At 37.4% G+C, this 58456-nt stretch overlaps 5 protein-coding genes across 13 annotated transcripts; 2 read left to right on the forward strand and 3 right to left on the reverse strand.

Moving 5' to 3' along the window:
* Window positions 1-373: 373 nt before the first annotated feature.
* On the forward strand, window positions 374-3925 carry LOC143892018 (bidirectional sugar transporter SWEET4-like). The gene is made up of 5 exons (XM_077396495.1): window positions 374-437; window positions 1391-1427; window positions 2044-2419; window positions 3442-3560; window positions 3799-3925. Exons 1-5 carry the CDS (start codon window positions 395-397, stop codon window positions 3923-3925), a joined length of 702 nt encoding a protein of 233 aa, XP_077252610.1. The 5' UTR covers window positions 374-394.
* Window positions 3926-4248: 323 nt separating this feature from the next.
* Window positions 4249-12842, reverse strand: LOC143847535 (Plant regulator RWP-RK family protein). Its single transcript, XM_077356407.1, has 5 exons — window positions 12294-12842; window positions 10665-11239; window positions 7082-7129; window positions 5915-6986; window positions 4249-5587 (listed from the first exon to the last, which is right to left on the reverse strand). Exons 1-5 carry the CDS (start codon window positions 12589-12591, stop codon window positions 4437-4439), a joined length of 3144 nt encoding a protein of 1047 aa, XP_077212522.1. The 5' UTR covers window positions 12592-12842; the 3' UTR covers window positions 4249-4436.
* A 1485-nt stretch (window positions 12843-14327) lies between these two features.
* Window positions 14328-19839, reverse strand: LOC143845640 (uncharacterized). Its single transcript, XM_077354025.1, has 5 exons — window positions 19544-19839; window positions 19396-19442; window positions 19193-19299; window positions 16413-16447; window positions 14328-14538 (listed from the first exon to the last, which is right to left on the reverse strand). The coding sequence occupies exons 2-5, from the start codon at window positions 19396-19398 to the stop codon at window positions 14471-14473; spliced, it is 213 nt and encodes a 70-aa protein (XP_077210140.1). The 5' UTR covers window positions 19399-19442; window positions 19544-19839; the 3' UTR covers window positions 14328-14470.
* A 778-nt stretch (window positions 19840-20617) lies between these two features.
* LOC143845641 (uncharacterized) lies at window positions 20618-23491 on the forward strand. Of its 3 annotated transcripts, XM_077354028.1 has the most exons (5): window positions 21515-21790; window positions 21881-22045; window positions 22168-22240; window positions 22400-22455; window positions 23213-23491. In XM_077354028.1, exons 2-5 carry the CDS (start codon window positions 21987-21989, stop codon window positions 23334-23336), a joined length of 312 nt encoding a protein of 103 aa, XP_077210143.1. In that variant the 5' UTR covers window positions 21515-21790; window positions 21881-21986; the 3' UTR covers window positions 23337-23491. The 3 variants fall into 3 exon arrangements, with proteins under 3 accessions (XP_077210141.1, XP_077210143.1, XP_077210142.1); XM_077354026.1 differs by lacking the exons at window positions 21515-21790; window positions 21881-22045 and adding an exon at window positions 20618-20791; XM_077354027.1 differs by having other exon boundaries at window positions 21516-22045.
* Window positions 23492-26704: 3213 nt separating this feature from the next.
* Window positions 26705-35130, reverse strand: LOC143847536 (protein ABIL2-like). Of its 7 annotated transcripts, none has more exons than XM_077356413.1 (10): window positions 34997-35130; window positions 34088-34228; window positions 33224-33306; window positions 32956-33106; window positions 32262-32361; window positions 31975-32070; window positions 31770-31812; window positions 31619-31671; window positions 31391-31494; window positions 26705-27088 (listed from the first exon to the last, which is right to left on the reverse strand). In XM_077356413.1, the coding sequence occupies exons 2-10, from the start codon at window positions 34190-34192 to the stop codon at window positions 26918-26920; spliced, it is 906 nt and encodes a 301-aa protein (XP_077212528.1). In that variant the 5' UTR covers window positions 34193-34228; window positions 34997-35130; the 3' UTR covers window positions 26705-26917. The 7 variants fall into 7 exon arrangements, with proteins under 7 accessions (XP_077212528.1, XP_077212530.1, XP_077212524.1 ...); XM_077356415.1 differs by having other exon boundaries at window positions 31975-32067; window positions 34881-35124; XM_077356409.1 differs by having other exon boundaries at window positions 34923-35120.
* Window positions 35131-58456: the final 23326 nt, after the last annotated feature.

A 58456-nucleotide genomic window follows, 5' to 3' on the forward strand; every position in this document is an offset into this window, starting at 1 on the left:
GAGAATCCTATTCCATGCTATTGGTGCCCAGTAAGTGAATGCTCTCAAAAATACAACTGATCGAGATCCTTTCTTGGTGATCCAAACTATTCATTTTTCCATATATATGGGTCAAACATCTACCATCGACCAATTCTAACCTTCTGATAAAACACGGATTTTTAACGTTTTTTATTTTTTTAATTGTCCACTTACAGGCTACAATCAGAGGGTTTAATTAAATTGCATATGCTAAACATTTCAAAGGTAAAAATCAACAACGTTTTCATTGTTCTGACAGAAAAGTATTGATCCAGACATCAACAAAACGCTACCTTTTTCTATATAAATAGCTCTACTAGTAATGTTCAGGACTTAGACATTGTAGGAAGTATTTCTTTCTTTGTGCAGTACCATGTTTTCTGCAGAGATTGCTAGGGCTGTCGTTGGAATTTTAGGTGGGTGAAATAAATGTCTAATTTGGAGGTTTGTTTTTTTTATTTTTTATGACTATCGTTTTTTCAAGTTACCTGCTGTAATGTAATAGCTCTGATACCATGTGAAACAACCAATTACTCCATATGCTTAAGCTGTTAGAATTGGCTGTTACTTGATAATTTATACTTCTGCAGCCTCTCTCTTTTTTTTTTATGAGGAGTGCCACCTTATATGAATTAAACGAATAACATAAATTCAGTTATGACATGAATCTTCTATATTGAAAAAAAGTTAGCGCGCGAAATGATTTTGTGTAATATATATGGTGAGTGTCTACAATTTCGCAAAATGAATAAGACAAATTCAGATTTAAGGTGGTTCTTCTCTCTTGAAAAAAGAGTGGCCACAAAATGGCTTTGTGCAAAATTGCCCTACACACAGAGAGTCACACACGTAAATATAAGTGTTGAAGTATAAATGATTAAATAACACCAACTCTAACAGCTTAAGCTTCTGGAGTAACTGGTTGTTCCACATGGTATCAAAGCTATTGCCTCACCCCAAGTCCTGGGTTCAAAACCCAACGACTCCTTGATAATAAAAATCCACGAGTATGGCTAACCCAAAAGATGGGCCACATGTGCCACATGTACAGCCAACCCGAGAGGGGGAGTGTTGAAGTCTAAATGATTGAATAACACCAACTCTAACAGCTTAAGCTTCAGGAGTAACTGGTTGTTTCTCAATAGGCAAGTGAATAAAAATAAAAATAAAAATTGGGGGCTCCACATTATTGAATGATCTAAACTATTCATTTGTTGGGTCTACCATGGATAGGCCATGGCCAAAATAAAACTTCTCTTGGATGATCCCAACACTCTTAACTGTGGAGTTTCAATGGAAATGTTTTTCCTTATTTTCTGTGCTTTTACTTCTTAGATTATGACATGATAGTGGTTTTTGCTTATTGCAGGAAACATACTATCACTTGGCTTGTTATTATCACCCGTGTAAGCATGCATTTCAGTTTTTAATATCTGTCTATAATTTATGTGAAGGGGTTTTAGCTTATAAATCCCTAACTGGCAAAGCATCTCTAAGTGTACATCGAAATTTAGTTATTTTTTAAAGGGAAAATGACCCAAAAAATGCGTTTTATTTCTGAAATTATGGGTGGCTGGTACTTTCAACTCTTTGCATAGATAACGCCGTACAACACAAAAAACTCTTTTGCCCTCATGTGTATATGTATAAGAATAGAGCCATTTTCTTCTTCTTCTCCTCCGAACGAGGGTTCCTTTAGTTGTTTGTTAATTTGTTTCACGAAGTGGGGTTTACAAGACCCGACTCAATTTTCACCAACTGACCTGACCCGACTTTTCCCTTCAACCCTTCTGTCTAAATCATAACGATCATCTACTAATTCTAACATATTTATAGATTAATGATTTATAGCTAAAATTTCTTTAGGGAGATGATTTTTTTGCCCCCCCCCCAGTATGATAATGCGCCCCCCTTTTAACGTGAATTGTTGGCAGACTTTAACGCTGCTTTTAATAAGCTAGTTAATTTTTAAATAAGTAGACATTTTCTTTATTCTTTTTATTTTCTTTTCTTGAATTTCAGGCCAATGTTATTCGAGATATGGAAAAGAGGATCAATTGAGAAGTTCACTGCTGACCCATATCTAGCATCCCTTCTGAATTGCATGCTTTGGGTTCTATATGCATTACCAGTGGTGCATCCTCACAGCATTTTGGTGCTAACAATAAATGTGTTGGGGTGTCTCATTGAGCTTTCCTACGTGCTTCTCTTTCTCTTCTACTCTACTGGAAAAAAGAGGGTGAAACTTTTTTGGATGCTAATTGCCGAGATTAGCTTTGTAGGAGTAGTTACAATCTTCATTTTTTTGCTTGCTCACACGCACACGCGGCGTTCCTTAGTTGGAACCTTGTGCATTTTCTTTTGCACTCTAATGTACGCCTTGCCCTTGTCTGTCATGGTCAGTGCTCAAATTCTCTTGCATCTTAAGATTTAATTTAATTTTATTTCTTTCTAATGAGCATGAAACAAATTTTACTGGCCAAATAACCAATTACTCCAAAAGCTTAATCTGTTAGCTTTGGTGTTATTCAATCATTTATACTTCAACACTCCCCACGTGTGGGCACCATTTTTTGGGTTGGCCTTGCATGTGGATTTTTAATATCAAGGGGTTGTTGGATTTTGAAAATAGTACCATATGAAACAACCAATTACTCCAAAAGCTTAATCCAATAGAGTTGGTGTTATTTAATCATTTATACTTCAACACCATTTTTCCACTTTAAAAAGGGCACACCCATTTTACATTCAAAGAAACGAAGCCGAGAAAAAATGGAAGTATTTTAAGTCTATGTTTCTTCCTGCCCATTTTCCACTTGAAATCTGGAGTAAAATTTATTTTACTCGATTTACTCCAAAAGAATGGTGGTGAGGTTGCTCGGTTGTGGTGGTCACGGGTTCGAGTCACTAAAACAGCCTCTCTGCAAAGCAGGAGTAAGGCTTTGTACATCTAGCCCTCCCCAGACCCAGCAATGGTGGGAGCCTCATGCACTGGGGCACTGGGCTGCCCTTACTCCAAAAGAAACAGTGCAGAAAAGACAAACAAAAGTTTTGAAATGTTGTTTTTTTGTTTTTTTGCCAAAAATAAATAGTTTTCCTGCAATCCAAACTGGGAAAATATTAAGGCCCTATTTGTTTCCCACTGAGAATTATTGGAGTCCAATAATCAATCTTAGGACTCAAAATCTATTCTCAAAATAAAAAAGAGAAACGGAGCCTTAATAATCAGTCCTGGCCTCAAAATCTAACAATTTCAGACACAAAATCAATTCTCAAAACCCGAAAATGAACTTGGCCTTGATAACGCAAATGTTTTTATGGTAGGAGTAGGATCTCACATCCATACCTTTTACCTTTGCCACTTTCGCATCTCATCTTATTCATATGTATTTAACAAGTGTTTGATTGTATGGCATGCAGAAAACGGTAATCCAAACAAGAAGTGTGGAGTACATGCCATTCTTACTCTCCTTGGCCACTTTTGTAGCTCGGCTTCCTGGTTTTGCTATGCGCTCATCGCCTTTGACGTCTACGTTGCAGTATATTACATAATTACCCTTCTTATCTCTTCTTTTTTCTCTATGTATTGCCAACACTCTTTTCTTTTTTCTCTATGCATTGCCAACGATCAGTGAAGTAGATTCCTAAACATTTTTTGTGCATCATTATTTATTTATTTTGGGTTTTTGCTTTTAACTAGATCCCCAACATTCTCGGGGTCTTACTAGGGCTTGCTCAGCTGCTATTGTACGCCAAAATTTACAAATCAACAAACAGACAAAGGCAAATGGAAGTGATGAAAGACAAAGAGGCAGCCTTGGCAGAGGTGGTTGTGACTGGAGACCCAAAGAAGAACTGTATTGCACCTGACAGCACTCGTGTCTTTGGAGATCCACCTGAGTGAAGTGCACACCCTTAACCCAGTCACTTCAAGGGTTACCATATGAGAATGTATGTAATATGTTATGATATGCATGCAACATAAGGTACTTAGAATCATGTAAACTTTTTTTCTTCTTCTCCCTTTTGGGTATTTAATGTATGTTATGTTAATTCCAATCATTCCACCTTTGTAATCATGTCTGAAATTGCCACCCTCTGTTTTTGTATATTGGCTGCCACTTTTTGCAGTTCATCTAGTAAGTTGGGAGTCTCTCACAGTAAAAAGAAAGGTAGCTACTATCAAACAAGTTATGTACAACAACTGAACCACACCTAAAAGAATAGTTTTTCTGTTTTTTTTTCCTTTTTTTTTTTGAGAAGGTCAGTAAAAGTTTTATTGATAAACAGAACTGATAATTACAAAGACTGGGGACCTAACTTGATTCTCTAATCTAATTAAAAAATGTTACAACAAGGAGGCAGATCCTTCAAACCAAAGTCTACAGTTTCGCTTACCCAGTACAAGAACAAAACTATACAATGTACTCACACCCGCCCGAGCTCTCACATGAGCTCCCAAAGTTGGCAATTATATCATGAACCAACAGCCTGATTACATGACCACCTGATGATTTTGATATCTCTAAACATTCCTGCAAGTCTTCATCACAGGCCATCAACACCCACTCGTGATCGTCATCCAGATATTTGATATCGAACGTACTCACCTCCAATTTCAGCCTCTTTAACACTTCTTCCTTCAACTCGATTACACCGGAAGAAACTGGCAGCTGGAACCTTATGATGTCTTCTTTGTAGGTCGCCTTAATGGTCACAGTCCTCACCTCTTGTGTGGCCATAACCTGCGGTCGTGTAGTAAGAGGCGGCATGATTTGTTGATTGGGAGGTTCAGAATGCAGAGGATTTGTCCAACTAGACTCAGGCACCGGATCGTCTTGGCAACCCTCCACAGCCAAACTATAAAGTTCTTTAAAATCTTGACAGCTTCCGGAGTCCTCAATTAACATTCCATGCAGTGTTGACTGTTGTTGTGTTGTTACCAGAGCTTCAGGTATTGAGTAAGCAGCTGTAAAACTTCCAGTTGGTTGACATGCCAATCCCACTGAAGTGTTGATATTTACTCCTTGTTCTAGAGAAGAAACAAATGGGAAATTCAGATTGGTTTCGTTGGTAGGGCTTCCTTGACGTGATTCTTGTGAAGTTTGGGTCTCAGTACTCTCTTCGCCAGAACCAGTTCTTGTTTTAGTCCCACTGCAGCCCTTGTCAACCTCCAGTTGAGAACCACCTTGTTCGTGAATGAGTTCCTGATGGCCTAACAATCTGACACCATCAACTATGGCATCCCCATCATCGCCATGGTCATCGCTTTCTGGTGTTTTACGGGTTGGTGATTCTCCCCCACTTTCCCCATCCAGAGCAGAGGTTTTTATGCTGGCTGACTGTTGTTTCAATCCTTTCTTATTGACAGGCCAAGAAATGGAACTGACGGCTACGGGAAGTGGACTTGTGAAAGAAGCAAGAGTGAATGTGCCTTCTGCACCTTCAACAGACTCGATCACTCGTTTCAGCTTGGAAAGGGAACGATTCACCTTGTTGATCTTGCGAGATGGCCACCGGGAAATTCCATGTTGCCTACAGATACGTTTCATGGTAGTTGGGCAAACTGTAAAACAGTAAATAAATGATTTCTCATATAAAAGAAATAGTAAATAGATGATTTCAAATGGATATCTGTTTCATAGTCCAAACTCTATCACGCATAGGAAGCCAAATGAGGCTGTTGACAAGAATCAAGAATGACAGTAGCAATAGTGTATCATGCCGGCGCATAAAATACAATTATATCCTCACATCAGAAAAAAAAAATGATGCAAGCATATTTTAGTTTTAGTGGGTATAAGTGTCACTGTCAACAAATGGACAAGATCCTCTGCGGTAAATTTTTTTTTATTTTTTTTTAGCAGTAGTAAATTGAAGTGTATAAGCTTACCACCAAGGCTTTTTGCAGCATCTTTAAGACTCCCGGAAAAATATTGTTGGAGAATCTCTAAACTGATTGACTTCTCTGTCTTGGTTCGCCTTCTTTCACATGTCTTCATGCTTTTATTATTGGATGAAGGGAGGGATTGGCTTCTTTCTGCATTAATAAGTTTGTTGTCATCCTTTTGAGCATCAACTTCTGTCATAAATTGCTGCTCCAACAAATTTGGAATTACATCATCCCCCGTGTTCTGAAAATCATCGAGCCCCGGTGAAGTGCTGGTATCAAGGCCCTTTTGAGCATCAACTTCTGTCATAAATTGCTGCTCCAACAAATTTGGAATTACATCATCCCCCGTGTTCTGAAAATCATCGAGCCCCGGTGAAGTGCTGGTATCAAGGCATGATTGAAAATGATTTACATATATTTGACTTTGAACAAGTGAAAATTTTGAATCAGGTTTTTTTATTATAGATGTTTCAATAATTTCAAGAGATCTTTCTTCTTTCAGTTCTTTTTCAGAAACAACTTTTAAACTCCGAAAACACTGCCTCATAGTTGTTAAAAGAGAATCCACCAAGTCCAGCTGTTCTCTATTGTCCTTGCAATTAGGTGGCAGGAGGAACTCTAAAATGTAAGCATCACTTCCTGTGTACGTACTTTGTAAGCGTATAGCAAGAGAGCTCATTAATCCAAACATATGTGCGTAGTGTACTAGGGGATACTCTGTTTTGCTGAACTGGGTAATATCTCTACAGAAACAGGGCCTATGTGACCCAAATGCCCTCCCAGCCACTCCCTGTCCCTTTTGCAAATGGTGCTCTGCACAGGCATCTCTAAACCCCCACATGTGAGCATCTACAACATAGAATGCTACATCAGTTGTTGACATGCAGACTTGTCCCATACAACTTCCGTCAAAGCTTGTGCAGCTCTTTTTCGAACCACCACCATAAGCTAGAACACTGCGATGCCTGCAAGGAACCCAGGTCTGAGCCAAGGGCAATTTGTGTGTCTCACAAACTACATTTAATATCTCCAAGATTTCAGCAAAGGCTGATTGACGACCTTCGTTACATATCTGGTTAGAAGTATTGACGTAAATGTACTCATGAGGAGATAACAATATGAATAACGACAAAATTGATATTTAGATGATGGACATTATTTACTCACCTGCATATTTGGATGATCCAATACTTCATAACTTTTCAGATTTACTGCCTGCAGGAGAATTGAAAATAATTGCAGAAGATGTCAATTATACTTTACATAATAAGACAACTTGTGACAAGCAAAATGCATATATTTAAAAATAGAACAGAACAGTTGTTACAGTTATTGCTTTTTAATCGATGGTGTTTGCTCATCCAAAGTGGCAGAAAAGACCCAAGCTTTGATTGCATTGAAGTAAATAAGCTATCTCTTGAGCAGAGAATACAAATAGCATGTCAGTCATGGAATATCTTTCTACTATTTCAGCAGCTTCAAGTGGGCCATTTTTTCATTCTTGTTTTTCTTCTTCTTCTTCTTCTTCTTTTGAAAAGGAGCTTCAAGTCAGCCATGGATCACTGTTATCCAAGAAAATTTTGGAAACTAAAAGCAGAAGAGAAATTACTCAAGGCGATATGCTGTCTGCTGTATGCTGTGGTAGACTGATAGTTACCACTTACCAGAATAAATGTGAGCTTGTGGTAGTTACGAGAATAAATGTGAGCTTGCCCCTAAGAGCAAATTATATTCTACCTAAGGGCACTCAAAAGCAGTAAAAGAATTCTCTCTTCGATTTGGAAGCAATGGTTCAATAATGCTAACCGCAAAAATATTGAGGTACCATCTAGATGGATCACCACCCAGTTTACAATCAAGAGAGACCTTCACTCTCTCAGATGGTACGAAAGCCATAAAGACATCTATTTTGCCGCATGGTTTATTCATTCTACTGTAAGTTGTACATCTTATCATTATTTGAAGGATCCCTTCAAAATGGGTTTTGAAGAATTTCTAAATGATTAGATACTAAAAAGCATAAAGTTTCACTAATCTAAACTCTAGTTTCCATAAGTAAAAAACGGTATACCATTCAAAAAAAGTCAATAACGGTATACGTATGAGATGCCGGTAAATTTTTACATTTGAAGTCATTGCTAACGAGGGAAATTAATGATCGTCATGCTCCTGAACCGCATTGAAGTGAAAGTTAATCGTTTTGGCTAACCAGTGAGCATGGTTTAAAATTTCGGTTTCGGTAACTGTTTCGGACCCCACCGGAAACCGAAATTTCGGTCCGAAATTTGGTAATTTGGTTCGAAATGCCGGACTGAAATTCCGAAATTTTGGCCGAAATTTTGTAACACTTTTTTTTTTTAATAAATAATAGCATTTTAGCGAAAAATGAAATTTCAGAAAATTTCGGTTTCGGTCCCCACCGGAATTTAAAACCATGCCAGTGAGACCCAGACTAATAAAGCTAGTAAATAATGCATCAGCTACCACCTTGGAGAATAAAAAAGTGTGGACCACAGCATGTAAAGAAGCTCTTTAGCAATACCACAAAGTCAGGTCATAAATTTCAAGTGTGATGAGCTACACAAGTCATGGAAAAAAAAAGCCAACCAACTTAATGCCTAATATGTGCTTGCATTGGCCCAAGTTTCTGATGCAGGAAGGCAAATCAATGCATGTCGAAAGTCACAACCAATGTTCAAGAATTGAACTCTGGCAAATGGCTTGGATGAGCCAACCAGGTTAATCGGTAGGTTTTGAAATCAGACGGACTACTTTATCTAGCTTTTGATTGTCTTAGTTTGGCAAAACCATAGACTAAGCAAAGTCAATGATCGGCCAGGAAGTTTTTTTCATAATTTCTATCGACCCTAACAACTTCGGCAAACTGTGAAATACAGTACAGTAGTCTAATAAATAGGTGCAAACACAATCAGTCATCCATCATATAGTCCAAAATTCCAGACTTCAGACCTTGAAACTTAGTGACATACTTTTCCAACGTAGACTAGCACTACCGGAAGACTAGTTCAGGATTGACGTTAATGATCACTTACAATCATGATGAGACACCACAGTGTAGTACCGCTACCACCATGGTTTAAAATTTCAGCCAAAACGACTGAAATATGTCGGTTTCGACCAGAACCAAAATGAAATCCACATTAAATCGGAAAAGTCCAAATTTCGCCAATATTTGGTTTTCATGAGGTACAACCTATTTACAATATTTCCATCGAAATTTATAAGATTTCCACTGAAATTTACAAGATTTCCACAGAAAATTAAGATCCATCGAATTTTACAAGATTTCGGGTGAAATTTCCACTGAAACAGAAATATTTTGATTTGCATGATGGCTGAAACCGAAACTGAAATTTAAAACCTTGGCTACCACCACACAGATAGCAAACATGGCCAATCATGTGCCTACAGGCAAAGCACCCTAACCACAGCGATAGGTGTAATGCTAGCACATCAAAGATTAATAGAGTAGCAACAAATACAAGCCAGAGCAAAACAGACCAAACCATTATTATCAGTAAGTATGTCTACAAAAAAAGGGGCTCCACATCCTACAATAAAACATTGAAAAAGATAAGGAAAATTGCAATGTGAGGCCCCAGATCTCTTACAAACTAGACTCCAACAATAAAATCAAATAAATTAGACTCCAATAATTTGAATCAATACAATGGTCAGGAGTTCAAATGGTTCTTGCCTTCAGACTTGCTGGCATCCAATTATTATGGACAAAGTGTGTAAGGATAAACGATACCCAAGTAGCACTTCCCTCCACCACTTAACACAATCAAACTAAACTTTGATGGATCGGAACTCGCCGATAGGAAAGCAGAGAAACACAAAGCAATGGCAACAACGGAGTCAATCCGCTGTTCATTGATATTGTGGAGGGGTGGGGGTGTTGCTGGGCTTTTAGGGATCATGCAGATGAGGTTTTGTTTCCGTTCTCTAGTCAGATTGCATGGTGCAACTCCAACAAGGGCAACGTCCGTGCTATTCTTATTGGTTTAAACATTAATGATTTAATGCTATTCAGGATCCATCATGACAGTCATTTGCTTGTGGAGGGAGAGTTGTCCAATGCTTTGAAATGGGCAAACGCCAAGTCTCTCTCGGGTTGTGGTGGTTTCCAAACTTTATACATGAGATCAAGAACATTGTATTTTGTAATCAGCAGCTAAGTCTTTAGGCACACACTTCATAGTGCAAATGATTGGCAGATAGTTTAGCCAAGAGGGGTGTATTTAGCTAGTCTTTGAATATGGGACAATCTCTGCCCACATGTAATTTTGCTTCTTCTATGAATCTTCTTTTACCTTTTCAAAAAAAGATATTTATCTTAGTTAATGACTTCCAGTTCCAAAGTGGCCTTGAATCCTTAATGTCTTATTTGCAAATAAGATTAACATAAAATGATCTTACTTGCAAATAGATATTTATCTTAGTTAATGACTTCCCAGCTCCAAAGTGGCCTTAATGTCTTTTTTTTCTTCGAATGGCTGCCTTAATGTCTTATTTGCAAATAGCGCCAATTTTGGTGGTATGCAAAGAGCCATTAAATAATTTATGGAAACATCAACCCAGAACTGTTATCATTATGAATGTTTGCTTAGGCTAAAACACAACCATTAAGACAACCTTAATTCCTGTCCTCCAACCCTCAAATGTATTTAGCGATTAAAAAATAAAATAAAAACATAACAAATAACGAAATCACAGGATCACAAACCTCAAGAGCTTTGCAGACTTTATCAACCTCACAAGCATAGTTGATCTTCTGTGCTGTCATTATAAGCTCAACCACACCAACACAAGATTGTCGGGAAGGTTCAAAAACAGGCAAGCCCAACGCTCCACGAACATTATAAAGCAGAGCATGATTAAGACGTGGGTACTCCTTGCTGCTATAATACTGCACATTCGGCGTCCATTCGGGCAACTTCTGCCTGAATACGCGGCCAGGAAGTCCCAAATCTCCATCACCTCCCCCATCCGCAGAAAATAGATACATTACAGACACTGTCCTAAACTGAAGCAAATCACTACTGTGTGGATCAAGAACAAAGGGTTGCCCCGAAGTCGTGAGAACATATCGACCCCCGTTCTTCACGGGCGCCCAAACCTGAACTAGAACCTGCTGTTCTGTGGATTCCTTGAAATATCGAAGTGCCTTTGTCATCCTCTCCTTAATTATGCAAGAAACATCTGAATTCTCCTCTGTCGCTGCTGGCGGCATGACAACAGGTATCATTCTTCTTTCTGCTTCTTTTTCTCTACTGTCGCCATTTATTGGATCCGAATTACCTGGTCGTGCAGTATGAGGTCAGTTAAGTGAAAAGTAAAAATCACACTCATGAAACTAAGAAAAAATCTCATAATTTTGATAAGCAAATAAATGTAAATCAGACCAAAACAATCCATGGCAATGGCAAAGAAATCGATTTTGTAGAAATATGATGCAAAAGCTAGTAGTAAACGGACCCATAACTCGGTCAAAGAAAATTACAAGCAAAAACATCAAAATTCAAGCAGAATCAAACATAAAATATAAGAAATGCAACCGAATTATCAGTAAATCTCTGTTTCTTTCGACTTAAAATGGGCGTAAAACAAACTTTACATCCATTTCTCCACTAAAAAATGGGCTTAAAATTTGATTTTCGAAAGAAACAGAGCTTAAAGAAAACATTTAAAAAAAATTGTAAGTTTGCAGCAGCAGCAGATAACAAGTTAACATCCAGTCAAAAACAAAAGAGTAGATTTTTTTTTTTCGAAAAAAAAACCCAACAAGTAGTAAATGGATCCATAACTCTGTGGAAGTAAATTACAAGCGAAACCATTAAATTTCAAGCAGAATCAAACATTAAATATATGAAATGCAACTGAATTAACACATTTAAAAAAAAAATTGTATGTTCAAAGAAGCAGATAACAACTTGACATCCAGTAAAAAGCAAGAGTCGAATTCTTCGAAAAAAAAAAAACAACAACAATTAGGAAGCAAAGAACAAGCAAATTCGAATTTGCAAAATTTCCAACCAATCAATAGAAAATAAGAAGTAAGCAGATAAAAGCTAATAGACAGTAAAAAAAAACCCTAGCTTTTAAAAAAAAAACCAATTTCTCTCTCTCCCCCTCCCCAAAAAAAAAAAAAAAAAACACAATTAGGAAGCAAATCAACATTAAAGTAACCAACTTTGTGAAATTTCCATCCAATGGATAGAAAATAAGAAGTAAACTCCATAAAAATGGATTAAATTAACGATTATGGAACGAATATTGGGAAAAAAAAATACTACCGAATTCCAAATCATGTAACGAACAAAACAAGATAAAAGAGAACTTGACGAGGACTCACAGGATAAGAAGTCGGAGCCGTCGAAAATTCCGGCAAGCGGCAGTGTGTTATTGTCACCGGATTTCTCATCGGCGGCGTCTGGAAAACCCCAAAGTGGTGAAAAGGGGGGGAGATTGTTAGGGTTTGATGAAGGAGAGGAGAGAACAGAAAGGAGGAAAGGGGAAGTAGGGTTTGAAACGAAGGGATTTGGATCGAACGGCCAGGAAGCGTCCAGATCGAGATCGAAATCCATGAGCGAAGAGGGACCATTCTCCTTCGTCTTGAAGGTCGAAAATTCCCCTCCTTCGGGTTCCCACATTTTTTTCTTCTTCGGATTAAAAAACGAAAATGTTGCAAGACTTTGGTTCCATGGATTGTAAATTTGTAATGGTAAAAAAAAAAAACACGAATAAATTAAGCGAAGAAGGAGTGCGAATTGTCGGGTTGAGAGAGAGTATTTTTTTTTTTAATTACCATTATCCCGCCTCCATTGAATAGGAGTTCATGTATCTCTACTGATTGTAGAAATGACATGACCCTTACAACAGAGCTACTGTTGGATTAGAAATGAAGGATGGGACGATGAGTATCATGTTGATTACGTACAACAACTTTTGTCTTCGTGCACGAGGTGGCCGGTCTGAGTTGACCAACTGCAAAATGCCTTGTAAGATAGACCCTAGCAATTAGCACACGAGGTGGCTGGTCTGATGTGGGGCTTGTTGCAAAATGCCTTTTGCTATGGCCCTAGCCTAGCAAATCCCTTCTCATAAGTGAGAGAGTATAAATTATCAGGGCTAGGTACATTGCATATAGGGGTGTCAATTTTGGCTCGGGCTCCGAGGCTCGCTCGAGCTCGGCTCGAATCCTTAACGAACGAGCCGAGCCCGAGTTAGGCCAGGCTCGGCTCGGCTCGTTAAAGCTCGTAAAGTCAACATAATCTGCAAAAGTAAAAATAACTTACTGAGGGTGGCAAATCAAACGGTTCAAAATTATTTTTTTCCCGTAATTATCATAACTTTTAACATCTTTTGGTATTTTTTTATTAATTGTCATAACATACTACCTTTTCTTTGTAATTTTTCATTTTAAACTATATAAATCAGCTATTTTACTTATTCTCTCTGTAATTGATTACTTTTTTTGACTTTTGCTACCTACCACCCTCCCTTTGCGGTATGCGAAACTCGATAAACCCAAGCTCGATAAGGCTCGTGAGCGGCTCGTGAGCGGCTCGCGAGCCTGGCCGAGCCGAGCCTGACCGAGCCGAGCCTAGTTCGAGCCCGAGCCTAGCCTTTAAGCTTAATGAGCCGAGCCGAGCCTGGCCAAGCTCGGCTCGGCTCGTTTACACCCCTAATTGCATAGTCTTTGTCTTCGACAATAAGACATAATAGATCATAAATTTAAGGCAGTGATAAATCGACCCCATTTGTCTTTCCCTCTCCTCTGGGTTAGAGAGAAAAAGACATGGGATTCGATTTATCACTCCCCTGCATTAATTATGAGAGCCCCAATACATTCCTTTGCCTCAGACGTTTTTAGAGGAATGTGAGGACAGTAAGCAACAAAGAAAAATAATAATCTAGTCAACACAGATCCATTTTAAGCGTGGCACATAATAGAGGGATTGAGACCATTGATAGTGTGGGGCACAACCAGAATAGTAATGAATAAATGATCCTACATCCATCTCTGTGTTGGCTTGAACTTGGCTTACAAATTGTCTAAATTTTTGACATGTGCTAAATCATTCATTGGGGATCTAAAAAGTGCTAAAACATTCTTTGGGGATCTACATAGTTTGCTAAAACCATCTAAAGCACATATAAAGCTTTCAGAATTTACATGTGCTAAACCATGATGATGGAAGAGGACCATGATCCAATGTTACAAAAAGAAAAAAGAAAAAAAAGGGAGATGATATTTTCACCCCCCTTGAAGACCTGATTTGACGTGAAAAGTGGGCAACTTTATGTCGAATCACGTTATAAGGCGGGTGTGCAAGTACCGCAGGGGAGTGAAAATATCATCACCCAAAAAAAATAGGACCATCAATTTCTTCCACCGGAAAACAACAGAGAATATTTATAGTTAAATTGCTGCAACCCAACAAAAATATGAATCTGCTTGGACTTGGATACAACAAACTCATCCTTGATAGCCATTCAAAAAAAAAAAAAAACACCCATCCTTGATCCTCAGAAGACTATAATAGAAATGCCCATCCCAAAGCATCCTACAGCCACCCAAGGGCTCAACCGTTCACCTGATTCAGCAACAGGATGTCTTGTTAGATAACACATTGATGCGGAAACAACAGTGTAGAGTGAAGTTCTTCAAAACACAATTTCAATACAACAGAAGTTAGCATACATGAGGGATCCCAAACATCAGAATGAATCAAGACTGCAGGCAAAAAATATACACTTCCACTTGTAGAATTCGAGGATGGATTGTATGACATAAATTAACGAGACATACTGTAAAAATACGAGGGGCAAGACAGGCAAAACTGGCCATTTTATGTTTACCAGAAGTGGAGATTCATTGAGAATGAAAAATGAAGGTAAAAAGTGAACCAGGGTTTCTAAATTGATAATAGACAGAAGATATAGGCATAAGGATAGCATATTTTGAAAGGGGTTCTATGGGAAACTAAGGGAACATTTGGCAATATTGAAAAAATAAATTCCTGAATTTTTTTCCTTTGGCTCTGTTCTTTTCTTGGTAAAACATGTAGGGGCGTAAAACTTAAGTGGGGGCAAAATTTTCTAGTGTAAAAGTTTATCCACCACCACCCACCCCCAATTTGTTTCACCGGTTTGATGCTCTCTCTCTCTCTCTCTCTCTCTCTCTCTCTCTCTCTCACACACACACACACACACACACACACACAAAGCAGCCTCACAACCGACCCACACCCCATTCTCTCCACCTGGAATGAATCCAAAAAATAAAATAAAAAACCATGCAGATGGACCGGTGAATCTCTTGCACTTCCGTCCAAGAGTACCACCTGTGAAGCCCCGATTGATAATCAAACTAACAGATTTTATAAGACAACATAAAGCTCACACCTTGGTCTTGGACAGATCCAACTCGTGACAGTAACAGAAGTGGAAGCAGGGAAGAGGATAAATGGGGGAGGATGAATGGAAGAACTCTACCAAACCAGGAGGCCAAACCAGAAAAGACGGATTTCTAGAGAAGATTCCTATCAATGGTATGGAAGAACTCTGCCAAAAATGTAACCGGATTTTGAGATCTCCATCAAACAAAAATCCCTAAATCTTCCAAGTCCTTTTAGCTGAATCTCTTCTTTAAAGTCTTATCTGCAATCAAGGCTTGAACGCTGAATACACCAGCAGAGTTGTGTCCTTCAAATCCATATGAAATTGAAATGCATGCTTTCCTCTCACCAAATAACCGGAACAAAAGTGGGCAAGGCTTTGCAGATCTTACCCAGATGTAATCAACTCTACAACCCTAGGGTCCTAAAGAATATTACTACCCTCCCATTAGTATGACATAGAAATAGAAGGGGCACAAACTTCAATTACTAACCCTGGGAGAGGTGTTAGGAGGCTATGGTATAGATTTAGGATGGTTTGAAATTGTAAGGATAACAGGAATAGGAAAATGGAACAAATTCAATGTTTTTTAATGGTAAAATTTATCATTCAAAAAAAATAAATTAATGGTAAAATTTATTAAAGAAAAGGGCGAAGCCCGATGACGACTACTTGATTTTTGGAAGAAACATTTGAATAGCGCTACAAAACAATTAGTGAGTATAACATTAAAAAAATGTGGTCCTAAGGAACTAATTGTGTCCTTAAATTTACGTCCTTCTGTTGAAAGATAATGGGATTCTTCTAAGAGTAAAACATTTTTACAGGTAAGCACTATTAAGTAGTCATGTTATTGTAACAGGGAGCAAAAAGATAAAACCGAAGTACTCATAAACAAATTAGAAAATATGATGATTTTGAAAATCGGTGTCCCTAACAATTTTTCCATATTACAGAAAACTATGTACCCTAACTAGAGTTTACAACGTAGAATTCAATAGAGACAGCAAAAGCATAATGGATATGGTGGCAAAACATTATTCAAGCAATTGGAAATAGCAAAGTATACCTATTCTGGCAGCCTTCCAGAAGAAACCCCGAAACCTGCAGGAAGGAGAGCTTCATAAGGAACATAATTCTGTATTCAACAAGCTAAAACAATCACTTAAAATACTACAGTATGGCCATGATGCTCTACTGAAGCATGGAATAAGGATGAAGTGTATAATAAAAATCCACATTCCTGTCATGAACACTTGCATAGAGAGTTGCTGAAATTTGATAAATAGGAGTGACAGCACCGCATGCAGTAGTACTTCATGGTTCATCATAAGCACCTCCGTACAAGGAAAATATCAAAGATGTCATATTTACACTAGAAATCAAATTAGGTGCTAGCCAATAACAAATTGACCTTGAATCCAACAACCTAGAAAAACAATATTAGACAGCTAATGAGAACAACTTAGCTCTAGAAAGAACATATAATTAAAGCTATAATAATCCCTATTTACTAGGAAACATAATCCAACAGCAATGGTGTAGCTTTGAATAATTATAGCACAAGTTTACTACTTACAGGCTCCATGGTTGCAAAGCAACCACAAAATAAAGCCTGTAACTTTATTTTCGTTCTTTTTTTTATCATATGGCCCAAAACAACAAATTCACAAAAAAATGTAGAATTAGCAGCCTGATTGGCTTAAAATTTTCTCCAACCAATGAAAGTCTCAAACAGAAAAGCACCTCATTCCCCAGATACAGTGGCAAAATTCCATGCCACACCCTTACCAAGAAACACCTTCTAGGCAAAACTAAAGCACTCCTTTGGGGTGGGGGGGACTAAATTACCTAGATTGCCGAAGGGCAGTCTAAGATCTTGCTGAGAGTGTTGCTACTTGCTTAATTAACGGCAATATGGACAATAGGGGAATATTAACAATTGTTTGACAAGAGCTAAGGCAGTGGGTTCTTCCGACTAACTGAATGGGATGCACCGTTAAACCCTGCATCTACCGCGGATAACTTATTTATTGTTGACAATCTTTCTCTGTGATTGTGAGGGGCGTGAGTCCTCCTTCTATTGGTTGATTACTTCCTCGTACCACCCATGTCTCGAAAGTTAAAGCTTTTACACTGAGCTAACAAGAGGCATCAGGCTCATCTAACTTTCAAGACTTCTCTAACTAAATCCAAGCCTAAGCGTGCATTTGGACATAAACCTAATTGCAATTTGGGCCTTATCAGTTTGCAGTTTACACCAACTCAAACCAGCAATAACAATTAGGGTTCAAATAATTATAATAACTTGGTATTACCATCCATGTAAAGAAATTGAAGCTTTTACATTGATCTAATAGAGAGGCATCGAGCTCATCTAGCTTTCAAGACTTGTCTAACTAAATCCAAATCTAAGGGTGCGTTTTGACGTAAACCTAATTGCAATTTGGGCCTTATAAATTTACAATTTACATCAACTCCAATCTGTAATAACAATTAGGGTTCAACTAATTATAATAACAATTAGGGCCCGTTTGGATACCCCTTGGATTTGGATTTGGAGGTGAATTTGGATTTCCAAAATCCATGGATTTTAAATCAAGAATTTTAAAATTCACAAATTTATAAATAATGCCGTTTGGATGACCACGTATAGATTTGGATTTCAAATCTAAATTATTTTTTTGTTTGGATGCTCTTTGGATTTGAATTTGAAATCTAACAAAACCAAAAGGCCCTAAAATACTTGATATAGGGGCATTTTAGCCATTTTCCATGATCCAGGGATATTCTAGTCATTTTACGCTATATGGGGGTATTTTGATCATTTTTTATGTCATAAGGGTGTTTTAGTCATTTTCCATGACTCAGGGTATTTGGTCATTTTCACCCGGTATAGGTGTATTCTGGTCATTTTGCATGATCCGGGGCCATTCAAGTCATTTTACCTAATATGGCGTATTTTTATCATTTTTATCTCATGAGGGTATTTTTAGTCATTTTAGTCATTTTTCATGAGCCATAGGTCATTTTTACTTGATGTAGGGGTATTTCGATAATTTTCCATGATCTTGGAGTATTTTAGTCATTTTACCCTATATGAGGTTATTTTGATCATTTTTATGTCATAAGAGTATTTTAGTCATTTTGCACGACTCGGGGGTATTTTGTCATTTTTACTTGGTATCGGGGTATTTCTAGTCATTTTACTTAATATGATGTATTTTTATCATTTTTATCTTATGATGGTATTTTAGTCATTTTTATGAGTCATGGGTCATTTTTATTTGATCTAGGGGTATTTTAGTAATTTTTCATGATATTGGGGTATTCTAGTCATTTTACCATGTATGAGGTTATTTTGATCATTTTTATGTCAAAAGGGTGTTTTAGTCATTTTGCATGACTCGGGGTATTTTATCATTTTTACCCGGTATAGGGGTATTTCAGTCATTTTGCCTGACTCGGGTTTTCTAGTCATTTTACGTAATACGATGTATTTTGATCAGTTTTTAATGTCATGCGGGTACTTAAGTCATTTAACATTTTTTTGGTATATTTTGGTCATTTAGATTTATAAATAACCTCTCGCATAAAAGATTTATAAATCCAAAAAATTACACTAACATGAGGAATTTGTAAATCTTGTGGATTTCACTCAATCCAAATCCAGATGTCATAAAGGCTCGCCAAACGCCGAATTTGGATTTAAAAATAAAAATCCAAATTCACCTCCAAATCTAAATCCAAGGGGTATCCAAACGGGCCCTTAGGGTTTCATCTCTCTGTCCTTCAAAATGTAAAAATTAACAATACTAATAAATCTCAGGTAGAAAAAAGTGATTTTACCCGGTTTTCTGCTCGAGGATGGTTGGAAACTGGATCTTGATGTAAGTACATGTGCAGATCACAAGTAATACCACCGTCAAAAACGAATGGAAATTGAAGAGCGCTGACTGAAATTTTCAGAGAAAAAAAAAAGAGAACAAATGAGAAAATTCCGATTGCAAGGAAAGTCGTTAAAAATTTTGAAAATTTTCAATTTTTATTACCATGATTGGATTTTTCTTCAAAGATTCTTGTTCTTCCTGGCTTGGATCTGCAGGGAAATTAGGGTTTGGGAACAGAGAGTCGGGATGCGAAGAAAGGTAAAGAAAAAATTTGAAAGAAAAAGATGGAAACAAAATGAAAAGAGGATACCTTGTAGCAGAGATTTTGGGCTAGGGTTTTCGAATTCTCTTTTTTAAATCTTCTTCCTCTTGATCAATTAAGCCCCAATTGTCCAGTATAACTGGATAGTAAGGTGTAAACGGATCCACTTCGGATCTGATCATAGAGAGGGAAAAAAGTGACCCCGATCCGCGGGTCCACCCGGCCCGGCTGTAATTTATGGGTCCGGGTCACTAAATTCACTAAATTAGTGACCTTCAGTGACCCGTTGAAATTTGACCTGGCCCTTACGGGTCTCGTCAAAATTAGGCCGGGCCAAGTGGACCCACAAGTGACTGTAATAACCCAAATGATCGAGATTTTATATGGTGTAAGCCCTTATAATCCCTTATTTTTTAGAAAGGAACGTGCGGACCACATCATAGGATCATCTAACCTTCCATCTAATGGAGCACATCATAACTAGGTTGTGCTCCAAAAATCATTTTCATAGGATTATCCTAGCCCTCTGATCTAGAGAAGTTTCCATAAATAATAATATGCAATTCCTCCATAAATCAGAGAGCTGGGTAAAAAAAAAATGGATCCGCCATAGATCAGAGGGCTAGGGTAAAAAAAAAATGGAAATGATTTTTTAGGCACAAGTGCACAACCTATTTTCGTTATGGCCCATCACATGGACGGTTTAGATCATCTTATTATAGTGTGGGAATTAAAAAAAAAAAAAAAAAAAAAAGGTGACCCGCGGGTCCATCCGGCCCCTACAGGTGGGTCCGGGTTCACCAAGATCTGTAAAATTCCGGGTCATTTATTGACCCGTATAGGTTGGTTTAAACCCAGCTTGGTCTACCCGTTTGCCAGGTCTAGATGTATTGGTCACGGTACGTTAAAATCACTTAACGGATCGTACCTATTGTGACATCTATTTTGGGGCCCAACAGAGCTCCGATCACCAAGAAATGCCCTATCACTTAGATAATCTAGTTACCCATCCGGCGATTAATCATCGATTATTGCTAACATGCGCCAGTATGGCACTGCCCTTCTCAGTGGCATTTTTGTCATTTCAAAGATAGCGCTAATATGGTGGTGGACGGTATATAGAAATAAAACAGTTTAAATGAATCGGATTGGAATGGTAAAGGGACGCCCGGCGCAATATAGCCTCCAGCAGAAGTCAAAAGTATTTTTTTCTGTTTCCTGGTAGATGGATGGGAGTGTCCTTCTTTCTGACATGGCAGATGGAAAATCTCACTCTACTGAATGGGAGTTCACCTGGTTCGTTCTTGACTTTTCTCTCTATCCTTTGGGTTATTGGTTTTAAAGGACTACAGTAATTTAAGTTCCTTTAGCTTCTTCTTTTCCAAAGAACTGAACTTTTCTTCTTTTCATAGGGTTGCTTCTGTTTTTTAAGATCCGTAGTTTGGAGATTCTGGTTCATTAGCATTTTGGGACTTGGGTTTTTCTTTGGCCACTGATATTTGCACTACCATGTTTTAATAATTGTACAAACCCAGCTTGTCTTTCCTTATTTTAACTGCCTTCTGAGAGCTTTTTGGGAACTGTAACACACCTTTAACAGCTGTTTAGATAATAAAAGACAAGTTGAGCTAGTGCAATTATCAAAACATGGTAGTGCCGACATCAACAGCCTTTTTTTTTTTTTTTGGGTTATTTATGTTGATTTTTGGCTCATTAGTTTGAACTCAAAGTCAAACCTCAAAATCCAATACGAACACGGCCTTAGTGTAAAAGCAAGAAAACCATGCTTTTGTGTTATGAGGATTATTGGAAAGTGAAATAAGAACAAGTCAAACAAATGGTAGTTGGAGACTTGGAGATGGCAAGAATAAAAAAGTAAGAAACGTTGGTAAAAATTTAGTCTTTTTCTTTACTTTTTTTTTATTTTTATATATTCATAATAAATGTGTGAAAAATAATTGCTTCGGATTGCATTCACATGTTCTGTGGTTTTATTTATTGGTCTAGACATTTTCATGTTTTAGTTTATCTAATAGAACATATTGCTTCTACAAATTGGATGCTGATTCAGATATATTTTCAAAAAATTTAGGATGGAAATATTAGTTAGATGGTTAGACAGAGTGTTTATGATATTGGAAATGAATACTTTAGACACTACACTCTTTGGTTTTGACCCCCTGAAGCAGTGAAGCTCACATTTTCATTACTTTGTTGACATATATTTGTTTCGGTGAAATCAGAAAATATGGTAATGTGTGTAGGGCTTGAAGAGTATGATGATGGTAGTTTTAGGTAATCAGCTCTTCTTTTTCCTTTTTCGAGTTTTTTGATGTGGTAAGTGCCGAGTGCTTGACTCTTGACAAGTTGAGTTGGCTCATGTAGCTGTGTGAGCATGGCCAGAAGTTGCACATCCATAGGCAGTGAAAATCAGGTAGGTCGAAACATGATAGCATGGGACCAAAGCTTGTGATATCCCCTCCCTAGACAGATGCTCTGTGCCACTCGGACACCGAGGCGATTTGCACCGTCTCTATATACTTTATCAATGTGGGGTTGCCTCTTGGAGATAACTTGTTCTATTTCATTCTTTTCTCATATGTCCAGACTCCTGAGAAAGCCGTAATCAGATTTTCTAATCCTATTTCATGTTTTTGAAATTTTTTCTGCAGTGACTTGGAAGTAGACTACAAGTGTGAGAAAAATTCATCCATGGTCCATGCAGCATTAGCTGTTGATAAAGAGGTGATACTTGGATACTCCAAGACTTTCTCTTGATCCTCTAATTGGAGTTTATTATCTCTCTTATGATATTTATCTGATTAATTTAATGTGACTACGATTGGATTGCCACTTACAAATCTTACATTGCTCTGCCTACTCAACTTCCATTATCATTTACAGTTGCAGCCAGACAAAGTGAAAAGGCAAATGTCCCATTCCGATGGAAGGCTCTTAGTGTGAGTCATTTTTCTTGTTGGCTTCTATAGTTTTATTTCTTGCTTCAATTTGTTACGAACCCGAATCGGTTCGTAATGTGATTGATCTTCTTAGAGGGAAGATCAGCCTCTTGATCCACTTCGAGGGAAGGATCAGTCCTCCTTTGTGCACAAGACACTTTCTCAAACAATTTTCTTCATTGATGAAATAGAATATTACAACTTATTTATAACCCATAGATCCTATTAAACTTTCCTACTTAATAAGAATCCTACCTAAATCTACTTCCTAATTAAATAATAGCTTTCTATTCTAAGGGTAGCCAATATGCTAAGAGTTATATCAAATCTCCATATACTACTAAATATAAATAAGTACTAAAAATATTGCTAGCAGCCACATTAATATTAAAAACCAATTTAGATATTGCTAAATCCTAATTTATTCAACTCTAAGTCGGACCCATCTATCTAGGCACGTATCACAATCCAAGTAAAAATAAGACATTTCTTATTAATAAAATGGGATTTGCTAGCGTCCATCGCAGATGGCCTGTTGCATGTCAGATGAGCCACCTCATGAATGATGACAAAAGCTGCCGTAAAGTGAGCATGTGTGGCTGGTCTGACATGCAACAGACCATTTGCGATGGACGCTATGCGATGGGCGCTAGCAAATCCCAATAAAATAGTCTTTTTTTTATGTTCATTTGACCATTTTTACACTCCATTTGAGCTAGCATCCTCGTATGTTTTATGTACCTTCTTGTTGATTCAGCCACTTTGAGGCAGTCGAGGCAAGATTTCTTCGTGCATCATTCAGCGCATTCATAGATATTTTGACACTCGCTACGAAAACCATTGAAGAATTTGAGCCACAGAAGGAATTGCAATTTGCGTAGAAAGTGTAACTGAGAGCTACATCCAAACATCAAGAACAGGGTTATCTTTCTTTTGGTTGATGAGAAATCAATGGAACATTTTACTAATTGTATCACTTACTTTTAAATAGCAATAAATTTGCTATATGTTTGAGTAATTTATAAGAATTTCTATATAGTGTTTGCGTGTGTCTGCTGTTGTAAAGCAAGTGTTGACACCCCATTTTGTCCCTGCCTAATTTGACATTAGTTACCCCGGGGTCATGTATTTCAATGGTGGTGAGTAGAGTTTTTCAGGCCATATACACGTTTCTTGAATATAATCGAGGCCAAAAGGATCAACATTTTTGAAAATTGGCCTGCTTTGTTTTTGCCTTTTTCAAAAAATAACCTGAAGTTCGAACTAATAGTTGTTTTAGTTGACCCATATATGAAACATTAAGTCATACATCATTTCAAATTACCCTTCAAGTACATTTCAAACAGTTTATTGTCCCTTGGGTTGTAATTGGTACATTTCCTGAAAATTACAAAGAAATCCCAAATTGAGCCTAATTCATGAACACATATAGGAGGAACAAATTTCTAAATTATCTCTACAAAGTTCTAATGAGATAAAAAAAAAAAAGTTACTCGATTGTACCGAATTCGCAAATGAATTGTGTGATCTCATTGAATTTGTATTTTGCGTATCTTTCAATCCTTGTAATCAAATCTTAACTTAGAAGACTGATTAAGACTTATCCACTCTCAAATTTGCCAGTTGTTGGAGGTTCTTTTGAAGTTAATAAAAGTAAATATGCAAATTAGAGAAGATTAAATCCATATAAATCAATTATAATGCAAGAGAAGATACAGTGAATTTATTGATGCTGTATTCAAATTAGAGGACTTGCAAACGATTGGTACTATCATTAATCTCTTCTCCTTTCAACAAGATTAAAAATAGGAAGGTTCACGCTTAAACTTCAGCAAAGCAGAGCATATTCAACCCAATACTGTTTTATTCAGAATTGATCTTCCCTATACAAAATATTAAACATTTCATCTTGTATGTCTTCTATTGACATCATATGATGCCTGCAATAATCAATCAAGACTTAAGCACCAATATCAAAAGAAATGAAAACAATATAATAAAAGCAAAGGGAAGAAATTTTTAGCTTTTCAAAAGAGAGAACTCAATAACAAAATCACTATCCAAACTCCAACTATTCCATATATTCGTCTTTCTAATACAATAGCAAAATAACATTAACAAAAGCTATTTGAGAAATTGTCCATCAAATTCCTTAGACTCTACATAACCCCTAAAGCAACAACTCAAGCAGCAAACCCATCCAAAAATAGTGGTCAATCTGAACATCCTACTCCTAATACATGAGATCTTCCAAAACAAAGTTCTCCTGTGCTTTAAGAAAAGAGGTATGAGAATGAATATACAACCCCTGTCTTCCAGTTATCTTACCTGGTCTTTCTGTATTTGTTATTAGCATTTTAGGTTCTCAGGGTACAACTTGTATAGATGTCTAGATAGAGTTTTTTTTTTTTTTTTTGTTGCTTAGGTCCTGTTTGGATAGTAAGGACTTTTCTGGAAAAGTTTGGAAAGGAAAAATAGTTCTGAAAGTTCTTACTTTTTTGACACATGAAAAAAGTTCACTTTAACCAACCTCGTTCGAGTTTCACTTAGAGGGACCTTCAATTTATGATAATATCCCTCTAAATTAATCATAATCATATCAATTTCCTCCAAATCACGGAAATAAAATTTCCCGAGGTAAAAGCTTTCCCTTATAAATGTTTTTCTTGCAATCCAAACAGCTGAACTGAGTGTGTTCAGGATATTCAGGGCATGTTTGACTACCATGAATTATGTTTTCCCTGAAATATTAGCTTACCCAATGGTGAGGGAGGGTGGGAGAGGCATAGACACGAGAGGAACCGAGTGAGGAGAGGATAAGAAAAGCCTGAAAAACAAGGAAACAAAAAACCCCAGCCCATTGATTTTTTCCTTGTTTTTTGGCCACTTCCCACCTTCTACTCATTAGTGTCCTCTCAAGTCTCTCCTCCCACCCACGCTACCCCTCTCTCACAACTTGAGAAACTAATTTATCATGAAAAAATAATCCATGGCTGCCAGCCTAAAGAAAACTGAGTTATTCCTTCATGAAACTAAGTATTGATCAAGTTAATTAAATTCCACAAGTATTTTTGAGTCCCAAGTTGTGATTTTTTGACAATAAGTATGCCCAAACATGGTAGATTCACATTGAATGGAAAACTTAGGCATCCAATAAATGGGCCACTCCCCATATATACATGGGTTACTGAAGAACATCACTGCTAAAGAATATCCCCTTTCCTCACCTCCCAAACAGACCTCCATGAAAAGCAGTCATGGAAAATCAGTTTTGTTATTGATTTCCATTCTATAAATGGTGCTTTTCAGCTCCTTCTCTGCTTCAGGACAACAGTATATATCAGCACTGGGTGACCCAGGCATGACTTCATTAGAAGGGATAGATTAAGAGTTGAATTTGAAAGCTGGAATTTCTGCAATGAAGCTCCCATAATTAGCCACAGGACCGCTCTATCAAGGGATACATTATTGGAACTGCCTGGTAAATTACTCTTATCTGCTTTTCTTAACTGCTACTAAAATACTTTTACTCAGAGCTTGCATTAGAACATTCATAGCACCACCCAAAGCCATTTGAAAAGTGAAAGACATAACCGGATTCAGATTGACCATTCAATTCAAGGGAAAACAAACTAAGGGTTAGTCTCGGTGAGCTACCAATTGCATTTTAGATTGCAAGTTTACACTCAAATTTGGTTGCACACCCAAAATGAACCTATTATAGCACAAAAGGTGGGAAATAAGCAATAAAAGCTAAAGTAAAGACACAATGAATACATCCATCTAACACTTCACCAATCCAATAGGCTCTAAAGAAATAATAAATCATATAGATAAACAATCACTGGTAAATAGACCTCAGCAAGATAATCCACATATTGGTGGCTCTGGCACTCAAATTAGTAGTGTTTCAGTGTAAGGCCAGCTTGCTTATCGTAAGTAGTACGAAGGGAAAGAAGGGTTCAAGTTAGAAATTTTCCTGTTCAAATAATCTCCAATATCTTTTTAATTATGCATGATTAAAGCCAAAAACTATGACGATTTTTTTTAAAGGGAAAAATACCTGTGTAGTTGATGAGTTTGAAACTATAGGGTTATCGTTGAATGTGTCAGAAAGTTGAGGGGGTGTAACTGTAATTTTCCCTTTTTTAAAATAAGAGAGAACAAATATGGAATTTACCTCGTATTGACAAACAAGAGAACAATGGTTGTCGTGCAGTCTTATGATTGTACACCAGAATGCACAAGCTGACAGTGTATAGATATTCTCTTTATAGATAAATAAGAAATTTTACAATCAGTTACAGAAACAATCATCCATTATACAACTAAAAATTAGAAACCCCATCCCTCAAATCCCCTTTAATAAACAGAAGTAACAACTGCAAAATGGGTTGGTATAACAATCCAAGGGAAAAGTAAGGCCCCTCATCATTTGTTTGTTTTATCTGTGTTCTTTTTCTTAATATTCATCCAAGTAACTATACAACATTGGATCTTGCTTTGGTTTGCGCCTGCTGAGCAAGGCCTTGAGGAGGCGTTTACTCTTGCTAGGCTGTTGATCAATCTCTTTCTGCTCATCCTTTTCAGCATGAAGACGCATTGATGCTGATTTTTGAGGTGCTGAAGGATACTGCACACAAATAAAAGAGAAATTTCCAAGTAAAATCAAACATCAATATAATAGTTTCTGTCCTATTGCAAACAAATATTCAAAGGGAAATGAAATAACACACTCCCTTGTTTTGATAATCACACCCCATTTTGTTAAACACTTCTTTTATTGGCTGCTCCTAGATTTTTTGGGCGTTGTAACAGCCTTAAGTTTCTAATACAGAAGTGTTAAAATGAAGAGGGAAGTGCAGATATCATTTCTTGTGTTAAAAGTGAGGAATATCATATCCCTATTGTCACTAAGAATGGGAAGTTTATCTATATATTTAACAAATAAGAAGTTATTGAAAGAGAAAATGTGACCATTTGTGATGTATTACTTATTTTCAAACATGTGGGATATATCAGATAATGCAATAAGAGCTGTGCTGGATTTGAAGAATGCTTTACATATAAAAAATGGTAGGGTTAACAGTCAGGTAAATATAATTAGGGATTTTTGCGAAAGAAGTCATCTAGTTTGCTATATTTGCAAAAATGGTCTTCTAGTTTGACAATTTGCAAATGGAGTCGTCACATTTCAATCAAATTTGCAAATCAAGTCTCGCCATCAATTTGTGACCAAAATGCCCAGGGTGGATTGTGTTTTACTCCCAACAAGACTAGATTACCCTTATATGTTAAAAGACAATAGTTACCTTGTAAAAAGACCTAAATACCCATGACGGCCAATGACATCTGTTTAATCAAGGGTGTGCAAATATCATCTCCATATATACTAGCATTCTTGGCCAAGTTATGTATGGCTGTAAAAAAAATGGGCCCACCCCATCAAAACATGTGGTGTAAATTTTCGTGGGCCCTACCTTATACATGGGTGTGGGTGCCTACACATAAAAGCATGAGGCAAAATGGTGGGGCCCCCCAATGCATGAGTTTGAGTTGAGTTGGCGGGGCTCACCCTGTCAAAAAATATTATTGAGCATCACAGGTATTTTGGTCTTTTTCTTAGGTAATTTTCATCTTTTTACAAATAAGGATGTTTTGTTTTTTTTATGGGTCAAAAAACAATTCAGCGTGGGTATTTTGGTCACAAAGAAATGGCATGTCCTGATTTGCAAAATTCACTCAAATATAATGACTCTATTTGCAAATTGTCAAAGTAGAAGACCATTTTTGCAAATAAAGCAAACTAGAAGACTTCTTTTGCAAAAACCCCATATAATTAAAAGCATGATGGCGCCTGCCACCTGGTCAAGACAATTCGAGGCCAGGAGCTGCCCATGTTACTGTACAAGTCTTGCTTTTCCAAGTAATGCATGTACTGGAATAAGTATGATGGGATCTACTTAATTGTAAAAGAAAATACATATAGAATAAAGCATACTAAAAAATTGTGTGTAAACTCATGCCCTTCATCAGCAAAAGCATAAACAGTCGAAATATAAACTCAAGCAGTGTGAATCAGTCTGCCCCAGAATCCAACCCGGTAAGCTGATTGATTTACCACTGGGTCCAATTCAGGTCAGATATTTGGGGAATGTTTAAAAATTTGAAATAGCATACTGTCTCAAGAAAGATTGTAACCCAAGACCAGGCGATGATGCCATAGAAAGCTCTTCTCAAGAAGTTTAGTGTGCGATTTCCAGTATGACACTTGAGAATACTACGCATCCTGCATCAGTCTGTGCAATTTCTTAAAGTATAAAAGAAAAATAATGCCTTTCTCCAACAGCTGAAGCTTTTGGAATAACTGGTAGTTTCACATGGCATCAGAGCCAAAGGTCTCGAGTTCAAACCCCCAGGATAGCAAAAATCCACATGCGATGGTCGGCCCAAAGTGGGACCACATGTGCCACGTGTTTGCCAAGCGGGCCACACGTGCGGTGGAGTGTTAGAGGGCCACACGTGCGGTGGAGTGTTAGAGTATAGAAGATAAATAATGCCTTTCTCCAACAGCTTAAGCTTTTGGAGAAGTTGGTAAGTTAACACAATTAAATAATCATCACACATGCTTCAGTCTTATGGTAAACCCTATAAAGATGTTGTCCATGCCCCACTAGGATAAAAGATCAGTGAAGCTGTGTGATAGTCAGGGATTTTCTAAGGGAAACATATTTAGAGTTTAGGCAAAGGTATTCTGTCAGCAATTCAACAATTCTTTGGATTGTGGTGTACCATTCATGTTAACTGGACTCCCCTTTTTTGGGTCGAGGGTCATGAGTTTACATACATAACTAGATTTGTGGGCACCCTTTCCCAAAGTTGACCGGTACAAGTAAGGCGAATTGAACATTTTACCCACCAGTCAAAAAGCATTGAAGTCAAGCATCCTTAGCTGTAATATATGCATCATTCCAGTTGGCATCTTACAGGTGTGCAAGTAGATTCCATGGAAAATGTGCAAAGGCTCCCTAAATGGAAGAAGGCTTTGCTTTTCTACGTGTACATATTGTTAATAATTACATTGTGCACATATATGTTTCCTTCACTGTGAAGTCCTTTTATGTTTCTTCCTGTGTCAATCTTTCCAGACCTCGTTTTCCTAATATATGAAGATCTCTTGCATCCCCTAGAGCATATGGTGTGTTCTCCACGACAAAAGCCCGACTTGGGAATCAACTGGCCAAGATATTTGTGATTATCATGATTATGTTTCCTGTGGTTTCTTTTGGGAAATTGCTACTCATTTGTTCATCCATTGCTCCGAGACAGTTCAGATCTGTATTTTTTTCCTTCGGTCTTTTAATGTGTATCCAACAAGGCTGATCATTCATTGAATCATTGGCTTTGTCCCTATGGAAATGGTGGCACAAAAAGCCTAGTATTAAGAGATTTGACTGCTTATGGGAAATCCTATTGTCATCAGCGTTATTCATAACGTGGAAGGATAGACATGATAGAGTCATCAACTATAAAATTAATTCATCTGGTAGATATTTTCAACTCGATTATTGTTGAGTTATCTGAGCATGCCGCTAAAGCAAAATGGGTTGCCCGTCTGTGCACTCAAGATATTATGTTTGACTGGATTAAGATTTGTTCGGAGTTTTCCTGTTCGACTGCCTGATGTTTGGGTTTCCCCAGATGTCGGATGGTTGAAGCTGAATTTTGATGGAAGCAATAAGCTCATATCTACTAATGTTGTCCGCTCATCTGGGGATGGTAGAATTTTCTCAAACTCTAATTATCAGGTTATCTACTCATATGCAGGCTCGTGTGGGAGCTGTGATACGGCGGAGGCTGAGGTTCGTGCGAGCTGGAGTGAAGTTGATCCTGTTCAATTCTGCTAAATTTTGGATTGAATGAAACTCCCTCAACACTATTCACTGGCTTAGTATGGCTTCCCCCTAGAGATTTAGACGCTTGTTCATAGAAAGATCCGATATGTTTAATTTGGTGGAGTGCAAATTCTTTGGTATTCAGAGAGAAATCAATGCAGATGTTTTGCGTATGTGGATTGGATCGAATTTTTTGTGTTTCGCTTCTCAATTTGATAGGGTGGCATGGGTTGAAACTACCAGTTACTCCAAAAGCTTAAGCTGTTGGAGAAGGCGTTATTTATTCTTTATACTTTAACACTCCCCCTCAGGTGTGGCCCCCCTTTCTTTGGGTTGGCCTACATGTGGCACATGTGGCCCTCACTTTTGGGTTGACCATTGCATGTGCATTTTTTACATCAAGGAGGTTTGAACTCGGGACCTTTTGCTCTTATATCACGTGAAACTACCAGTTACTCCAAAAGCTTAAGTTTGTGTAGAATTTTTTTTTTGTTTTAGAGCCTTTGCCTCTTTTATTTTTTTATTTTTTGTAATCTCACTTGTTCAAAACACAAACACACACACATATATAGTTTTCATCTGTATGGAATAATTTATATGACAAACATTGTCATAAGTAATAACACATTAACACCTATCATTTCTCTATTTGGATTTTCTTTCTTGGATTAAATATACAAGGTTACCCCAAATATCTCAAATGAACACGCAGTCAGTTCCAAACCTCTTATACCAGTTTTTTAATTGATTCATGTCCAGATTTAAAGTTGCTAAACTGCACCATATCTTCTTAGTTGAGTGTGATGCATTCTTGACATAAATGAAACAATTCAGATTATATGTTGTTTAAGATAATTCATAGTCCTATTTCTAACCTTCTGTTAAATTAGAACTGTGAATCAACAACTTCTGCCAAGAAGAATCATGAAAATGAAAATTGTGTGCACTTACATAAAAATGTGAATACATCTATGAATTTATGACTCATGAAAAAAACCTATAGAAACTCGCAGGAGCTTATACCAAAAGTTCTTGCTTACCCGACGTCCTGTATTAGAAGAGTTTGGTGTCATTGGTCTACTTGATACAGATTCAGAACGAACAAGTTGATGTGAAGTGGGGTGTGGCGAGACTGATCTTCTCTCTGAGTGATGAAAGAAAATGATCAGTTGAATACCTCCGACAAAGACCTTTGAGCCCAGAGATAAAGAACTTACATATGAAATAAGAAAACCATAAATCTATCAGTAGAATATCGATACAAGTACCTTTGAACGAAAATGTTCCACGTCGTGGAGACGGTGACTGAGAACGCCCTTTCCTGCACAAAGGATCCAAAAAACTAAAGCAGAATTTCAACAAAATTATAGAAACAGAGGGGGCTTCAAGTCATTGAATTACAAAAGAAACACCATTTACCTGACAGCTGATGATGGTGTCTCTCTCATTGTTGATTGAATCACTGTAACAGAAAAGTTCACATAATAAAGTTAGAAATCATTCTGATATCTTGTACGTCATACTATAGCTTGAACAGTACATAAACAACGATGTTCTGTGTCTACAAAAAAGAAGAATCTGAATTAATCTGAATAAGATTACACGAGAGAAAGAATAACATTACCAGTACGAAGTTGATGCCAATCATTCTCCTCATCATCTATGCTAAAGCCCTGATGTTTTTCCACAGCGCGTTTAGAGCTATTCATGGATTCCACTACTGAACAAAAGACCCAAAAAAAACCCCCCCCAAGGATACTTAGTGATATGAATGAGAATCTGTCAACTGTTTTTAGGAACCAAGTTTTGGAGCTTAAAGATTCATAAGATTAATGCATTGCATACCAAGCCAGATTTATCACCATCAACTTCAGATGAATGTAAACAAAGAGAATGGTAAAAGTGATATGCCTGGTAAGATGTATCGCTTATGGTACTTGGGAGTTGTAATCACAAGAGACTGCTGAGAAAGGCCCTCGCGGTCGATATACTCTTGACATGTCCGAAGTCTCTAAAATACATAAAATAGAAATAACTCAGCATTTGTTGTTCCCATTTTGTGGTTCACAGATCAATCAAAACATAGATGCCAATTAGAAATTTTATTTACAATGAAACACTTTTGTTTTAAGAAATACACCACAAAATTATTACAAAATATATGGATGCACACACACACAGACATTTGTGTGTATATACATAGAGAAATGATATACGCACAACCATGTTATGAATTTATGAAAATAGGCACGAACTCAACTTGTCCCATATGCTTTAACCAGCTGTCAAAGGTTTCTGACAACTTTTTGGGAATTGTAACAGCTGGTTAAGCATATGGGACAAGGTGAGTTCGCACCTATAATCAAAACATGGTTGTGCCTAAATCATTTCCCATATATATAGGGATTTACTAGGGAATTTCGTAGAAAGGCATTTCGTGACTGACTTCTGCATAAGACAACAGACACACACACAATATATATATATATATATATATATATGCGTGCGTGTGTGTGAGGATCAAATTGATTCAAACAACTTTTTGTTCTTCAATTGCTAAAACAAAAAACAAAGGCAACCGGAAAAATTAAAAAAATCAGAGTACCTGTTCAATGCAAGAGACACGAAGCTCCGTTCCTGAAACTTCCACAACCTTTTCATCTATATAACCATTTACCTTATACGTCACAGAACCCAAATGATCAACAGTATTGACAAGAGCTTCAACAGCATAATCTTTTAACGTGTTCACCACTCTACCAGAAATTCAAAACGAAAACACTCTGGTCAGAAAGAAAGACAAGAGAAAGAAAAGGTTGTATTCTTCCAAGAATAAACACAAGATTGGATGAAATTGAATTCAGGGGACATACATATCTTTCTGGTCATCGTTAGAATAGGAGACTTCAAAATACTCTGCTGCAGAGTACAGCTGAGCCCTCAGATTCTTCAAATCCTGAAAGACCAAGTAGAGCACGAAAAATAAAAAATAGATATATATTTTTCATCCATTAAGAAATTAATTAGAAGTTGCGCAGATTTGCACGAAATGATATAAATGCTTATTGGTTTGTTGAAATGACTAGCAAATTGCCCAGATAAGTTGAAAACAGACTCAACAGAACTAGTGTGATGGGTTTACCAAGAAAAGATGTCCAAGAATATGAGAGATTAAGCACATACAAACAACAATTTAAGAAACTTAGGTCTACACTAAGGCCCTGTTTGGATTGCAAGAAAGACATTTCAAACGAAATTTTTTTCGTAGGGATTTTTTTCTTTCTACGATTTAGAGGGAAAGAATATGATATTATAAAGGGATATTATCATAAATTGAAGGTCCCTCTAAGCAAAAATTGAATAAGGTTGGTTCAAGTTATGCTTTGTGTGTATAAAAAGTAGGAAAATTTAGAAATATTTTCTTTTCCAGACTTTTTAAAAAAATTCCTGCAATCCAAATAGGACCTAAGAGACAATCTAGGATGAGGTCCTACATTTTGAGAAACACCAAGATATTTATTTTAACGCAAGATATATTCAGCACCACCTAATTGTCATTAAATAACAGAACATGGCCCTTTGCAAACTAAAAACACCCCCAGTGAAAAGTAGCAACAATCCCCAACATCAAACAGAGGCATGTATTTGGAAGAGCTTACGCTCAATTCAAATCTTGGGGGAAAAAAATCATTCTCTTCAACAGTAAAAGAAAAGAAACTAGTTATAGAGCTCAGCACCTTGAGACTGTTTGAGAAGAGCATGCTCTGATGCATGGAGAGTTCATCATAAGTGGATGCTTCTTGAGGGTCAGACAAAGGAGAAGATGAAGACAAGGTTTCCATTAGGCAAAACTCAAGTTAGGTTTCCTTTTCCTGAAACTAAAATCATAACCCATTTCACATTCTAAAACCATTTGACATTCAAAACCAATACTCTTTAACACCTCAATAATGCCCAAAAGTGAAAACCCATCAAGAAGAAGTGGTAAAAAAATGCAAAAGAAGAAGTTGAATCCATTACATATTCAAAACCAATGCTTTAACACCTCAATAGCTAAAAAGTGAAAATCCATCAAGAAGAAGTGGTAAAAAAAGTGAAAAAGAAGAAGAAACTGAACCTGGTTTCCTTCTAGTATAACATAAACCCACTAATTCAAATCCTATATCCATTTCAATCCTCAGAGATTCTAAAGTCAAGAACCCAACCAAGGGAAAAAAATCATAACCCATTACACATTCAAAGCCCATTTGACATTCAAAACCAATGCTCTTTAACAGCTCAATAATACCAAGAAGTGAAAACCCATCAAGACCAAGTGGTAAAAAATAAGTTAAAAGAAAAAGAAGAAGAAGAAGCTGAACCTAGTTTCCTTCAAGCATAACACAAACCCACTTATTCAAAGCCTCTATCCATTTAAAAACCCATTTGACATTCAAAATCAATGCTCTTTAACACCTCAATAATGCCCAAAAGTAAAAACCCATCAAGAAGAAGTGGTAAAAAAAGTAACAAAAGAAGAAGAAGCTGAACCTGGTTTCCTTCAAGTATAACACAAACCCAATAATTCAATACCTCTATCCATTTTAATCCTCAAAAATGCTAAAGTCAAGAACCCAGCCAAAGAAAAGATGAATATGAAACCAGACCTGTCGTCCTTTCTGGATCCCTATTCCTATTCAAAAGCTCTCTTACAGTGAAAAATGTCGTCTTCTTTGAGAAGAAGACACATATCATCACATGGAGAGGGGTAGGTGGGACCACGAAAAGATCCATCAAACATTAGAAACTTTGTAAAGGGTTATTGTCATTTTTCTACAATATTTCTTGTCCTTTGGTGGAATAATCACAGATATCCAATCTTTAGTTTCCTTTCTTTTTCTTTTATCCTGTCTATGAATTCTATTAGCCGAGCTGAGCTGAGCCGAGCCGAGCTCGAGCAAGGTTCAACCTTGCTCAACCTTGCTCGAGCTCGGCTTGTCTCGGCCAGGCTCGCGAGCTTTACTGAACTCAAGGGCAATGATATATTCACACCCATTATCTTTCCTGGGCAGCCCTATCTAGTGTAATTTGACTACTCTTTTTACACACGAGGGGTGGTCCAAGTAACAAATGAGGTTTTAAAAAAGAAGTGACATATTTTGCCTCTCTTTTCACTATCTGGACAGCCCTTTTAGTGTATATATTAATATATAATATATATGTTTACATATATTAAATACTTAGGACCGAACTGAGACTCGCCTAGCTCGAACTCGGCTCATTAAGCTTAACGAGCCTGGCCAGCTGAGCCGGCTTGGCTGCGAGCTTCCGAGCCCTAGCCAAAATTGACACCCTTAATTCTCCCTGTGAAATGCCATTTTTCAGTTTTCCAGAGATTCTCTGATAAAATTAATCCGATTCCGTGTTTGAGTGGGTTAAGTGAAGTAGATTGGGCAGATGGGTCACGAGAATAAAGTAGTTTTTATGACTGGGTCATTTTCGCCACGTCATCACTGACACGTGGCACGATATGACACTGTCCACCTGGTGGGCCAACCTTCTTGATTTACAGTGTTCGTCCTCTTGAATGTGGATGACCGTTGAGGATCTTCTTATGACGTGACACACCCACAATGGGGCCCCCACCAAATGAACGGTCCAGATCTTTCTAACCAAGTGTATCTAAAAATTCCATCTTGGGATCCACTTGTGTCTCGCGTACATAAGTCCGCCCATATTCGGTTGAGGATATTTGATCGGATGATCCTAGGGCTTCGATCTATCTAGCCTCATTTAAGGTTCGATCAAGAAAAGCTAAGGCGCTGATTTTTAATGCTTTCTCTTACACATGAATGAGAGCCTTGGCGGGAAAACAACCCCTCTGCAAAGCAAGAGTAAGGCTGCATACAAATAGCTCTTTTCAGACCCCACAATGGCTGGAGCCTCGTGCACTAGGCAGCCCTTTTATTTTTATCTTACACATGAATAATGCATGTTAACCAAGACCATGTGGGTCGGGCTCGTGACATTCTACATTATCAACGGTCTAGATTGCACCTTCATGTCTCCTTGTAGGACCCAGTAACTGTATGTTATCATTGATCTCAACCATCAACGCCTAGTCTTTCTCCTCTGTGGCTGTTCTCCGGGAGAATAGAAATCCTTGGAAAACCGTTGAATAAAAGAACCCCAGATTTGCCTGAGGTTTTGTTTCAAAATGGGCGTAAAACAAATTTTAGGCCAATTTTTTAGTGAGAAAATGGCGCGTAAAATTTGTTTTACACCCCATTTTACGTCAAAAAGAAGCAAAGCCTGAAGGAAAATTTTACAGAGAATTTCTCAACTAAAAAAACTTCCAGCCTAATTTATATTTGAGTTGTCCATAAAGAGTAGCAAACACAAGCACTTAGCCCCACAGAATGCAACTCACGGGGACGATTTAAAAGGGGTTTCAGCTCAAATTTCAACCCTGTCATTAGATATACAAGCATAAATTAAAGGGAAATTTCTCAAAAAAATGTGATTTTTATCTTAAAATCTCAAAAAATGGTGATATTGGCTAATTTCTCAAAAAGGGGTGAAATGCATCACAATGATTATTTTAGGACGAAAATGCCCTTATGTTGCCTTTCCCTCTAATAAAATAAGCAACAAATCCCAACAAACAATTGAGGAGCCCCCAAAATTCTCCTCCTTGGTGAGTTGGTGTCCAAATCCAACCCACTATAACAATGTACCGTCCAGACCATAGGATGATCCAAGCAGTCCATTTGATAGGCTACATCGTAAATAGGTTGGGTCCCAAAAAACCATTTCCATATGATGATCCTAGCCCTCAGATATAAAGAGAAATTGCTTATTATGGAAACCTCTACACATTGGAGGGTTGTGATCATCCTATGCAAATGATTTTTGGGGCACAAGCCATTAATGTTATGGCCCATCCAATGGACGGCTCGGATCATCCTATGGTCTGGACGGTACACTTCATTTTAAAAATATGGGTGGGGCCTAAATTGGGTTAATGTTACTGTACAAACCACACCATAGGATGATCCAAACCATGGACAGCTTGGATCATCTTATGTTGTGGACGCTACGCTTCAATTTGAAATATATAGGTGAGGCCTACGATTGGGCCTTAATGTTACTGTACGACCAACTCTATAGGATTATCCAAACCATGGACGGCTTGGATCATCCTATATTGTAGACGGGCCTTAATGTTACTATACGGCCAACTCCATAGGATGATCCAAACCATTCATTTGATCGGCCACAATGTAATTAGGTTGTGCCCCAAAATCATTTCCATAGGATGATCACAACCCTACAATCTATAGAGGTTGCATAAGATGTAGTTTCTATTTAGATCGAAGGGCTAGGATCAGCCTATGGAAATGATATTTTGGGACGCAGCATATTTACGTTTATGGCCCATCTAATGGACGGTTTATATCATCCTATGGTGTGGTATGGGTGGGGCCTACGTTGTTCAAAGATGGGCCCACCATTCCACCAATGGTTTCTTTTGGCCCCACCATCTTTGAACAATGTAGGCCCCACCCATACCACACCATAGGATGATCCAAACCGTCCATTAGATAAGCCACATTGCAAATAGGTTGTGCCTAAAAAATCATTTCCATAGGGTGATCTAATGAAATACAATACAAATAGTATTGTACGGGTCACACCTGAAGGTCGACCTTTTTACATTCTTCGCAAACAGGTGCGAATTTGCCATAATAGGTCGACCTGCAGGTCGACTTTTATAGCATATGTACAAACAGGTGGGAATTTGCCTTGATAGGTCGACCTACAGGTCGACGTTTTCACCATTTGACCAAACAGGTAGGAAGACCAATTACAGGTCTACCTTTCCACCATTCCGTCAGACAGGTGTAAAATATGTGAAAAGGTATAATTAGTGGTTCATAGGTAAAATTAGTGGTTCCTAGGTCTAATTAGTGGTTCCGAGTGTTTAAAATCCAATAATACAGTCATTCTCACTTTTTATAGTGGTTTTGACTGCATAACTATTTCAATCTCATAATTTAAAGTCTCGGAACGGAACAAGTATTAGGCCATCTAAACTATGAACCACTATGAGATCTAATTGTTTAGACAACTATTTAACTCATTGTTCATACATTCATTACAACTTTGACATCCATTGAAGTAATATTAGATTGTGTGAAGCAATATTTCTACATTGGAACCACTATTTATACCTTGGAACCACTATTTATACCTTGGAACTACTAAATAGTGGTAAATAGTGGTTCCTAAGTATAATTAGTGGTTCCTAGGTATAATTAGTGGTTCCTAGGTCTAATTAGTGGTTCCGAGTGTTTAAAATCCAATAAATACAGTCATTCTCATTATTTATAGTAGTTTTGACTGCATAGCTATTTCAATCTCATAATTTAAACTCTCGGAACGGAACAAGTATTAGGCCATCTAAACTATGAACCACGATAAGATCTGACTGTTTAGACAACTATTTAACCCATTATTCATACATTCATTACAACTTTGACATCCACTGAAGTAATATTAGATTGTGTGAACCACTATTTATACCTTGGAACCACTAAATACTGGTAAATAGTGGTTCCTAGGTAAAATTAGTGGTTCCTAGGTATATTAGAGGTTCATAGGTCTAATTAGTGGTTCCGAGTGTTTAAAATCCAATAAATACAGTCATCCTCACTATTTATAGTAGTTTTGACTGCATAGCTATTTCAATCTCATAATTTAAACTCTCGGAACGGAACAAGTATTAGGCCATCTAAACTATGAACCACGATAAGATCTGACTGTTTAGACAACTATTTAACCCATTGTTCATACATTCATTACAACTTTGACATCCACTAAAATAATATTAGATAGTGTGAATCACTATTTATACCTTGGAACGACTAAATACTGGTAAATAGTGGTTCTTAGGTAAAATTAGTGGTTCCTAAGTATAATTAGTGGTTCCTAGGTCTAATTAGTGGTTCCGAGTGTTTAAAATCCAATAAATACAGTCATTCTCACTATTTCTAGTGGTTGTAATTGTATAAACATGAATTTCATCCTGGTTTACTCTAAATAAAAATATAGAGGGCAATAGAGAGATAGAGAGATTATAACAATACATCATAGCATTGGAAAGAGGATGATGCCAATAACAAATGCCTAACACAACCATAACAAATCCCTAACAATTAAACAAGATGACAATACACCATAGCAGTGTAAGGAACATGTTAAATGTATGCACAATGGACCTACTTGAGAAGCTTATGTTTGATAGCCAAATAAAAGATCTAATAAAATCTACATTTTAGGAGAGGGGAGTTTCACATCTCTGCAATGAATTTTCCTTTGGGATTTTTACAACAGCCAATGGAATTTGATTTAGGCGTAAAGTCAAATTGGTAGGTGAAATGCATTGGGATTTGTTGCTCATTTTCTTGGAAGGAAAGGCAACATAAGGGCATTTTAGTCTTAAAACAGTCATTGGGATGCGTTTCACCACTTTTTGAGAAATTAGCCAACTTCACCCTTTTTTGAGATTTTAAGATAAAAATCACAATATTTTGAGAATTTTTCCTAAAATAAAATGAGAGAATTGATATTCTGACTCCCCTGTTTAAAAAATGACACTCTAAATCATTACTTTACAAATTTCTAACGTGCTTCTAAAGGGTGTATTAAACTCATAAATCCCAAGATGCTCTCCACAGCCAATAAAAAAAGTGGTTAGCATAGTGTTCACATTTCAAACAAAGGCTAGCCTTAAGCAAATGATTTATTTGTTTTATTTTATTAGTACATTTACGTCCTTGGTGATTGCATATATGGGTGTGTAATGACGGTGCAGGCGTGCAGCCCTTAATGTTAGATCAAGGTGCATTGCCCTCATTTCAAAAATCTTACCAATTCAAAATAAGAGTCACATTCTTTAATACTCCCTCCCCTCACAATCTTGATTTACAATGGATAATTTCATTGTGTGGCATGGATATTTCCACACCTATGATTTAATAATGGCATTACTCCCTTTGCTTTATATTTTTTAAAATAGCTTCTAAAGGATGTTATAATTCCCAAAATGCTCTCAACAACCAATTTAAAAAGTGGAAAAATAAAGAGTAGAACTCCATTATGGAGACAGGTGAGTGGGAATATCACTTCCATATATATAAGGCAAACGAATCATGCTTGCTTAATAATATGTATCTATTTTTAAAGGCCCGGTTTGGGGTTAGATTTGGGGCGCTGATATGCCCCCCGTCCCCCTCTCGACGGCTAGCTAATGTTAAACGTTAGGCTTTAACATAGGATGATCCAAGCCGTCCATGGTTTGGATAATCGTATGGAGTTGGTCCAAACGTAGGCCCCACCGATATTTTTCAAATTGAAGCGTACCGTCCACAACATAGGATGATCCAAGCCGTCCATGGTTTGGATCATCCTATGGTGTGGATCACACAGTAACATTAAGGCCCAATTTAGGCCCCACCCATATTTTTGAAAATGAAGTGTATCGTCCAGACCATAGGATGATCCGAGCCGTCCATTTGATGGGCCATAACGTAAATGGGTTGTGCGCCCAAAATCATTTGCATAGGATGATCACAACCCTCCAATCTATAGATGTTTCCATAATAAGCAATTTCTCTTTATATCTGATGGCTAGGATCATCATATGGAAATGGTTTTTTGGGACACAACCTATTTACAATGTGGCCTATCAAATGGACCGCTTGGATCATCCTATGGTCTAACAGTACACTGTCATAGTGGGTTGGATTTGGGCACAAGGGGGAGAATTTTGGGGGCCCATCAATTGTTCCTATTGTGGAGAGAGAGAGAGAGAGAGAGAGAGAGAGAGAGAGAGAGAGAGAGGTGGGAAACGTGCACTATGATTCAAGGGGGGTGGGGACACACTACGTCATCAAAAACAAAAAAAAAGGGAGGGGGGTTGGGCCGCCGTGGGGGAAGGAATATAACCTCCGTATAGAGTTAGCTGTTAAAGCCTAACGTTTGAAGTTAGCCAGCCGTCAAGTGGCGTGGGGTGGGTAGGAATATCAGCGCCCTAGATTTGCCGTTTACACGCAGATAGCACCCAAAATGCAAGTGGGTGTATGACTTGCTTTTTGGCGAGCGGCAGACAACAATGGTCTTGTCCCTTCTTAAAATATATAATAGCGAAGAATGATAAAATTAAGGGCGTCCTTGCGAAAACCCATCTGCAAGGGCGCCCCCATTGGTCAGTCACCAAAAAAGGCATTTCCTGTTGCTTTTTCTTTACATTTGTCTGTGCCATTGTCATGTTTTACACTGATAAATGGGGGTGCCCTTGTAGATGGGTTTTGCAAGGGCGCCCTTCATTTTATCATATAAAATAACTGGCGATACATTATAATAAGCTTATATGAGCAGCTACTCACGAACCATTTCCTCATATATTAGATCATATCTAGAAAGATTTGACATCATTATAATGATGGATTAGGAAATTATTTTAGTTATGTATTTTGAATTTCAAATACAAGTAGTTACAGGCAGTAAAGCACATGTTTATCAAGTTTTTCATGTAAGTATTTGTAAAACCATTTATAAATATAATGCAGATGCAGCCAAGGTTGCATTGGGTTTTCTCCATAATTCCATGCTCTTTCTGGATTCACTTATCGAAGACTAGTTACAAGATTTCAACAAGTGACCCTTTGACTATGCAGAGTAGAAATGGATAACTACTTAAAGTAAAAAATAAACTATAATATATATATATAGAGAGAGAGAGAACTTAATCTAAGCTATTAAAGCTAGAGAGTGGTAACTCTAAGTGCAAGATGAATAATAGACAAATAAACATTTTGAACAAAATTGATTGTTGGCAAAAAAAAAAAAATTGAGTAGAAAGTAGTCGGCAAGATATGTGTATGTAGCCTAGTGGCTAGACCATGTTCAATCAATGCAAATTTTCTAGTTTTATTTGAAGAGGCGAAATATCTTCTAACAATAATGATAAACCAATAAATCAAATCCACAATTATAAGATAAATAAAACAAATAAAATAAAATAATTAAAGGTTTGAAACCACCCTGATCTTGAAATATATTGGTTCAATTAATTTGATGGTGCACCTTTTGCGAACATGAATTGATTCGTGGTGAGGTGGGCCCTACGTGAACGCTCCGTTTGCTTGCCGGAATTTTTTTGGTTCTTGCGATTTCTGTGGAACAAAAAACTTCCTGAGAGATTGGTGGAAAAGAAACTCCCTGGAAGTATCCCGGTAAAATAAAAATCCCATGTTTGGTTGACTGAACTATGGTGGGGAAAAAAAAAATGCTTTGTTTGGTTGCTTGAACTGTTGGGAAGAAAAAAATTCTTCTGCAAGCTTATCTTTGGTTCCAGTGATTATTATTATTTTTTTCCAGGGTAGGGTTTCGTGCGGGGTTATTTTGGTTCCTGGGATTATTTTGGGTCCAGCAACCAAACGTGGGTTTCCTGCGGAAATTCCACAAAAGTCCCAAGAACCAAAAAATACCTAGCAAATCCTGGTGAAATTATATGGTGTCTGTATTGCTGCACGTAACGTGGGTACGGCGTAGGTGCATGAAAAAGTATTTGGGATTTGCTAGTACTATTCCAGAAGGCATTTCGCTGACCCGCTGTTGCATGAGAGAGCATCCAAATAGGCTCACTTTTCGTCTTATTCATTTAATTCATCCTATGTGGCTGTTGTCATTCAACGACAGGCCTTCTGTGATGGTCCCTAGCAAATCCAAAAGTATATTATGGAATATTAGAGGGGTCAGTTGTGACTTGTGAGACACGGGCAGAGAGAGAGAGAGATTTGAGAGGGTGGAAATGAAAGGAGCATGAAAAACCATTGGACCAACAAAAAAAACCCAATTTGACGTAGCATAGTTTTTTGGGCGATGATAAATCCGTATCCTGTAGGATAATTTGCACCCCTTTAAAAGAGGGTGGATGGCAGACAACGCTCTTTAATGTCAATTCACGTTAAAAGGGGTGCAAATTACCCTACTTGGGGGTGCTAATTATCACTGCCCATCTCTTTTCATTGTTTTTTTTTTCTTTTGCCACTGCCTTATTAAGTCTTCCTCCTTGGCTCCTATTTTACAATTGGGCTACAAATATTCCATGTAACAATTTTCCATGGCTGCCAAACATGCCTTAACGTCATATAGGTTGAGCGGAGGGAACCATCGGTGCGAAATCTCGCCTGGTTGTCTGCGATGTCTTTTGTGATGACATTTTCTAGAAAGGGTATTTGTTCAATTTATATCATCTTTTTTCTTTCAAAAAAAGAAATTCAGTTTTACGCTTGACATAATTTGCCCCTTTTTTCTTTTTTCTTTCTAAACCTACCTAGACTCAAACTATTGAAAATAAATAACAAGAAGAGTTCATTTCTTTTTTCTTTTTAGTTTGAAATCCTTCTTCGTATGATAAGGAGACGTAGTAGACTGTCTGACTTTGAGGAAAATATTAGTCTAACACTTGACATAATCAAGGTTTTAGATTTCGACGATGGAAACCAAAATTGCGTAAAGTCGAAACGTTACAAAATTTCGACCCAAATTTCGGTCGAAATTTAAGGAATATCACGAGAAAATTTGGATTTTACTTATTATTTAATATTATCTTGAAATTTCATCCGAAATTACCGAAATTCGAGGTATTTCATCGAAATTTGGTAACAGATAAACTTTAGTTCATTTGATTTCGATAGATTTCGTCCGAAATTTCAGTTTCGATGAGGATCGAAACACATTACGAAATCGAAATTTAAAACCTTGGACATAATAGGCCTCTGTTTCTTTTGATGTAAAAAGGGGAAAAAAAATTTACATCCATTTTTTCACTTAAAAATGGGAGCAAAATTTGTTTTACATAGCTCCATTTCTTTGGACGTAAAAATGGAGGTAAAATTTGTTTTATCTCCACTTTTAGTTTCTTTCAACGTAAAATTTGTTATATAGCTCTGTTTCTTTCAACATAAGAAGGACGCAATTTTTTTAGTTTCAACATAAAACAAATTTTACTTCAATTTTTATGGATATCACAATTGCAAAATTTTCTTCAACTATTTAATAACATATAAACACACATAAGAGGAATGCTAGACTCAGAGGAGTCCTTGCAAGAAAAGGGGCAAAGGGCTTCCCCTTTGGTCAAATTCCATTTAAAGATGGCACAAAAATTTGAGACAATAACTGTCATAAATGGAATTTGACCAATATAGGGGAGGCCTTTTCTCCCTTTTTTGCAAGGGCTAATGCAGCCTAGCATCCCTCCATAGTAAAGGAAATTTACTTATAGCTAATAAATTAAGGGAGATGATTTTTTCGCCCCCAGTAGGATAATGCACCCCCTTTTAACGTGAATTGTGGGCAGACTAACACTTTTTGACGTAAAATCACGTTGAAAGGAGGGGGGTGCATTATCCCACAGGGGGGCGAGAAAATCATGGCCCTAAATTACAAGTGAATTTCTCTGCCATGTCTTAGATAGGATCGAAGTTGGGAAGAGCCACAATCTGGGAAGGTTCTGATAGGCCCAAATTGGTTGGCGAGAATAAAGGAAGGAGGAAAGCACCAAAATAAGTGGGCTGCAATTACCATTTCTCTCTCTCCCTCTCTCTGCATTTACACTGTGTAACATCCCAGACTCATTGAACACGCCAAGCAAAACGAATCTCTTTTTTCCATCATTTCTCTTCCCAAAGGCATGGATTGAATTCACGTTCTGTAACGTATCTTGATTAAATCACGAAAGCAACCTTGAAAAGTTTTGAATTAGTTGGAAAAAAAGGGAGAGTGCCCACATCAATAGAAGCGGGAGATAAAGAACCAAAGAAAACATAGTAGCTCTTCACAAGCTTCTAATGTTAATTATAAACTGATTTGTCGACAAAATATCGGTTATTATTGGCATTGAAACAAAACAAGAAAAAAAAAAAACTTATAGCTAGTGATTGTTTCTATGAGGAAAACACCATCCCACCATCTCCACTTCACACATGGTACACGTGTTTAGTGTGATTGAAGCTGGTCCTACGCCAAAGAGAAGACAGTAAAGATGCTATTGAGATCTCACATATTCTAACAACTATTGCATGAAGGGTACTCATTTTAAGCGTGAAGGGTGTCTTTGGATTGTCACGACCAGGTGCCGAATTCTCATTTTATTCCAATTCCATCTGATTCCAGCTTTTGGCTCAAAAAAAAATGAATAGAATCATGGGAGAGAAAATAACCGAGGGCGGAATTAACGGGGGGAAATGCGGAAATCTTGAATCTTTTTCCCACCCAAGCGGTGGTATTCTGATTCTATCCCGGACGTAATAACCTTTTTAATTAATTTCTTTAATTTTATTATTCCATTTAGAGGGGAATTGGAATAGAATTTCAGTATTTTGTCGGAGACGTTGGGTTCAAAACTATTTTGGACACATGGGTCCAAAACTATATATGTAAAATGTCAATGATAATATAATAAAGGGGATTTGCTAGGCAATTTCATGGAAAGAAATTTCGCAGCTGACTTGACCACGTTCGACTGTTCTCTAATGCAAGTCAGGTGCGAAATGCCGCAAAATTGATAAGCACATCCCATAAAAAAGATTAAGAAAATAGTGACTGCAGCTGATTCTGAGACTTTTTAAGAATAGGTTTGGGGTTAAGTAGTCATTAACTTGTTCCTTTATTTTTAAATTCACAGATTAGATAGTTGCCATTTCTTTATATCCACAACATTCTCATTAGTGCAATTGAAATTCATTAAAATTCTTAATTTCTAAGCCATCTAGGAGATAAGAATTTCGCAGGTGTTGTGCAGATGTCTTGTATTCTACAGGACCTGACGGACTAATGTGCGTGACGCACACGCAGGTCGAGCTACGAGGTTAGCTCGCTGGGGTGCGGGGGGTAGCACGCCCCGGAAGCTAAATTTAAGTTTTGGGTTTTCTCTTAAGGGTATTTCGGTAAATTTATCCATGTGGTGTTGATATATAAGCCACATGTTAGGGTTGAGGGATAAGGTTTATATTCCTTTGTGTTTTCTTGGCCAAGATGAAGAGACTTTGTAACCCTAGATCGAAATAGTGAAGATCTTCCCCCATGGACATAGGCAATGCCGAACCACGTAAAATCTTGTGTTTCTTTTGTGACTGTGTTTCTCTGCATCGTTCTTTTGATATTTTGTTGCACATCGTGTTCGATCTGTTTTGAGAAGTATTTCTCGGATTTTCTACAGCAGGAACAAGCAAAAAATTAGTCATAAACTATTATTTCTATTTCCAAAGTTTAGAAAGGAGATCTTCCTGGACAAACTTCTCTATTCTTGATGAAATGTAACTCTATAGAAATTAAATATTTTTGCGGAACGATTTGGCATGTTAGTTTCTTGATTATTATGTATATGTCAAAGCAATTTCTAGTAATGTTTAACGAATGTTTTCTAGCCTTTGAGGCTTTTTTTTATAGGGGTGCAACTCGGGTCAGGCTCAACCCAAACCTCACGAATTCAACCCGATTTCGGCTCATGTTGGTTTGACATTTCTTTGAGTTGGGTTGGGTGTTAGGGAAAATCCAACCCAATTTAATATCGGGTTTGATTCGAGTTGAGGTCTTGGGCAACCCAACATGATCCGAACCCGACCTCCGTCTATTTTTATAATGATTTTCAGGATTTTATGTTCATGTTTTCTTTTTCATATTTTTTCTTTCAGCAAGACCCAACCCAAATTAATTAGACAGGTCAAGTTGGGGTTTAGAGATTTGTAGGTGGGTTAGGTCAGGGTTGACCATCCTCGATCTGATACTCGGTTTGGGTCCGGCTAGGGTTGAGAGGGAATGCTATCTCGGGTTGGGCTAGGTGGCCTCAACCCACGCATCCCAGCCCTAATTTCAACCCCAGATTTTTATTAACAATTGGTAGTTATTTTCTTCTCTTTGGTGAGAGCAATTTCATTTAAAAAGACGTGTATTGGTAATTGTGCATTCTATATTTCTATTACAAAAGGGTACGCAATCTTTCTCGAAAAAACACAACCATTGCATGCATGTATGTACATGTACCATGCATCGTATGTGCGCATATATGTACTATTGTGTTTGGAGCAAAAACATTCTACACGTTATGCAGTTGTAGATTAGATTGTCATTAATGAGAAATAATCTTTATTGGTTTTGGGTACTTAATTCTCCCAAATTGTAACCCCCCTAGACCTGGCTCGTGCGCACGGCAGCCTCACAAACTCCAATAACCCTAAACCTCACCATTTAAACTCTCTCCCATTATTTTACTAATCACTAACCTCTCTCCCTCTCTCTCTCCCCCAATGGAATCTAACCTCCTTAACGATCTAAAGATGGAAAACCCACTTTCCCTTGACTGGTTTTACTTTGGAGAGCCACCCATCAGGTAAAAAAATAGATAAGTAGATAGATAGATAGATACACTTCTCCTTGACTGATTTTACTGTTTTAGTTTAATACTTTTTATTTTTTTTGTGAGGGATGAATTGGATTTCTTCTTCTTCTTTTAGTGCTGCTAGAGGAACCGAGAGTGGAACTAAACAAATCCCTCCACACACCAAATGGCTTAGGAGGGGTAGTTTTGCCATTTTAAGGAAACAAAAAGCCAAAGAAAACTGAAAAGATTGCTAATGTGGGAAAAGACAAAGGGGCCGTTTGGATATGCGGATTTTAGAATCCGGGATTTCTTCAAAATTGTAGATGCAGTCGTTTTCTAACTTTTCGCCCTTCTTTCCGTCAACAAAAGAGTAGCAGATCATCCCATGTTTCTAGGTTTTAGAAATCTCAGGATGGGGCAGAGATTTCTATAACTTGGATTTCTCACTTAAAATCCAAGAAACACTGTTAGGATAGCATACTACAGCTTGATCATGAATCCTCTTTTACACTGTTTTCAAATTAAAAATATGGATTCTAAAATCTGCGTATCCAAACAGCCCCGAATTGTTCGGTTCCACTCTCGGTTACTGGATCATTATTCTATATTTTTTTTCATATCTTGCAATTTAGACCTTCTCTTGGCTCTTGGCTGTGTTTATTCTAGCCTATTCAAAATTTCTAACCCTTTGTGGGTTTTTCTCTTGCAGTGATACAGACCTTTCTTTGCCATTACCAGACATTTCAGACCCACTAAACGAACTCTTTAACATTTCGTTCACCAACCCACTTGAGAACCCATTGGAAGATTTTACTTCCTACCCAAAACACCTCCCATTAACTTCATTACATGACGACTTCAACGATTTTAACATTGATTTCTGTTCATGGGATGACAATTTTCCTTCTTATTATGAGAACTCTTCCCCCAACGTATATGATTCTAACAGGAATGATGTTTCCAACAAAGTTGCTGATGTAAAGAAAGAGAGTGAAAGTTGTTACAAAGATGAAGAGAAGATGATGGATGGGAAGTTCAATGGAAGATTGAAATCAACGGTCGCGATTGAATTTGATGAGATATCGAAGTATTTCTACGTGCCGATTACTCAGGCGGCTAAGGAAATGAAGGTGGGTTTGACGGTTTTGAAGAAGAGGTGTAGAGAGCTTGGAATCAAAAGGTGGCCTCACCGTAAGATGAAGAGTTTGAAATCCCTCATTCACAACTTTCAGGTATGTGTTACTCAGTTCTGAATTCAAGGGTATTTCCTTATTTTTTGGCTAAACCCCGTGAATTTTTTTTTTTGAGATGCCGTTTGGATACATGGATTTTATAATCCGGGGTTGTAAAATCCTGTATTTTATAAGCTAAAACATGGATTTTACAATCCTGGATTGTGAAATCCAGGTTTTAGCTTACAAAATAAAAAAACACATAAAATCCATGTGTCTAAAGTCCAAACGGCCGCTTAATATTTGAGAATTGTTAGGCAATTTCGCAGAAAACAATTTTGCAGCTCACTTTTGCAGGAGACAACAGCCACCTCAGATGGATTAAATGATTTAAGACAAAACCCGCTAAAAATGTAACCTAGTGTTTCTATTATCTCCTGCAAAAGTGTGCCACGAAATTGTCTTGCAAATTGTTACATAATTTTGATCAATTGGTTTCAGTAACTGATTATACCTAATTTTGGTGTAAGTTATTGTGGGAAACCATCAGATCTTGATCGGATGGTTGTCACATGTGAGGCACCAATCCATCATGGGGTGACCCTACATGGCTACAACCCATGCACCTTTGGATCAATATGAACGGTTGTTATGTTCGTCATTAAATTTGGCTACCCATCTCATTTTTTTTTCTATGATTTTAGAATTCTTTTTGCAATCTAACTATACTTTCTGATGAGTTTTCCAGGAATTAGGGAGTAGTTATGGTCAGTCAGGGGATTTTAGGTTGATAAGGGAGATAGAGAGATTAGAAGAACAAAAGAGGTTAATGGAGAAAATGCCAGAGATGCAATTGACAGAGTATACCAAAAAACTGAGACAAGCTTGCTTCAAAGCTAACTACTGGAAGAGAAGGACGATGGCTATTGCTTGACTCTCTCATGTCTGTAACAAGCAAAAAATAGTTGTATCTTGTTAAATGAATGTATAGTGTAATTAGTAATTAGAAGACGAACCTTCCTTTGTTTTTATGTGTATACATATTATCTACTAACTACTAACCATGGCTTTAAACTTCAAAATTTCGGATTTCAGTCAAGACCGAAACCGAAACGTTCCGAAATCGAAATTGGCGAAATGTACCAAATTTCGGTCGAAAATTTGGAAGTTTCATCAATTTCAGAGAGATTTGAAAAGAAAAATATTATTTTTTTATTCCTTTTCTAAATTTCGGCCCAAAAAATCGACATTTCAAACCATGCTACTAACTATATTAATGTGATTTGCTAGCGTCCATCGCAGAAAGCATTTCCAAGATGGGCTGTTGCATGTGAGGGAGCAGCCACACAGGCTCACTTAATATTTGGGTTGAGATTTTTGTTTATTGATTCAAGTTTATAAACATCATTTTGTTTTTGAAAAAGATACCTATAATTACAAGTGCACTTCGGTGAGTTAAAGATTGCCCCGTGTAAAACGAGGAGCAGTTTGCTCAGGATCAGTCAAATCGTTGGTGTTTCTAGAAATGAGAAAAAAAAAAAAAACACCATACAAATAAAGATCTTTTATCTCATCCGTAAGATTTGTTAGTCTCCACCAACGGTCACAATCCATCTACCTATTGTTATGATCAGGAACGATATTAACAATGGGATCGATCACTTTACATTTGGCTCATAACTGACCGTTTCTTTCATGATATATCACAACCATTGTGTGCATATGGCGGCCAATCCAGCAGCAATAACGGAAGCGGCAGAAATCAGTGGATTCATGGTAAGCTCCTCGCACCAAAATAAAGAAATGGTTAATGATACAATCAAGTGGAATTTGGAGCATTCCAAAAACTTGGAGATCCAACTACAAGGCGACAAGTAGTCTGATACAACATTACTCTAGCGTCTTTTGCCCACCGACTGGAACACTTAGAGGGGCTCCCGTGTCAATCACTTCCATTCCTCTCATCAGACCATCTGTAGCACTCATAGCTACGGCTCTAACTCGATTATTTCCTAATAATTACTGTACCTCACAAAAGGGGGCACGGAAAGGCTGAAAATAGCGATACCAAAGCTTTTTGAAAGAGAAGAATGCGCCATAGGTTTCTTCCCGCTTCGCTTTGGGAAGGGGCATTGAAAGAACACAGACATAGTGGAAATGCTCCTAGCATAATAGGCACACTCCACTTGAATCCTTTACTCCTGTAATAGTCATCACATTGAATGTTATGGTTACTCCCGTGGCATCCCGGCAAAGCAGCAATTGGGGATGTGTTCAGAGATTGCAATGGTGTCATCAATCTTGTGTTTTCATTGGGCTTAATAGACTCCACGGGGGCCGAGGTTCGGGCTATCCACCTTTGCATGAGCATATCTAGGGAGCATATTGAAGGCAAAATAGAGGTGGAAGGTGATTCCTTTAATGTTATTTCTTGGGTTGAAGGTAAGAGTGTATGTCCTTGGAGATTAGCTAGGTTTTTGGACGAAATTTCTGCAATGCACGATGAAAGATTTATGGGGTTTTTGCAAAAGAAGTCTTCTAGTTTCCTTTGTTTGCAAAAAGGGTCTTCTTCTTTGACAATTTGCAAATAGAGTCATTATATTTGAGTGAATTTTGCAAATCAGGACATGCTATTTATTTGTAACCAAAATACCCACGCTGAATTGTTTTTGGACCCATAAAAAAACCAAAACATCCTTATTTGTAAAAAGATGAAAATTACCTAAGAAAAAGACCAAAATACCTGTGATGCTGAATAATATTTTTTGACAGGGTGAGCCCCACCAAGTCAACTCAAACTCGTGCCTTGGGTGGGCCCTACCATTTTGCCTCATGCTTTTATGTGTAGGCACCCACACCCATGTATAAGGTAGGGCCCACGAAAATTTACACTACATGTTTTGATGGGGTGGGCCCATTTTTTTTACAGCCATACATAACTTTGGCCAAGAATGCTAACATATATGGAGATGATATTCGCACACCCTTGATTAAACAGATGTCATTGGCCGCCGTCATGGGTATTTTGGTCTTTTTACAAGGTAACTATTGTCTTTTCACATATAAGGGTAATCTAGTCTTGTTGGGAGTAAAACACAATCCACCCTGGGCATTTTAGTCACAAATTGATGGCGAGACTTGATTTGAAGTGTGATGACTCCATTTGCAAATTGTCAAACTAGAAGATCCTTTTTGCAAATAAAGCAAACTAGATGACTTCTTTTGCAAAAATCCCAAAAGGAAGTGCAAAATAGTTGATCCAAATAAATAATGATAATCCTATGGTGTGTGTGTGAAGTCCAGTACTTTTGGAAAAGTATTTTGGGGCCACCTTCATATGACTATACAAACCGTTTTTTTGTTGGACAACAATATGAATAGGTCGTATCCCATATTTCATTTTCTTAGGATGATCCTAACCCTAGATATGTAGATGGACTGCAAATTATAGAAACCTCTATAAATAGGAGGGTTAGGATACCTATGGAGATAATGTACGGGGTACAACCTGTTTAAATAGTGTAGTGGCCCAACAAATGAACGATTTAGATCATCCTATGAAGTGGGCTCTATTACTTTTCGAAAAATATTGAACATCGCGCGCGTGCACACAATTTAAAAACTATATTTGTATTATATCTTGCATATAATTAATATGTACATACCATATCTTCTACAAAGGATCTACATATAAGATATGATTTAAGACTAAATAACTCAATGCCTCCATTGTTGGACCATAATTAATCCTATGGATCCTAAAGGATTTGTGAAATCTTTTTATATCCCATAGTTTCAGACCACAAATTAAGCCAACGGCTACAAAACTTCATACGCATGCTGTATATTGACCATGAGTGTAATGGCAAATTTGTAATACTAGGACGGATGTTCTTGTTCATATGTTCAAAGTTTGAATTCGCCAATAGTTTGGTGACGTAAATGTTGGGGAAAATACTCCGTGTTTGGATTGCTGGAAAAGTTTTTCTTACGAGAAATATTTCATCAATCTCCTCCCTTGTTTACACACAAGAAGGTAAGAAACTGGATTTGCTAGGGAATTTCTTGAAAATTAAGCCATTTGGGGCTCACTTTTGCAGAGATGAATTAAATAATAAGACAATATCTACAAAAAAGTAAGCCTCCTTATTCATTTAATTCGCCGAAACCGTCTGGCAAATCCAATGTAAAAACATAGCCAATAACAATAAAAATAGAATTCTGGCTTTTTTCGGTGTCCTCTACAATAGGAGTAAGGAGCGTGGTTTATGGGCAATTGGGAATTTGGGATACCCTTGGTCAACAAAGAAATAAAAGAGAAAGTAAAGAGCCTTTTTTTTCTTCTTTTGTCACACCTTCTCTCAATCTATCTCCCCTCTTGCCCCATTTGTCTGCCCTTTTTCTTATTTACACAAGACCCTCTCCCATTCAACAGCAAAAGCAACATATAGAGAGAGAGAGAGAGAGAGAGAGAGAGAGAGAGAGAGATGGGAACGGAGGCAAGCTCCACCCCAAAGCTATCCTTCGACTCTCTTCCGAGCAAACTACATGAGTCTTCCGGCATGCTAACGCCACCTTTCCAGCCACCGGCCTCGATTCCGTTCAGATGGGAAGAAGCACCAGGCAAGCCTTTTCAAACCTCCAACCCCAATCCTACCAACCCTAGATGCTTAGAACTCCCTCCGAGACTCTTCACCGATATCAAAATCACCACTTTGCCCTCGCCCACAACTGTCCTCGATGGCCCTTACCTGGGTCTCTCTTCTTCTTCCATGCCACTTCCTCAGGAACATTTGTTTGAGATCTATAGCCCCGAGAAAGGGCAGTTTGGGAAGCAGAAAAGGGAGAGATTTGTGGGTTTTTTAAGGAAGAGATGGATCAAAGTAAAGGGAAAGAATAGAGGGAGAATAAGTGGTGGTGGGGATGCTCCTTATTGTACTAGTACTTCTTTGAATTCCTCTTCTTTTTCTCCTACTTCTACTAGTGGTGTCATTACTAAAGATGGAGGCGGAGATGAAACAAAGGTTAAGATTACAAGGAGTAGTAGTATTTTGAGGATCTCTGATAAGACCACTCACTTCTGGGTAAGTCATATCTCCTTCTTTCTGTTGAATGATATCAGCGCAACCATTTTTTGTCTTTTATTATTGGAAGAATTGTCAAAAGGTTATTACAGCTCCCAAAAAGCTATCACTGGGCAATTTAAAAAGAAAAAAGAAAAAGAAAAGAAAAGACTAGCTAGGTTTGTGCAATTATTAAAACATGGTTGTGCTGATATCATTCCCTTCTGTTATTACCTATTCTATTTACTATAGGTACCCAGTAGGGTTCTAAATGTGAAAGGGTTGGCTTAATGGGGAACGGTTGTTTTTTTAGTAATTTTTTTTTAAAATTTTTTCCTTATGATTTTATTTGTTTTCTGAAGGCAGATCCAGTGGGATTTTGAATGAAAGATATGGGATGATATTGTTGTTTTTTGGTTCTTTTTGTAGGAAGATCCAGTTGGATTTTTCCTTTGGGTTTTCATTTTGTTCTTTCATGACCATGCTAGTTTTTGTTTGAGAGAAAAGTAGGATTTCCCCATTGTTTTTTTTTTTTTTTCCTACTTTGTTTTTTCTATTTCATTTCTCTCTTCTGTCTAGATACAGATGGAGTTTGAAAGGAAAATGTAAGGATTGTGTCATTATGGGGAGACATTGATTATTTTTTCTTTCTTTTCCATACTTTCTTCTTTTTGTCTTTATCTGATTTTTTCTTCTTTTCGTTCCTATACCATCTTTTGTCCCATTCTGATCTTGTCCACCGACTTGAGAACAATTTGCACTTCTTTACAGCTGTTGTTCCCCTTTGTCTTTTGATTTTAAAGTTACATTTCTTTTTTCTCTCTATGATATCTTTTTCACATGTTAAAGAATCTGGTGGGATTACGTAAGTTTTGGGTTGCAATGGCAGTCTGTTTTTTAAATTTCCCTTCATTTAAACATCATTTCAGATGATTTAATTATTTTGTGAAGATACTGTAATCTAACTATTGTTCATTATCTTTCATGCATGGTGACTCGCAGGCAAGCATTTATGGTAGCTTTAAGCAGGGGGTCCCATGGAGGATGAGAAAGAAAAAGATGGGGTCGTGATTTGTAAAGAAGAGGAAGAAAATAAATAGAGGTTTTTCGTTTATGAGAGTGGGTATGGCACTACTGCTGTATGGTTAATCTGTAAAAGACGTATTATCACTGCCTAATAAGTATTTCTAAGCTGACTCGGTTTAGTAGTCTTCAAAGTACTACTAAAGTTTGTTGTCGATTCCTTTTCTCTGGCTTATGTACAAGTACAGCACAGATGATTGGAATGGTTGATGGGATGGGAGAGTCAATGGGCCGGCCTGGATAGTCTCATGGATCCAGAGGGTCCGAGCTCTATTGAACAGAACTTGGGTACAACCATTCTTAATAATAATAAAAAAAAGAACTTGGGTACAACTGTTGGATCCATCCGACATGATTCAGATCCAAGTCCTATGGTTCTACATTAAGCTGGAGTGAACCCGGCATTGTAGTTGCAGAGTCTATTGGAGTGATGTGTGTGTGTGTGTGTTTTTGGGGTGGGGGGGATAGTTCGGCATTTTTTTTTTAATATTTTATGGCACGCTTCATAGGATGATTCAAACCGTTCAGTTGTTGGGCCACAATGTAAATAGGTCGTGTTCCAAAAATAAATAAATAAATAAATAAAAATTCCAAAGGATGATCTTAACCCTCAATTAGAAATGAACGGTTTGGATCAACCTATGAAATGAGCCATATAATACGTTTTGAAGAATACGGACGATATGGGGCACATGCCACACCATATATTATAAATTCTTATGAGAATTACAATAAAGTACATAGAAGATGGTCACACACCATGGCAAAACCAGTAATTTACAACTCTGTTTAGGTGTGATCACTATGTATTTATTTTTGGGCAAAAGATAACTATATTAAAAGAGAGGAATTCTACAATGAAGGGAGCCCTTGCAAAAATTGCAAGTCAGCACTCAGTAGGCAAAAATTGCCCAGCATATTGCTCTGTTTGGTTGCTTGTAGATGGCTGGGAGAATAAGAGAAAAATAAATCAAAGAGAATTAGAAAAGAATGGAAGAGAATGGAAGATGGGGAGAATATTAGGACGGAGATTTGCAAGTAGTGTTTGGTTGCGCGAGGAAATTAGCGGAAGATGTAGGGTGTCATTATCAAAATATAGGTGGAAGAGAGAGAAAAGTAAGAGAGAGAAATGAATAAGACAAGAATTTCTCCTAATTCCCCTAACAAATTTCTCCATTTTGGTGAAAAAAGGGGAGAAGATTATGGGGGGGGAACATCTCCGCCACGTAGGCGTCACCTAGGATAAAAACCAATAATGATGTCTAGAAGTTGTCTAGTGGTCAAAGGTGTAAATGACAACCAAACATGCTTTGGGGAGATCAGAGATCTCATGCATTTGAAACTCCTACAATCCCCCAAAAACAAGCAACCAAATAGAACATCATGCATTTGAAATCCCACAAGGCTCCTAATTTGGCCAATCGGAGCTGCAAGATTGTTGGCACTTCTGGGCATATGGACAAAAGAGTAGAAGACCCTTTTTGCAAATAAAGCAAACTAGAAGACTTCTTTTGCAAAAAGCCCCTCTTTTTTTCTTTTTCTTTTTGTGATCAATGTAGCTGTATGCAAACATAGAGCCGTACTATTGGTAACTCCGGCCGTTCCTTGAGGAAAAGAATTCATCGAACCCATATATGAATATGAAGTCCTACAAAGAGCGGATTGTTATCCATTGGGAAAATATGTGTTTGACCGAGACTTGTCTGTCTAGAGTACCAAATGCAAGCTGTCCCCATGTAGGCTTCTCGTGGTAGTCCTTATCTATAATGAGAAGTGCTTACTCTGAGAAACTAGGGTTGCATTCGGTAATTATTCTTGAAAAGACTTCACCCACTTTTTTAAGAGCAGACCCCATTTCCCAGATTTTCGAAGCTACTTGGAGTTGATTATGAAGATTCTCATTATTTCATTTCTGCCCTTTTAGTTCGCATTTAGAGCCTCTAAAGAGTTATAGGTGGAACAGTCGTAGCCATTCAACCAGATGACTTAGAGTGTGGACCATTGTTCAATTTTCTTAACTGCACATTTTCAGGCTACTATACAACCGTCATGTAGATGGACCCAATAAATCTTCTCATTCCCTCTCTCCTCTGCATACAAATCAAGTATCGAATTTCAAATTGTGGTTTTTTTTATTATTGTTGTTGCTATTATTAGGGAAATTATAACTGCACCCCTATGTTTTAATAATGCCATTTCTTTCTTTCTCAGTTTTACATTTTACAAGGATTAAATTAGTTCTATGTTCCACATGAGAAACTTTAGTGGCCCTACATAATTTGACCATGCCCCACTTATTTACAGTCAGATCCAAAGGATCCATCGGACCGTTTGTGTCCAAAAGCCAAATATTTGTTATAATTCAAAAAAAAAAAAAAAAAAAAAAAAAAAAACTATCATGGTAGTGCCAATATTGATTCGCTCACCTTTACTAAAATATATCAATAAGAAAGGGCAGTGATAAATCGACTCCCCGAATTGATAAATCGACTCCCATTTGTCTCTCTCACTAACCTAGAGGAGAGAGAAAGATACATGGGGAGTCGATTTATCAACGGAGTCGATTTATCACTCCCCATTAGAAAAAAGAAAACGGAAATTAAAATTGTTCATGTCATTTTCAACATCAATCGTCCTCCAAAATTTCCTAGTTATTAGCTCCATTGTAGGAAGAAAGTCAATTGTACAGCTGTTCTAATTGCCAGTCCCACAACTATTTCTTCAATTTTTTTTTCTACATATTGTTTTTATTATCATAGATTCTTATTTATGCATTAGCAGGAGCATGTTTCTTAATTAAATTACTTAGGCTCTATGCCCTTTTTAAGTGAAAAATGGCCATAAAAATTCTTTTATGAGGAATGCTAAACTGAAGGAAGCCCTTGCAAAATCTAGGTGCAAGAGCACCCTCATTAGAGCATCTTAAGAAAGGGCATTTGTAACAACCACACAGGCTCACTTTTCAGCAAATTTTGTCTTATCCATTTAATTTATCTGAGTTGGTTGTTCTATCATGCATAAGTCAGCAGCAAAATGGCTTTCCGCGAAATTGGCTACCAAATCCCTAAAATTAAATGAATTATAAACACAATTTTGGTAAGATGGTCCTGTCACGGCGCCCTTTAGCTTGTTTTTGCAAGGTCGGCCTTAAGTTTAGCATTCCTCATGTCGAGAAATGATAAACTGAATGGCGCCCTTCAAAAACCAACTACGAGGGCGTTGCTCTTTCGACAAAGTGGGTACAGAAAAATATGAAATGGCTCGGACAAATATAAAATTAAAAAACAACAAAACAAAACAATAAGTGCACTTTGTTGAGAATGACCAAAAGGCGCGATCTTGTAGCTGGTTTTTTGG

This window comes from Tasmannia lanceolata, unplaced genomic scaffold (assembly GCF_043159265.1).
Source record: "Tasmannia lanceolata isolate RefF3 unplaced genomic scaffold, GAP_Taslan_0.1 ptg000015l, whole genome shotgun sequence".
In the NCBI taxonomy this organism is placed as follows: Eukaryota; Viridiplantae; Streptophyta; class Magnoliopsida; order Canellales; family Winteraceae; genus Tasmannia; species Tasmannia lanceolata.

Bases quoted from the DNA above. Each gene is read 5' to 3' on its own strand.
- LOC143892018 (XM_077396495.1), top strand. From the start codon at position 395: ATGTTTTCTGCAGAGATTGCTAGGGCTGTCGTTGGAATTTTAG. The intron at 1,428-2,043 runs GTAAGCATGCAT...CTTGAATTTCAG, and splicing joins GGCTTGTTATTATCACCCGT to GCCAATGTTATTCGAGATAT. The intron at 2,420-3,441 runs GTCAGTGCTCAA...TATGGCATGCAG, and splicing joins CCTTGCCCTTGTCTGTCATG to AAAACGGTAATCCAAACAAG.
- LOC143847535 (XM_077356407.1), bottom strand. From the start codon at position 12,591: ATGTGGGAACCCGAAGGAGGGGAATTTTCGACCTTCAAGACGAAGGAG. The intron at 6,987-7,081 runs GTGAGTAAATAA...ACTTCTAACCAG, and splicing joins TGGATCATCCAAATATGCAG to ATATGTAACGAAGGTCGTCA. The intron at 5,588-5,914 runs GTAAGCTTATAC...ACTGTTTTACAG, and splicing joins TGCTGCAAAAAGCCTTGGTG to TTTGCCCAACTACCATGAAA.
- LOC143845640 (XM_077354025.1), bottom strand. The intron at 16,448-19,192 runs GTAAAATCACTT...TCCTTCCTGCAG, and splicing joins ATCCTCGAGCAGAAAACCGG to GTTTCGGGGTTTCTTCTGGA. The intron at 14,539-16,412 runs GTATACTTTGCT...TTGCTGAATCAG, and splicing joins CTGGAAGGCTGCCAGAATAG to GTGAACGGTTGAGCCCTTGG.
- LOC143845641 (XM_077354026.1), top strand. From the start codon at position 20,721: ATGGATGGGAGTGTCCTTCTTTCTGACATGGCAGATGGAAAATCTCAC. The intron at 20,792-22,167 runs GTTCGTTCTTGA...TTTTTTCTGCAG, and splicing joins ACTGAATGGGAGTTCACCTG to TGACTTGGAAGTAGACTACA. The intron at 22,241-22,399 runs GTGATACTTGGA...TATCATTTACAG, and splicing joins CATTAGCTGTTGATAAAGAG to TTGCAGCCAGACAAAGTGAA.
- LOC143847536 (XM_077356413.1), bottom strand. From the start codon at position 34,192: ATGGAAACCTTGTCTTCATCTTCTCCTTTGTCTGACCCTCAAGAAGCA. The intron at 32,362-32,955 runs GTACTCTGATTT...TATGTATTTTAG, and splicing joins GTGTCTCTTGCATTGAACAG to AGACTTCGGACATGTCAAGA. The intron at 27,089-31,390 runs GTAAGCAAGAAC...ATTTGTGTGCAG, and splicing joins CTTCTAATACAGGACGTCGG to TATCCTTCAGCACCTCAAAA.